Source organism: Hibiscus syriacus, unplaced genomic scaffold (genome assembly GCF_006381635.1).
Source record: "Hibiscus syriacus cultivar Baekdansim isolate YM2019G1 unplaced genomic scaffold, ASM638163v2 tig00110630_pilon, whole genome shotgun sequence".
Taxonomy (NCBI): Eukaryota; Viridiplantae; Streptophyta; class Magnoliopsida; order Malvales; family Malvaceae; genus Hibiscus; species Hibiscus syriacus.
Genome location: NW_024062805.1, coordinates 567,960 through 628,907, shown reverse-complemented (window position 1 = coordinate 628,907; position 60,948 = coordinate 567,960). Strand labels below are relative to the sequence as shown.

At 33.4% G+C, this 60,948-nt stretch overlaps 1 protein-coding gene and 1 pseudogene across 1 annotated transcript; one reads left to right on the top strand and one right to left on the bottom strand.

Annotated features, from left to right (window-relative positions):
• Nucleotides 1–7,977: 7,977 nt before the first annotated feature.
• On the bottom strand, nt 7,978–11,688 carry LOC120136472 (polygalacturonase-like). The gene is made up of 10 exons (XM_039152500.1): nt 11,364–11,688; nt 11,107–11,238; nt 10,857–11,024; nt 10,721–10,741; nt 9,170–9,377; nt 9,014–9,095; nt 8,784–8,892; nt 8,583–8,699; nt 8,202–8,482; nt 7,978–8,122 (listed from the first exon to the last, which is right to left on the bottom strand). Exons 1-9 carry the CDS (start codon nt 11,652–11,654, stop codon nt 8,243–8,245), a joined length of 1,368 nt encoding a protein of 455 aa, XP_039008431.1. The 5' UTR covers nt 11,655–11,688; the 3' UTR covers nt 7,978–8,122; nt 8,202–8,242.
• Nucleotides 11,689–15,432: 3,744 nt separating this feature from the next.
• LOC120136442 lies at nt 15,433–43,472 on the top strand (annotated as a pseudogene).
• Nucleotides 43,473–60,948: the final 17,476 nt, after the last annotated feature.

Genomic DNA, 60,948 nt, shown 5'->3' with positions numbered 1-60,948 from the left:
TCATCCTTTTATGTGTTTTCTTTGGAGCCCCGACCACCGTGTGCGGCGATGGAGAGCTCCAGCGAACGGTGGCCATTGGCTATTAGCCTCCCTCGATGGGTAAGAGCAGAGAGAAGACAGAGGATAAAAAAATATCTCTTTAGAGAAAGAAAAGAAATGAGGAAATGGGGTTTGGGGGCCATCTAGGCCGGGTTTTTTTGGTATTTATACCCTACATTAAACATTGTCATTTAGGAAAGGATCGGGGAGCATTTTCTCGTATGTGGGTTAATCGCATCTTAGGTTCCTTATCTTTGTAATTTTTTCATTTAATAAAAGTTTTATCTTTTTGTTTTGAGCACTTTTTATTTGCTTCATATTTATTTTAATCCCTATAAATTTTTTTATTATGTTTATTTAGATGTTTATATTTTTTCTTATTAATTTTACATGATTTTTTCTTTGATCCTTTATATGTACCAATATATGAATTTGAGATTTATGCTTTGGATTCTATATTAGCTTTTTATTCATTTTAGTCTTTAATATTATTTATGGCTTATTTTATTTCCAGTACTTGCATTGTTTAATATATCTAATTATGGCTCTTGTTGGTTATTGATATTGTTGTTTGGTCCTTCGAATCTTTGTTAATACGATTATGATCCTTCAACATATGTTTTATATTGTAATGATTTTTTTGCTAAATATATTTAATATATGTATTTTATTTAAAAGTTAAAGCAATGTTACTTTGTATGGGGAATCCATGGAAACATGCCTTAACTGACAAGGATCATGTCCCCAATGATTGTCCATATAAAATAACATCTTTTTATATTCGAGTTTATATATATATATATATATATATATATATAATTTATTAAAAATTAGGGCAATATTATTTTGTATGAATAATCCATGAAAATACTCCCTTAATTGACAAGGAAGGTATTTTGGAGAATTGTTCGTGCCAAATAACACCCCGTATATTTTTCTAAAAAAATATCATAATTTAAATGTATATTCGAATTTGCCAATTTCAATATTTAGATGACGTATAATCGCTTAGGTACCGATTCGGGTGCTATGGGGTGCTAATATTTCTCCATGCGTTATCGACTCTCAAACCCTTTTTCAAAATGAATTTCTGGTCAACGCATGTCATTTTTTATCTTTTAAAATTATTTTTCTCAAAATTATTTTAAAATGTATTTTTTAGGTATTCGACCTACCTAACCCAAAGGTCGATGGCGATTCCAAATTTATTTACTTATACATTTATTTTAAAACCTGACCTTTTCCAATATTAAGTTGGATTGCTCCCCGAAATAGCCCTAAAATGATTAAGGATCATTCTGACAATAGTATTTAAGCCTCCAAATCAATATCAGTTTCAGGCAACAACTAGACAGTTCTATATTGTTCCATATCATAAGATAAATTGTCTAGTTTATAATATTTCTTTACTCTGTCAAAATATAATTTTTATTTAAAACAAAAAACATAATTTCGTGTTTATATCCATAATAACATATGTTCGATTTTTCTTATTTGTAAACATGCCATCTAAAAAATTTAAAATAATAGGATGTCATTATTGATACATGTAATTTTTTCTTTATTGATTAATGTCCACTTAGCTCCTTACTTGACTTGCTCTTCTTTACCTACATGTGAAAATCATCACACGCTAAGTATATACTTAGTGAGGCATTATAAACAAACTAAAGTGATATAAATATCAAACAGCTTACATCTAAACAACATATTTACTTACATAAACTTAATAATATCATAACAATTTAAAACATCAACTTAAATTCCAATAAAATCACTAAATATCCAAACCAATTTATTCAAGTCATTTTTCCTCATCAAGAACCTGAAAAATCATCATCTCATGATTTTATCAAAACCATGATAAACAATATCACATATAATAGTCATATCAAAGTCATGATAAACAATATCATACATAATAGTTATATTATATTCTTTTTCATTCATATAGAATAAAAAACTTTCATATCTCATTTTCGTCTTTCTCTTTCATATTCACTTTCACATTTCATTTTCATAATTCATACTTTCACATTTTAGAACTCATTCTCAAATTTAGAACTTGTTTATGGTCTCAAAACTTATTTCAGATTCATAACTTAATTTCATCTTCATAGATTATTTTCAAGTTCATAGCCCAATACATATTTATGAGAATGCAAGATACATGAGTCAGACGAGTGTGTGCAATAAGCACTTCAGTGCTATCATCAAAATCAGACTGTTCACTCCAAGTGCAATCATATCACTTGCACCAACGGTGCTATACATAATGTACACAAATGTATCATATCATAATTATAATCACTTCACCTCATGACATTCCAATTGTACCTACGACTCTTAATACAACAGACAATGGGCTTTTCCATTAATTATTATATGTTATAGAATTATCAAAGATATCAATATCTCAACATATCCAACTTTTCATATCATAACATGATGGGCAGTTCATACCTTAAATCACTCATAAAACTTTATAGAAATTTCATGGAAATAATTCATAATGAAAATATAAAAAAAAAACTTTAAAATAATATGAGGTTGACTTATCACAAGTCTTCTATGATCAAAATAATTAAATAAATAACTGCACTTATTATTACTTTCTCTTTTAAACATATAAATATCATATTTCCTTGTATTATAAATATCATAATTTATCATGTCAATGTAATAAAATTGACTCATTTCAAGCATTCTGAGATAACATATATCATAAGAGTAACATACATACTTTACCACATTATAAATTTTATTTCATATTATGGCAGTTTTGCACTACCTTCAAAGAACTATTATTATGTATTAATATACACACTTAAAAATTATTTCTCTTATACCAATGGAAACTAGACTCAAATATGAATCTAACCATAAAAGGGAGTCCTTCTATTTCATCTTTTACAATTTATAGTGAATTTTCAAAGTTTACTTACAGAAGTTTTTTTGAGCAGAATCTGCTGCTATGTTTTCTGACCTATCCTCGATTAAAAATTCTTATACTTTTTTATACTTTTTGAAATCAGTATCCGTTTATCTTCAACAAAACTAGAATGGTATACGAATCCAACAGCATAAAAATCATATTCTAATAATTTCTATATAATTTATGGTGATTTTCTAAAATTACTGTTCAGAACACAAATCTGGGCAAATTTCACTAATTTATATTTTTAGCTTATTCACTAATTCTATTAGCATACCAAATGAACATATATGCATGAATCACAAAATTTCATAACATTTAGGAGTCACTTCTTAATATAGTGACTCCGTCATTGGCTCATCACAAGCCAATGTTTGCACGATATCATAAATACAAATTAAATATGCACTCACCTGGAGTCCTTAGCTTGCAACTTTCCTTAGAAATTCACATTTCATCCTAAAGCTCTCCTTAGCTTTAACATTGCTTGATCTTGATTTCAAGAACACAATATAAATGAATATCATTTACAAAACATGTATATTTCAAACCACATATTAGAATCTCACTAGCATAGGCATACAAAAAAATCCTAAAGATATTTCGATGCTTATTTGATACTAATTCCATGTCACAACATATATGTCGACTTTAACACTTTCAAGTTGATCATTCAAGTCCCTTTTTATGCAATTCACCCAAACTTCACATAACCTTTTTTCAACTTTTCATTTTAACTACTAATTATGAATTCTTTTAGAATTCATCTCAAATTTTCCATTTTATTATGAATAATCCTTTGCCCTTTTAATTCAATTCAAGTCTCAAACAACTTAATTAAATTTCTAGCATCTAATTTCCATCCCAATACCTCAAAAATTCCATTATTACCACTTAAGTCACTAACTTTCACAATATTTTCCATTTATTACTCAAACTTTGACAACTTCCTAAAATAGTCAAATTTCACATTCTGACACCAAATTCATAACTCTAACATTAATTTCCAGCATAGTACTTCATTTATTGAATAATTACACATCAAACCCATAACTTTTCAAAATTAACGAATATGTCTCCCAACTTTTTCAAAATTACAAATTGGTCCAAATAACTTTCTAAAGCTTGTAGGATCCTTCTTATACATCATTTCTAACCCTTGTATAATTTTCAAAAAAATTTCTCACTTCCAAAACCCTAGGCCGAATGTTAACGGGGTAGGGTTTCATGATTTCACTTGATTTCAATTTGATTCGAGCATGAAATCAATATCTATTCAACATTTTAAAAACTCTACAATCAAACCCCTAACTAAATTTCAGCAAATCACAAATTTCTCCTAATGTAGGGTTTAGGCCAAAAATCAATATAGCATTTCTAGGTGGTTTTGATCATCAAACAAGCTTGAAAATGATTCTACAACCTCAACAGCCTCAAAATCTATCATCAATTCATAAAACCCTAACATGAATCTAAACCCTAAAATTTGAGAAATTAACATTCAATCATGACTAGCATGAAATAATGATACCAAATGATAGAGCTCTTTGAATAGAACAAATTTAGATTTCACGGTTCGATCCAAAATCCAAAAGAAATTGCTCAAAAATGAAAAATAAAATTTCCCTTACCTAGGTCATGATGAGCACAAAATGGAGGTTGAAGAATACCTTATTTTCATGAAATTTCTAGTTAATTTCATGTTAATTTATCATTTATTAAGCTTAAATGAATTTAAAATTTTCATTTAATTAGGAAATGACAATTTTACCTTTAATGAAACTTAATAATTACATCCATACCAAGCCACATGTTGGTTATCATCTTCCAAAGTCAAAGACGAACAAAATATTATACTCTTGACAAGTTTATCCATGCAACTTTCCGAGAATTTCAATCTTGTCGTTTTCATCAAACGACCCAAATTGAACATAGAAATAAATTCTCAAATCCAATGGTCTATATTATTTTCCATCATTTTTAAATGTGGAAATAATATTTCTAAGCTTAATTTAATATCCTTCAAATTTTCTCAAAATTTTTGTTCGATCTAATTTACCGAATTTTACCGGACTTTAACACTTTATAGCTTTTAACATAAATTTGGATAAAAAATCTGATTCCCACCAAAATGTCATTCTTGGGTGAACTATTCATTTATAGGTAAAAACACCTAACTTTTGAAAAATACACTTTTGGTCTATGAACTTTTGGAAAATTACCCTTTTGATCCCTAAATTTCCCCCCAACTTTATACTTTGGCCACTAAACTTTTAAAAATTTTATTTTCATCACTAACCAAAATTTGGGGTATTAACACATGATGTGCAAGAAAGTAACCCATTTAGCTGATTCATTGTATCCACAAACTGATGGGTGGGGCCGGGGGCTAGTCAAACTGTGAGGGTGTGTTTGGTTCACGGAATGTAAGATTACCAGTGGGAATAAAAGATTACCAGGGAATAGGATTACTGGGAATGTTGTATTTTGTGTTTGGTTGGTTTAGCAGGAATGTAAGATTACCGTGTTTGGTTGGTTTAGCAGGAATGTAAGATTACCGTGTTTGGTTGAAGGAATAAAAGATTATTGGAATGTATATTTGACCAAATTATCCTTATTTTATATTTGTATAATATTACAAATTGTAAAATATTTATATATTTTCTTTAAAAAATTAAATTCATAATATTTATATAATATTTTTTACAAAATTAAAAATATTAAAAAGGTTTAATGAAAGGATAAAAAAAATTTTAACCCCTAAACTTCATATAAAATTTTAATTATAGACTTTTTTTGTAAATCTAAAATAATTTAAGGATAAATTTGTAATTTAACCTTCGTAGAATTTTTATTATTCAATGACAGAATAATGATATTTTTTAAAAAAAATAAAAAATTTAAAGGCATTTTAGTCCAAAACGTCGGTAATGTTACAATACCTAAGGGAAGGGAGGTGATGACATTCCCGGTAATATACCCAAAAAATCTACTATTGGTAATAAAACATTACTGGGAATGAGATTCCCGCCCAACCAAACATGGGAATGTGGGATTCCCATCCCATGAGAATCCCACATTCCTTGAACCAAACACCCCTGATTGTATAGGGAAATTCCTACCTCTACAGTAGACAACAAAGTATCAAATAACTAGGAAAGTTTTGGAATCCCATTCTTAAACGTTAACATGTGATATCACTAAGGACAAACTGCCACTATATATTCTATCCCTTGGGGTGACATGGTTTGGACTATAGCACAACTCAAGTTCCCTCGTCTTCCTTTTTTCATAGTTTGCTCACCTTTTCACTCTTGTTTCAACTCGACTCTCTATCCACGTTTTCCCCTTTACTTACATCACATGTCTGCAGGCTTTCACCGAGTCACACCCTTTACAAAGTACACCAAAACTGGAACACTGAGTTTATGAATATCTAATTCGATTTGATTGTCACCGTAGCTATGGAAGCAAAGTTACCTGACCAATATGTGCCCATATTTGAGGCACCACCTAAAGTGAGGGACCCGAGTACGTATTCTCATCGGTCGATTGAGACGCTGATCGTAGTGCTGGCTGTGATAACCATCCTAGGTGTAGTTGCAGGGATCATTGCTCGAGTGTGTGGTGGAAGGCATTTTGGTGGAAATGGGGAGGATGATATTGAAGGATGGATAGAAAGGAAGTGTAGAAGTTGCATCGATGGTGGAGTCCCTCCGGCAGTTGGAGCTTCCAAAGAGGGACCAAATCCCACAACAGAGGAGGAAAAGAAATGAAGATTCGTGCATATATAAACCATTTGATACAAATGTAAGTGTGATAATTGATTAGTTCAAATTGTATGTTGTGGGGATGCTGTAAATGAGAAGATTATTATATTTTTTAATAGTCTGGGATGATTATAAGGTAGTTCAAACTCTGTAGAAGCAATTGCTCGAACCCAAAACCTAGGGAGAATATTATAAGAGTGTATTAGGGGAACTATTTTGACAGCTTCTAGCAACAATTTGTCACTGCATTCTTTACCATGGCAGGGGAAGTAGTTTTAATGGAAAATCTAAATCGTGTATGTTAAGAATTACACTTACCTTGGTTAAATTCAATTAAAAGTCCCTTCATTTTACATGTTATTATTCTTAGCTAAAGGGGTGGGAAGTTTAGGATAATTTTTTTATCCCAGAAATCAGGCATTTCTACCATATCTGCAGTGGTCAAAGGCATCTGAAAAAGCATACCCTAATCACAGGCTTTTGAATTTAGAACTCAATGTGGCTTTTCCAAAAGCTAATATTTCTCAAGATATTATGAGATCCGAACATGAAGAACTTACCGTTGATACTTCTTTTTCATAAAGAATCATGATGATGCTAAAAGCATCATGTAAAACATGCTCATCCACTTGATCAAAGCAATCTATCATGTTTTTTTCTGCTTTACTTTAAATTTGCAATCATAACTTACTCCAAATCTTTATGCTACATAATAGAGGGAAAAAACTCAGCCGAATTACTCACCGTTAAAGAAATAATGACGAATCTGTTCAATCTTTGAATGCTTTTTTTATGCAGTCCTCAATCCTCTTGTTGAAAGTCCTAAAAGCATGGATATCATGTTCTATGTTTATGAATGAATTCAGCGTGCATTATTAGTCATTTCTCTTTTATGTATAGCTTCACACTAGCATTCCTAGAAATACTTGGATTATTTTCAAGCTACCTTCATCATCTTGTTGGCTTTGTAGTTTAGTAGTCATAATATATTACTAATAATTGCTCCTTAATTATTTCCCAAACAAAGAATTCGATTTCAGATTTCCCTTGTAATTATATTTAAAAATAAGAAGAAAGATAAGCAAGATCATATACTTAATGAAAAATATTTGCAGCACGAGACAGGGTAAATGGGGAATCATCCTGTGGAATGTAAACAAATATCACACACTGCAACAGTTTATATTATGACATAAATTATTAGATTTTACAACAATGTTATCACAATATATCAGATAAACAATCTGCCTCGTCTATTTCCAAATAAGAGGTTGTTCTTGATCTTTAGGATACAGTACTAATCTACAGAGTCGGCCTGCATTGTACAAAGAAACAATCTGTGCAACTTTGTGAGTGAGTCCTTCACGGAGTTGTAAACCTGAAATTATCTAAGAAATAATTAGCAAGTCATGAGAAACGAAGGATCTCAAGTTCAACAATGGAAGTGATTGTCTCACCAATATGTGATTTCTTCATTTCTCCATATCTGTAAACAAACCTAAGATTCTGTTATCGACATGCATTTGCACCGTGGGCAAACAATTCCCATTTCACTCAGTTCAACGTTGTTGCAGATAGCTTTGGCAGTCGTATCTCCTTGTTTCTGTAAGCAAACATCTTGCAGAAAAATCCCTTGGCAAGGATGAGTCTTACTGCAATCAAACTTTATTGCCAATTCAGAAGCACTAGTCCCTTTGATGTTCTTATACACCACACTTTTCACCTTCACTGCAGAGCTCTGCACGGATTAAAACGAATCAAATTCTTTCAACATTAGAATCAATGGTAGGTTACTCTTTTTCATAAATAAACAATCAATTAGCATGCTATTTCATCACCTGTTTTTTGCATGGTTTATCTTGGTCACAGTAGTTTTGGTCTATGATGATGGGGTTGGACACATTAAACATTTCAATGTTTTGAAAATTGATGTGGCTTGCACTTCCTGACCCTCCCTGCTGACCATTAATCATAAAAACTCAAGTTATTACAGTATCTTGAACGCATATCATACATATTATTTACAGTGCTGCATTTGCCTGCCATGTCTTGATCCTGACTCCATTTGTGGTTCCAAAAAGCTTAGCTCCATCCACTGTCACACCCGAGACATCAGCCTTTGAATGTTTAGATCCCAAGCTCCCAATACTGATCTCCCCATCATCACAATCAGATAGATGTAACATAAATAGAAACATTGTAAATCATCAGTTCAAGCTTCACTAAAAGGTCGAGAAAAAAAGGGTTCTAAGTTTGCAGGGTTAAAGACCTGATTCCATGACCAGGTCCACAAGTTATATTCAGGGCTTGCACGTTTTGGGAGCCACTTACAATGGAGATACAATCATCACCTTCATTTAAAAGCAAACCATGATAGTTAAAACCAATGTAGATTTGGTTAGTAAATCATAATAAAAATTCATACCAGTTGCTATGATAGAGTCTGTGATCCGTATGTTTTGCGTATGAGAGACATGAATCCCATCAGTGTTGGGACTTTTCTCTGGGGCTGTCACCGTAAGACCAGAAGCTTGAACATTGTTGCATTTTTCAAAAGAAACATGGATCTGTTGTGCATCTTGGATGTTCAAGTTTTGCACCATCAAATTTTTGCTCTTGTAGAAGCTCAGAGCCTGGAACCAAAAATTGCAGTTTACACCATGGAACTTATATGACTAAACTTTTTGACTTGGTATTAAATTTAACTTCACAAATCCTATCACATGTTTTATTTTTTAATAAAGGGTAAACTCCATAAAATTATCACTTTTGTTTAAGTAGGTGCATGTCACTTTACTGGATTGATGTTTCAAAACTAATGATTTTTTGTTACTACCATTATCGATTTATAATAAATCAGTCACTCGATGTTAATTACTGTTACTGTGAGTGATAGTGTGAGTGATAGAATGATGATGTAGCGCGTTAACGAGTTGACCTGACAATTGTGTTGTCACGTGATACAACCCGTTTGACTCCCCTTGTACTGTTGACCAACATTTGATTTGCTTATGGAAAATAATAATGTTTTAATGAAAAGTTTTTAGATTAATTAAGTGGTAATTAATTAAGAGAAAGGGGGGAAATCAAGGGTTCATAACGGATAAATTAACTTTGGAAGAAAAAAAATCCCTTAACTAATGTTATTCATTTGGGAAATTTAAGTTAATCGGTTAACACGCCACATCAATATTTTGTCATCCACAGTAACAATGTTAACATCGAATGACAGATTTGTTATAAACCAATAATATTAGTGATCAAATCATTAATTTTGAACATCAATGGGGAAAAGATAAACTTACTCATATATGAGTGAGCATTAATGTAGTTTACCCTTTAATAATTGAATATAACTATTTAATAAATAGTTAACTGCTAAAAGTTATTAACGGTTCGATTAAAGGTTAATCATAAGTTATCCTATTACAATTTTTCAAACATAACATAACATAAAAATTTCAAATTTTCATAAAATTTATGATGATGAAAACATATATATTTGTATAAATCTTATTTATTTTATAAAAAAATATATATTATGAGGTATATTCATTTTTTACCTTTTAAAATCTTATGTATATATTTATATTTTTCAATTTAAAATCATGTATTTCTTTCGTCTATGTTTGATTTAATGTGAATAAATATGAGAAATAGGAGGAACCATTTGATTTTATTTTTAATTCTATTATCTAAAAAATGTAATTAATTAATTATAATTTATTAATGGTTAACCGATTGTTAACCATTTATTAAAATTCATTAACTGTAACTGTGACCGTTAATCGATATCTTTAATGGTTCGATTAACTAAAGCCATTTAATCTTAATGGTTCGGTTAATTAACCTATGAAATGTAACAGTTACACCGATTAATGCTTACAACGGTAAAGGATTAATTTGAACACCCTCTATTTATTGTATGCTCTACATAAATTAAACAAAGATATTTGTTAAGAAAATATTAACCTACCGTCGGTGCATCTTTGCATGGCTGCAAAACAATAAAACAGAGCGTTTGGTAAGATAAAAGGAGGGTCTTAAATAAAACATGAAGCAAGCAAATATACACAGAAATCAACATTTGAAAGTAGGGTTACTAAGCTTACAAGATCTTTATTTATTTTGCAAGAGTTTTGCCACCATATCATCCCATTACCATTAATGTACCCACCACCTTGAATTAACAAATTATCAGCCTCATCAAAGACAAGCCAATGTCTTCTATCTTCCATGTAATCACACATATCATTAGATGCTTCCATGCATCCATATATCTGCTAGCTCCAAGTTCCCATCAGACAAGTAAATAATCTTCAGATGATAAATTCACAGACAGGGTTTTCATTTCAAGCTCACCTGGAGTGTAAGATTGGATTTGCAGGGACCTGAAAATCTGATCGGCTTAAGCTGATAGCATTTCCCTTGAGGCACCTCAAGAACAACTTCACCCTTGGACGAACAGGCTTCTTCCCAAGCCTTTACAAATGCCTGAAAAACACCATTAATTCATAAATACCCTCATATTCATCCTTATATATGTATGCAGGACAGAGATTTAGATAACAGTCTGCTATCGGAATAACGCCCTTTATATGATTCAGGATGTAATTAACCTGAGTGTCGTCGTTGGCATCATCACCGGTTGCTCCGAAGTCATCAACATTAACTGTTTTAGTTGAAGGTGATGTGATGATACCTAACGTTTGAAGTTGATTGGTCTGAGAGATCAAATCCTCAAAGTTGGCATGTTGGATGGTGGTGAAGTACGAAGGATAAGCTTGCGGATCATATCCTGCAGATACAACGTCTTCAAAGTAAGGGGTTGGGCCATCTTCCAAAGAGTTGTAACGTGAGAATAAAGAGAAAATGATTATTATGAATAGTTGTGAAAATTTTCCACCCATTTGTCTCTTGTTTTGTAAGAGAAAAACAAAAATACTGATTGGATGGGTGAGGGATAATTAGTATGATTTATTCATTAGATTTTACATTTATAGGGAAATTTTGAGAAAGAAGAGAGAGAGAGATTGCTTGGTGTCTTTGGGCAACATTCTTTGAGGTATGGGCTATATTTTTTTATTGATTAATTTAGGGTGAGTATATGGCATTCTTGGTATTCGAACTTGATATCTTAAGAAATAATAATAATTCTTTTATCATTGATGTCACTTGGTTCGAGGTATAGGCTATAAGATATGAGAGATTGAGACAAAATTATCTTGCAGCACTTTTGCTTATTAATAATTATAAAAAATGACAGGTAGGTTATTTTTATTTAAATATTTTAAAATTTATTTATCAATAAATAAATATAGTATGTAATATATATCAAAATTATCATTGATTATACAATATTTATCAAATGAGTTCTTTTTAATAATTCTGAAAAAAAATTAAAATTTTCTATCGGCTCATTTTAATATTTCTGGAAAAGTTTAAAATTTTCTAATCCTGTTATTATGAAAGAATGTATTGAAAATAATGAAGTAAAATAAGAGAATAGAGAGAGGGGATTCAATCTCAAAATTTGTGGTGATTAAAGTGTGGATCATGACCATCAACACATCATTAAACGAGGGATTGAAGGATCAAGTAGATTGTTGGGTTACCTTGCTTGTAGAAACAAGCCGGTGAAGCGTGTCGCCTGAGGATTGGTCAGTTCCTTGGTACAAAATCAATGTGTCACTAGGTGTTGAGGTCATATTTTGTTTGAGTGAAGGATATGGCTTTGGAGTAGATCATATATATATTATGCATATTGTGGATGATGTATTGATGGATGCAAGTGACTTTTGGCGAACTCTAACCCTAGATTGTTCTTCCACTAAAGAATTGTACACCGTGAATAAGCAACCCAAAGGTTCTGATTTCAGTTATGACATTGGGAAAACAAATCGCATGCCAACACATGGTTCTTGCATCCTTCTTTTCCATTAAAAAAATCTCCTAGCCAACCATTAATTGGTATATCGAACGAGACACTAGATCATTTAAATAATGTTATAAATTTAAATTTACACATTAAAAATAGTACAAAAATGAGTTGAGAGGATCGTCTTTGAAAGAAACTTATATAGTATTTGATCTGGATTAGTCGATAAAATACCGATTATATTAAACGAAAAAAGCCTTAACCAACAATCAATTGATATAATAGGATGAGACATTAGATCCCTTAAACAAGATCAAATGTCCAAATTTTGACGTTGTGAACATAATAGATTTAGTGAACAAAATATTGATTCTTAAACAAAAAAGGAGTCTTAACTGACAATCAATAGATTTAGTGAGATGAGGCATTAAATCCTTTAAACCATGCCCTATGCCATTTTTTAAAATGAAACCCCTAAAATATTTTATAATAAGACGAAATATTTTTTTTTGAAAAATGGGTACTTTGTATTAATAGGATACAAGGTACACCACCCCATGGACCTCATTAAAAAACCTCCCTAAACCTATTAGAGGAAAAAGAGTGAACCATGAGGTGGAAAGAACAGGACTAACACACATATAAACACATATGGAAGAGCATCACACACATAGCCACAAGACTCCCCCGCAGAAAAGCACTAAAACAGAACTCAAGAATTGCGACTATATAATAGGCCAACCTCGAACTTTCGGCTAAATCGAGAACAACATGGGAACTACACTGGCCATAAAAGATCAACCAAAACTCCAATATGCAATACCCGCAGCTCCAGAACATATCAACTAAAGAAAAAACAAAAGCCAAAAAATCATCAAACAGCATCATCAACCACCCAACAAGCCTCCACTACATAACCCGAGACTCACTCCAGCTCAGACAAAAGCTACACAAAATAAGACGAAATATTAAAATATCAAAATTTATCACATTATGATTTTGTCTTATAAAATTAAATAAAAATTTCAAACATATGAAATTAAGTTAATGTCAAAAAAAAATAACTCTATAATTGTGACACTTTATTAAAAATTATCATCCTTCGAATGTTCTTAGAAACAAAATCATTTTTTTAAAGTGTGGGTCATAGATTTTGGAGTCATATCACACGCCACACTTACTTATGGATAAGCCAGCTTTAAACAATGTCATTTCGTTTCCCCTATAATTGCTTTTGAACTAATAGCATCATAATTGATAATAAAGTAGAAATAGCTTCAAAAGTTGGCAAAAATGAAACTGATGACTTGAGGGTGGGTTAAAATATTATCCTATAATACAATTCGTTTATAGCAAAGAAAGCGTAAACAGTGATTTTTTTAGTAGTATTGAATGATTATAACGTAATTAATTTTCAACTTTTTCTAACAATTGTTAATGCACATATTGGTAAAAATATTTCTTAACAATTGATAATGCACATATTGGTAAAAATATGTAATATCAAATTATTAGCATCGAAATCAGGTGTGCGACGCGGTTCGATTCGGATTAGTCATAGCAAAACCTTAGAATCGGGAAACCAAATATTTGTATCATATATTCATGTTATGTTAGCTTTATTTTTCTGTACATTAATAATTTATTTCATGTAGATTTTGATATTTTGACGAATGTGTTATGTTAGTGTTTTTTTTTTTGTATTGGATCAAGTTTTATGTAATTTGTTATACAGTTAAGTTTAGATGAGTAATTTATGTTTATAATATGTCTCAATTTATCGTCTATTTTGTATAATTTGTCATATTAATTGTATTCATTAAAACAATTTCTTCATATTGTGTTATTTAAATAATTATAACAAGTAATTTTATTGAATATATAAAGAAGAAAAATCATATGGTACACATATTGTATAAATTAAAGTTTATATAAGCATGTCTATTTTAGGGTTTATGAATCTTATTTATGATTTAGGTGTTTAAAAGCTCAAAATCTAAGGTTTATAAAGTTTTCCAAGTAGTAGGAGTGTTCGGTTCCCTGATTTTTGTTACCATCTCTCTCTGACAATAATTATAAACATTGAAATTCATGGATAGCAAGTAATATTTATTTATGTATTATAATTATATCAAATAGATAGATGAGTGACAGTAGATGGTTGAGGTTAAAAGTAAAAAATATGAAGATTATTATTTGGGAAAAAACAATGAGTTATTTTCAACCTTTTATTTCTCTCATCTAACGGTCCAAAATCTATATAAAACTAAAGAGTTTTATATCGTGTAAGTAGATCGTAACCCTATATATATATATATATATATATGCACATAATTGGCTAATTGCATATCCATAGTTGGCGCGAGACTGCCAATAGTTGGGCCGCAATAAGCTCGAGTGCTAGGAGCTTGCAATGGTAAAAAGACGTACGCTTGCTATTTAATAATCTTTTTTGATTTTGGTTTTCTTCTATAAAATAGAATCATCAACCCTTCGATTCTCTTCTAAAAAAAAGGATATATAGATAAAGTGATGTCACACTATTCGATGATATATTCGGTGAATCTAAAAAAATATTTTTTTTAAAGTTGACACATATATATTAATAATAAAAATATTATGGTGAATACACAAATAAATTTCAGGATGAGTATCTTTAGTAAAATAAATAACTAATATAAAAAAATTTGAATTCCATGATAAGCACAAAAAATTTTTAAGGTGGATAACTTTGATAGAATGAATAATTAATATAAAGAAATACGAATTCTAGGTGGCACAGCCCACCTAAAATGTAAATGCATTCGCCAATGGATATATTTCTTCATTTCTTGTTGCGGGCGAGAGAAATCATCGTACAAATAACACTAGAGCATTATGATTGTATGGTTGATCTTCTCTGCCGAGCCAGCCTTGTTGATGAGGCTTGTAGTTTTGTTCAAACCATGCCTTTCTCACCAAATCCTGTAATATGGAGAACAGTACTCATTGGTTGCCAGAAGAATAAGATGCTTCATAAAGGAGAAATCGCGGGCGAGCAACTTCTTGCATTAGAGCCAACAAATACGGAGATCTATATTCTGCTGTCAAATTTCTATGCATCAGTTTCACAGTGGGAAAAGATGAGCCATGCGAGAAAAAAGACAAAGGAAATGGGCATGAAGGCAGTTCCTGGGTGTACCTCAATTGAAATCGGTGGTCTTGTTCATGAGTTTGTGTCGGGAGACTGGCATCATCCCGAGGCAAAGGAGATAAGACATGTTTTAAGGGTTATTTCCGAGCAAGTTAGTGATTCTGGGCATGACCCACTTATATCTGATGTGCTGCACAATGTTGCTGATGAAGAGAAAGGAAGTTACCTGTGTGAGCACAGTGAGAGGCTTTCCATTGCTTATGGACTTCTAAAGACAAAAGCACCAGCGCCGACTAGAATAGTAAATAATCTAAGAGTTTGTATTGATTGCCATGAAGTTACAAAGATCATCAGTAAAATTTATGAGCGTGAAATAATCGTTAGAGATGGAGTTCGGTTCCATAAGTTTGTCAATGGTACTTGATCTTGCAGGGATTATTGGTGATTCTCCACTTCTTTTCTTGGTGAAGGAACTTGAAACTTGTTTGCCAGTAATTATTTGGTGAAGGAAGCTAGCTGTGAACAATTTTTCATATTCAAGAAATATTTGTTCAGGCATGTGTCTATTTCTTGAAATTTCTCAAATCATCCAGAGTTGGATATCTTTTTTTTTTCTTTCTAATTTAAGCTTTACATACTAGATTTTGACCCCCTCAACCTTTTAGAATATGAACTAGTCTTAGCCAATCTCGTTGGACTATAAAATTCGTTCTGGTTTCAGTGATTCACGGCAAAGAGAGCTGAAAAATAAGGGAAGATTGGTCTTGGGGAAATTGCTTTATAGATTTAAGATCTTTCCATTTACAATTTAGTCACTAACTTCCAATTTTGATAAAATTCAATTTAGTTCTTTAATTAAAATCCAATTACACTTTATAAAATCATATTTATAATTTTAAAATTATTTATTTTTATTCAAAAAAATGTATTTCATATTATTTCAAAAAATTTCATTTTCTGGAAATTAAGAAAATTTATCTGATTACTCGATTATATTAACCCTGATTTTGGGATATTAGAATTTCTATTATCAGGAAGAAGGTGTTCCACTTTTGTGCCTGAGAGTGAGGAGAGTTTATAGGGGAGCGAAGGTATCTCAACGCTTGCGGATGGTTTAGAATTTGTGGTAATGCACAGCAAATATAGCGTAGGCAACTCCACACTTCAAAATTCTATCAGTATAACTAAGGCATCTTTATCTTAATAGAAGCAAAGAGTTGGATTACCTCTCGCTAGGATAAAGGACACCTTGACATTCGTTAAAACACAATTAAATAATTCGTACTGCTAGAGCAGAGGCTCTCCTCCCTTTGGGTTGTTTTCTTAAACCGTAAGTTTAGGGTTGAGGCATCTCGACTATCGACGGAGGTAATTCAATAGTGCCCGAAGGTAGAGGCATCTTCGTTTCCATTGGATAACGAAAGTGAAGATATTAATTTTTTTTATCCATATTATTATTATTATTATTATTATTATTATTATTATTATTATTATTATTATTACTATTATTATTATTATTATTATTATTATTATTAAATATATATTAAACATATATATATAAATAATAATTACATACCAATTACAATTGGACCGGCCCAGTTACAAACCAACCATAACCGGTCCAAATCAAACCAGAAACCCTAAACATTTGGGTTTCCAGTTAGGGTTTCCTAACCCTAATCTAAACCAGCCGCCTCATCACAACCGTTGGATCTGGCACGATCCAACGGTCCAGATGGCTCCAGAGGGAAACCCTAGGGTTTGATACCCTAGGGCCACGCGGCGCCGCCCCAGCTTCCACGCGGCTGCCGACAGTTTTCTCGCCGCCTCCGCCGCTGCCACGTCCCAAATGAAGACTCCAGAAGATCAACGCCAGCCGTCCATGCAAGGCTACGGGGTGAGTCACCACTGGTAGTCCGGTGACTCACCGAGACCCCCTCTTCGGACCGGTCCGACGGCTACAACGGTGGTGGCTATAAAAGCCACCACCCCAACCTGAAAGAGACACAGAGACACAGAGACACAGAGACACAGAGAAAAAAAAAAGAAAGAAAAAGGAACAACAGAAACAGAGAGAGATACAAAAACTACCAACGATCCCAGTCCACAACAACACAGCAAAAACAAAAACGGAAGGAAAAAGAGAGGAGAGAAGCTTACCAAAGAAGCCTTGACCATCGTCGGAAGCACTAAACATCGCCGGACAACCGAAAATACCGAAGGTATTTTCATAGATTTACTCCGATTAGGAGTCTTTTTGGGGAAACAAAGGTCGGATTCGGTCTGAGGGTGTTTAGATCTACGTTTTAGGTGGATTTGGGGAATTTCCGACCACCGGAGGCGGTGGTCGGCGGCAGAATTCACGGCGGCAGACGGCTGCCGGATTCCCTCCGGTGAGGGAATCTAGAGAGAGGCCAGAGAGAATTCTGGCTCTCTCTCTCTGCTAGAAAGAAAAAAAAAGGAAATGAAATGGCTGGCCCTTCGGGCCAGCCGGTTTGGACCATATATAGTCCTTCCCGAACGACGTCGTTTCGGGAAGGACTATGCGCGTAATTATAAAATAGTTAAATCCCGTCCGTAGTCCTCCCAACTTATAAATTTTATATTTTGGTCACTAAACTGAATTTATAATAATTTTAATTCAGTCTTTGAATTTTAATTTTATTCATTTTAGTCCTTTTTATTAAAATAATATATTTAGGATAAATGACAGATTTAATCCCTTAATTTTAATAAATAATTTTTTAATCCCTAGTTTATATTTTTAATTCATTTTATTATAAAATCCGAATTTTAGATGATTTTATTTTGGTCACTAAATTATTAAATTAGAAAATAAAATATTTAATCCCTATAATTTCAATTAATTAAGAATTAGATTTAGTTTTATTTTTATTATAATTTAGTTATTTATTTTATATGTTTTCATTTTACTGCTTAAAATATATTGTTTTAGTGATATTTTTATTTTATTATATTGTTAAATATTTTTATATATTCATAAATATACATATAATAAATAGTAATTTTTAAATATTTATTTTTAATATCAAAGAAGAGGACAGTCTTAATACAACTGGATGTCCTATTCTGATATTTTAAAATTAAAAAGTAAACAATATTATTTAAATTAATATTTATCAATATCAAAGAAAAGAGCTGTCTTAAGGTACCTAGAAGTTCTTTTCGGATATTTTTAAATAAATAAATTTTTTTATATAATTTTGAAATAATAGAATTATAAATTAAATATATATTTGAATTTTAAAAATTTTTAATAATAGAGACAATTTATAATTAAAAAGTACCAATTTTTGGCGTTGTAGGGGTGCTAATCCTTCCCTAAACGTAACCGACCACAAATCCCTTTTTATTATTAAAAAGAATGAATTTTTGGTTATAAACGCAGATCAGTTTATTTTTTAATTGGTGTTTTATTAAAACTCTTTTAAAAAATAATTTTTAGGTATTCGACCTACCTGACCCAAAAGGCCGATGGCGACTCCTAAATTATTTTCAAAATTATTTATTCACGTCAATTGCCCCGCCAAAAATAAATATTTCGTGCCCGGACGAAAATCGGTTACGACAGCTTGGCGACTCCGCTGGGGACTGGTCAAACTTTTAAAAATCAATTATAAATTGTCTCTATTAATTAAAAATTAAAAATTCATATATTTAATTTTTAATTCTTTCTTTTCAAATTTTTTATTTATTTATTATTATAATATTTATATGTTTTATTTTATTTGCAAGTATTTTATTTCATTATTTTTCTGTCAGAGGTATGAACATTTCTCCTCACACACAACACTTGCATTGCATAACATAAAGCTCTATAATTGAGTTGTCCCTTTTAAGTGGGAGTGAAAGCGACGTCTTCGTGAGAATTTATTCTCCGTGTCAGACCTAGCAAGTAACTTTCGGGGTTCATATGCTCTATGTCTTCGTGAGAATTTATTTCTCCGTGTCAGGCATAGAGAAATGTATCCCCTCGAATTGAACTCGATCCATTTTAGTCTGTGATGGACTAGGATTGAGGGTTAGCAACCCAAGGGGGCACTAACATGGACAATTCGAGTACCTTTACTCCTAGATCTGAAACCCTGCATATAAAAAACCTTAGAAACTCTTCCAATCCGAAGTCATGCTGAAATTTTGTCCAAAATAGGTGTACACACAGGAGAAATGAATTCTGTCTCTTCTGTTAATTTATTTATTGTTTAAATTACATGTTTATTTAAATTATTTAAATTCAGAAAAGCATGTTTAAATAAAGAATATTTATGTAAATGTTATTATTAAATTTCTTTATTATGTAAACTAATTTATTTTCTTTTTGTGTGTTCTTTATTTTTCTGTTTGCATTGCATCATACAGGATAAAAGACATTGATCCTTGTGTTAATTGTCTCATTGGAAAGCCTTCATCTATGGATAAAAAGTGTTCAAGTCAAATAATTCTAAACTCAGAAGTAAGACAGTGGGCTGAGGATTTACAAAGACAAGAAGGAGACAGTCTGCAGGATGATTATGTATCTGACTTGGCCAGTTATGCTTCAGTTTCACTAAAAAGAAATGATATGCAAGATTTGCGAAGCATTTGGGAAAGTTGGGATTCAAACAAAAAATTGCAGTTTTATCAGACTTACGGAGACATCCCATATTTGCTCTATGTTGAAGTTGATGATGAATTACTCAGAGCCCTAGTTCAATTCTGGAATCCAGGGTACAATTGCTTCACTTTCAATAAGGAGGACTTGGTCCCTACTATTGAAGAATATACAACTTTGTTACATCTTGAAGGTGCTTTGGAGAATCGAATATATTCAAAGTCAATTAAAACTCAACCCTTTCGAGTTAAATTGGCAAAGATTGCCGGGGTACGAGAAGAATGGGTAGCATCCCGTACAAAAACAAAAAGGCGAAAGCGAAGGCATAGCTTGGACCAACATCAGAAAACTTATTCAAAGCCATCCAGATATTAAAGTACGATTCGATCTATTTGCTCTGGGTATATATGGTATGGTCATCTTCCCAAAAGTATTGGGATATGTTGAAGCTGCAGTGGTAGACTTGTTTGAATAGCTACCGAAGAAAATTAATCCTGCCTCTGCAATTCTAGCAGAAACCTTCAGATCGTTAAATGCTTGTAGAAAGTTAGGAGGTGGACGATTCTCAGGGTGTACTCAGTTGTTATATGTTTGGATCCGTAGTCATTTCTGGAGGACAGAAAAGGTTTCATACCGACGCTTTAATACGGATTACTCACCATTAAAGGAATTTCTGGAGCAGGAATGGCCTAAAGAAATTAAGAAAGATATGTGGATTAATGCCTTTCGAAATCTGCAAAGCAATGACGTTGTTTGGCGAGCCCCGTGGCAAATACAAAGGGAATTCTTTTACAGGTGTGGTGATTACAACTGGATAATGCTGCTCGGATTATGGGGAGGAATTGGATATGCACCACTTCTGGTTATAAGACAGTATGAAGGTCGTCAATTTGTACCTGTCACTGCTGGATTACAGTCATCTGAGTTTGCATTCCACAGCAAAAATTATAAAAGAAATATATCATGGAAGCCGTTACAGCTTGGAAAACAACTTTTTGTATTCGAGCTAAAGCAGCAAAAGAAATGCTAACTCCTAATTATGAAGATTGGAGATCTGTCAGAAAAAACGAAAATATTCCTCTACCAGATCAAAATGAGGATATTTTTATGGAAGATCGCATTAAGGTGGTTCCATCAGAAATTGAAATCTTGAGAGCTGAGTTTGAAGCAGAAAGAGATGGCTGGTCGAAAGAGTTAGAGCAAATGAGACAAGATAAAGCTATGTTGGGGTTGACATTGACTTTCATTCATCACAATGTGCAATGTTGAGAAAAGATAAAGAAAAAGGTGAGGATGAGTACAGAGCCTTACAGAAAAATTACCAGGAGTTATATAAATCCCGAAAAGCATCAGGACCCAGCCAATCGACGGTACAGATGACCAGAGAATTGAATATCGAGAAAAGACGAGTTGAAGATCTGAAAGGAAAGAATAGCCGTCTACTCAAAAGCCTTGAGAAAGGAAAGCAAAAAATGGAAGATTTCGAGGTTGACAGAAGAGAGCGAATTATAAAACACAAGGCTGAACACCGTGAGATCATGAATGAAATGCAAAGAGAAAGGGATCGAGCCAAAGATTTAGAAGAGATGAAGAATGACATCTTTGTTAAATTTGAAGGCGAGAAAAATAGCATGTTCAAGGGATTTGAATCCGAAATGAACCAGTTGATTGCTGAACTTGAAGTCAGAGGCCAAAAGATGGAAGAATCTAATGTTGAAAAAGAAAAATGGGAACTAGAAAGAAAAAATTTCAACACTAGACTTGAGGTAGAGCAGGAGGTCGCTAGCAATTGGATGCAAAGATGCAGAAACAAAGATGTTCAAATCCAGAAGCTTAATCAAAGAACACAAGAAGCACGAACAAAACTTGAAGAAGATCTGAATCAGTCTAGAAACAAAAACTCAGAGTTTAATGCTTACATTTTGCAACTTGAAGAATCATTGTTTCAAGAAAAGGTTCGTCTAGGACCTAATGATCTCAAGGAAAGTAATGAGGAAAATGCTTCACTGCGAAGACGCATTAGAGATCTTGAAAAAATTCTGCACAATTGCCAAGTCAAAATCACTGAATTAGAGCAGACTCTTGAAGAAACAAATGAACAATGGCAAAAGTCAACTGAGTTCTATGTGGAAAGAAGTGAAGAAAGAAGTAATATGGTGTTCGAGGCCATGGTTTAAATGAGCGAGGTTGCCAGATATGTTGGGGAACTAGCTGTTGAAGCCGAAATAATTGAGCATCAAGTTGATCCAGTTTCTAAGTGCGGAAAGAAGGTGTCATGGTTAATGAAAGAAATTATAGAGCTTAATAGGAAAGCTATGCCTTATCTATAGTTATGAACTATTATAAAGAAACTTTTGTATGCCGATGAAAGTTGTTCTATGACAGTTAACTTTTTGGGATCAATGTTTTTTACATACATGCATTTTGCATACATTCATCATTCATTTCATAATTTTCGCTATGAATTATTTTATTTGTTAAGTTAAAATTCATTAATTAAAATTTGAAAAAATAATATTAAAAGATTTTTCAATCGCAGTTACTCTGGCCAAAAGAGAAATACTACATCACTACGGTACTAGACAAGCTACTAAGAGAATTATGGATGATAAAATACAGCGTATTGAGGAACAACATCATAAAGAACAAGAAGAAATGAGAATGAAGTTGGAAAAAATTGAAGCCAGTATTGCAAATTCACAAGACAGTATGATGAAGAAGATAGAGGACATGTTTAAAAGGCAGGCTATCAGTGGAAAAATGCATGAAAATCCTTTATCTTTTGATCAAGATCCTATGTATCCTTTAGGTTTTCCACCAGAACCAATTTATCATTCTGGTACTACACCTATACAAATCAATGCTCGTACATCTGCATTACAAGAAGCCAAACCACATGAGGATCAACAAGTGGATCCTGCATCTTCAAGCAAAAATCCGCTTATATCAGATGTGAAAATAGGGATCTTAATACTGATCATTTGATCCAGATTTGAATGAGCTGAATGAGAAACAAAAAGTAAATGAAGAATTAACCAGACAGATCAAGAACTTAGAAGAACGAATGAAATCTGTGGAAATAACTGAATCATTCTATGGATTTGATGCTAGTGAGTTGAGTTTGGTTCCAGACCTAATCCTCCCTATCAAGTTCAAAGCTCCCGAATTTGATAAATATAACGGTACTACATGCCCTTCATCCCACATTACTATGTTTTGTCGAAGAATGGCAGGATATGTGAAGGACGAGAAATTATTAATTCACTTCTTTCAGGATAGTTTGACAGGACCGGCTTTAAAATGGTATACTCAATTGACCAAAGCCAACATTAGATCCTGGAAAGATTTGGCTAAAGCATTTTTAGAGCAGTACCGCCATGTGACAGACATGGTCCCTGATAGATGGACTCTCCAAAACTTGGAGAAAAAGAATAATGAAACATTCAGACAATATGCCCAGAGATGGCGTGACACTGCGGCCCAAGTTCAACCACCTTTGTCAGAAAAAGAGGCCACAGTAATGTTTGTCCATACATTGAAGGCTCCTTATTTAAACCATTTAATGGGGAATGCAACCAGAAATTTTGCAGATTTGGTCATTTCTGGAGAATTAATTGAAAATGTCTTGAAAAGTGGCAAGATTGAATCAAATGATGGGTCTAGTTCCAAAAGACCTACGTACCGGAAAAAGGAGAATGAAGTCAACAATGCAAATTCTTACAGCAAGGATTCATCGAAAAGTGTTACAATAACCCAGCCACGGGTTAAGAAAGAGGAAACAAACAATAATCGAACAGAATCTAGAGGATCTCGAAAGGAAAATGAAAGGCTGTCTTTTATACCTTTACCAGTACCGTATGCAGAGATCTATGATTCGCTGTTAAAAGCAGATGTTATACGGCCTTATCCCTTGGTTCCCATGCAACCACCATTCCCTCCTTGGTATGATACAAAGGCACACTGTGTTTACCATGAAGGAATTACGGGTCATTCCATTGAAAACTGTTTAGCATTCAAAAGGGTGGTTCAAAATTTGATCAACACTGGGAAGTTGGAATTCAATACACCATCTGCATCCAATCATCCATTGCCAAATCATGGAGATAAAAACATAAATGCAATTCAGGAAGAGAACGGAAAGAAAGCAAAGACTGACATTTCTGAAATTAAATCTCCATTTGTTTGGGTATTCCAACAACTCTCTTTAGCCGGTATAATTCCACAACAATTCAGGCCGAAACAGAATGAAGGCAAGAATTATTGTGAATATCATCAGGAGAAAGGGCATAAAATTCAACTATGTCCTGAGTTTAGTGATTTGGTGCAAAAATTGATGAACAACAGAGAAATAGAATTCTTTGAAGAAGAACCCGGGAAAAAAGAAGATGATGTTTACTCATCAGAGGATTCTAAACCAAATCAAAGAATAAACGATCCTGTGATCATTAATGTGAAATCATCTACGGCAATTCCTGCACCAATAAAGCCAAAAGTAGTTATCACCACTCCTCTACCATTTCCATACAAAGATACCCGCAGGGTACCTTGGAATTATACTACCAATGTTTCAATGGTAGGAGGATCTGTTTCTCTAGAAAAAACAGAAGAGAAAATACAGAGTTTGGGTACAACATCGACGTCCGAAGCAGTGAGCGAAGTCAGTTTCTTTACGAGAAGTGGGAGATGTTACTCTCCCGAAACATCCAATGCTTCAGAACAAGTGAAAGCAAAAGGAAAAGCCGTGGCAATACCTCAGAAGGTATTTGAAGATGAATCCCTTCCAGCATTTAATGAGCCTGTGACAGAAAAACAAGCTCAAGAATTTTTGAAATTTTTGAAACATAGTGAGTATAGTGTGGTTGAACAACTACACAAACAACAAGCGAGAATTTCTATTCTTGATCTCTTGATGAATTCAGAAGCACATAGAAATGCTTTGATGAAAATCCTCAATCAGACATTTATCCCTGAAGATATATCCCTCAATAAACTTGACAGAATTGTGGGACATATAGCCGCTGACAATTACATAACGTTCACAGATGATGAAATACCAGAAGGCGAAATGGGGTCAGTAAAAGCTTTGAACATCACGACACATTATCATGGTCATGTGTTGCCAGGAGTATTGATTGACAATGGATCTGCTCTCAACTTGATGCCTCTAGTTACACTTCAAAGAATGCCTCTGGATCAATCACACATGAAGAGTTATCAGAATGTGGTACGAGCATTTGATGGTACTCAAAAAGAAGTGCTTGGGAAAATGGAAATACCGTTGTTAATCGGCCCAGTCGTGTACAATATTGACTTTGTGGTGATGGACATCCACCCCACATATAATTGTCTATTAGGGAGGCCATGGATTCATTCAGCAGGAGCCGTTCCTTCGTCATTACATCAGAAATTGAAATTTGTTGTTGATGGACAACTAATATGCGTCAGTGCTGAAGAAGAAATCATTGCGTCTGTAACAAGCGATGTTCCATATATCGACACCAATGATAAGGCTCTTGAATGCTCTTTTCGAGCTCTTGAATTTGTAAATGCAACCTTTATTGCGGAAGGAAGCAAAATTCCATATCCCAGATTGTCTGATTGCACCAAGATGACGATACAACAAACTTTAGGCATCGGAGCTAAAGCTGGGAGAGGTCTAGGAAAGAATCTTCAAGGGATTTCAGTTCCTATCAGTATAAAGATGAAAAAAGACCGTTTTGGGCTGGGGTTTAAGCCCAATCTTCAGCAAAAGAACAAAGAGATGAAAAGAAGATGTGAAGACAGAAAGGCAAAATTGAAAGGGAAAGAAATCATCTGGGAACACATGTTTTTTCCACAGTTAAAGACTACATTCAGATCAGGGGGAACTATTAATGTAGAACAGCAGCTTGTTAAAGCCTTTAAAGAAGAAAAGTTGACGAAAGATCAAGACATAGTTGAAGAAGCTATGAATGGATTATTTATCAACATGATCATGAATGACAACAAGACTGGCAAATACTTGGATAGGATTCGACCATGTCTTCCTGGAGAAACACTCACCAATTGGACCACTGAAGATCTTCCTATAGTTTTTAATATTAATGCAGAGTAATATTCAGAACTAATCTTTATGTTTAGCTCAAAATATAAAACTTTTTGTTATCTTGTAAAAGAAATTATGTTAAATATAAGAAATTTTCTTTAAAATTTTCAGATGGCAATCATTCTTTACATTTTCTTACATTTTTACATTTATTTATTTCATAAATTTACTATATTCTTTCGGAAATATGTCCGATTTAAATTTGCAGGTGTCACAGTGTTAATAGCATGTGTATTCCTAAATTTAATCCAGTGATAAATTTAGAGCATCCTATATGTCTGGAAGAAATCAATGGTTGTGAGGATGAACTGGAATGTGATATTCCTACTGAATTATTAAGATTGGTAGAAAAAGAAGACAAACAAATTCTACCCCACAAGGAAGAGGTTGAGACTGTGAATTTGGGAACAGATGAAGAAATAAAAGAGGTGAAAATTGGTACCACTCTGACAGTTCAGATAAAACAAGAATTGATAAATCTCCTTCAAGAGTTCAAAGATATCTTTGCATGGTCTTATCAAGATATGCCCGGTTTAAGCACAGATATAGTGATACACAAGCTTCCAATCAATCCAAAATATAAACCGGTCCAACAAAAGCTCAGAAGAATGAGGCCAGAAATGTTGTTGCAAATCAAAGAAGAAGTGATGAAACAGATCAATGCAGGTTTCCTACAGGCATCTAAATACCCAGAATGGGTAGCCAACATTGTTCCCGTACCAAAGAAAAATGGGAAAGTTCGAATGTGTGTGGATTACAGAGATCTCAACAAAGCTAGTCCAAAGATAGCTTTCCATTACCCCACATAGACACATTGGTGGACACTGCAGGACACGCATGGTTTTCATTTATGGATGGATTTTCAGGATATAATCAGATAAAATGAATCCTGAAGACATGGGAAAACAACATTTATAACCATGTGGGGCACATTCTGTTATAAAGTGATGCCATTTGGATTGAAAAAATGCAGGGCAACATATCAAAGAGCCATGGTAACTTTGTTTCATGACATGATGCACAAAGAGATTAAAGTATATGTAGATGACATGATTGCCAAATCCAGAACGGAAGAAGAACATATTCAAAATCTGAGAAAGCTTTTCCAGAGATTGAGGAGATATCAATAAAGCTTAACCCCGCTAAATGCACTTTTGGGGGGTAACTTCTGGAAAACTTTTGGGATTTGTGGTCAGCAAAAAAGGAATCGAGATTGATCCAGATAAAGTAAAAGCAATTCAAGATCTTCCACCACCCAATACAAAAAAAGAAGTTCGAGGCTTTTTGGGGAGATTAAATTATATATCTCGGTTCTTTCTCAATTAACTGACAAATGTGATCCAGTGTTCAAATTACTTCGAAAGAACAATCCTGAAGTCTGGAATGAAGAATGTCAAGAAACTTTGGATATTATTAAGAAATATTATCCAATGCCCCCATTTTAGTATCACCAATGCCTGATAGACCATTAATTCTCTACTTGACGGTTTTTCGAAAATTCGATGGGATGTGTACTAGGACAGCATGATGAATCAGGAAAGGAAAGAAAAAGCTATTTATTATCTGAGCAAGAAATTACCGATTGTGAAGTTCGATATCCACCAATACAAAAATTATGTTGTGCTTTGGTGTGGACTACTCGAAGACTCAGACAATATATGTTATACCATACTACTTGGTTGATATCAAAACTTGATCCTTTAAATTCTTAATGGAATCACAGCTTTGACAGGCAGAATGGCTAGATGGCAGATGTTATTATCTGAGTTTGATATTGTATATGTCAACCAAAAAGCGATAAAAGGAAGTGTCATAGCTGATTTTTGGCCAGTCGTGTATCAAATGATTATCAGCCTTTGAACTTCAATTTTCCCGATGAAGATTGTTGTGCATATCCATGAATGAAGAAGTCAAAAAAATGATGAATTTGCAACTTGGAAGCTTTATTTTGACGGAGCATCTAATGTTTGGGACGAGGAATTGGGGCAGTGTTAATTTCTCCAGAAATGTTTATTATCCCTTTACAAGTAGACTGGAGTTCTTTTGCACCAATAATGGCGGAATATGAAGCTTGTGTCAATGGGATTGAAAGCAGCTATAGAAAAAAAATCAAATTTCTCAAGATATATGGAGATTCATCGTTAGTGGTTATCAATTACGAGGAGAATGGGAAACAAAAGATCCCAAATTGTTGGAATACCGAAATTTTACCTCGAATTAGTGAAAGAATTTGAGAGTTACCTTCAATTATCTCCCTCGAGAAGAAATCAAATGGCAGATGCTTTGGCTAAATTAGCTGCTATGTTTCAGGCAACTAAGAAAGTTGATATGATGCCAATCAAAATGCAAGTGTATGAAATTCCTGCACATTGTTATAGTGTGGAAGAAGAGGTAGATGGTAAACCATGGTATCATGAATTGCAATATATCAAAATCAAAGTTATCCACCAAATGCATCAGAAATTGATAAAAGAACTTGAGAAGAATGGCTGCTGGATATTTTCTTGATGGAGAGATTATGTATAGAAGAAGCAGTGATCAAATGCTATTGAGATGTTTAAATACTAGCGAAGCTCGAAATGTCTTGAAGAAGTACACAGCGGAATATGTGGAACACATGCAAATGGTCTTTCCATGGCCAGAAAAAATGAGATATGGATACTATTGGGCTACCATGTACACAGATTGCATTGATTATGCAAGGAAATGTCATAAATGCCAGAAATGCAGACAAAATTCATGTACCCCCATCTCCTTTACATGTAATGACAGCACCCTGGCCATTTTCTATGTGGGGAATAGATGTCATTGGAGCAATCACACCAAAAGCATCGAATGGACATTGTTTCATCCTTGTGGCAATTGATTATTTTACCAAATGGGTTGAAGCTGCTTCATACACCAATATTAAGAGGTCCACAGTCTGCAAATTCATAAAGAAAGATAGTTTGTCGTATGGCCTACCAGAGAGGATCATTACAGATAATGCTCTGAACCTGAACAACAAATGATGACCGAACTTTGTACAGTTTAAGATCAAACATGCAAATTCAGTGGCATATCGTCCAAAAATGAATGGGGCAGTTGAAGCAGCAAATAGAACATCAAGAGAATCATTACAAAGACTACTGAAACTTACAAAGATTGGCACGAGAAGTTACCTTTTGCTCTATATGCATACCGAACTACTGTCGAACATCTACTGGGGCAACGCCTTTTCTTTAGTCTATGGGATGGAAGCAGTCTTACAATTGAAGTTGAGATTCCATCGCTCGATATTGAGAGAAACAAAATTGGAATGAATGGATCCAAGCTAGAGTTGATCAATTGAACCTTGTTGAAGAGAAAAGATTGAAAGCTATTTGCCATGACAGATGTATCAAAAACGGATGATGAAGTCTCATGACAAAAAAGTACATCTAAGAGAATTCCAAGAGGGTGATCTAGTACTAAAAAAGATCTTGCCTATACATAAGATTTCCGTGGGAAAAAGGATGCCTAATTGGGAAGGGCCATACGTTGTGAAAAAGGCCTTTCGGATTCTGTCAAGAAATATTATGCTTGAAGAAAAAAAAAAGAAGAAGAAAAAAGAAAAAAGGGGGGTCAAGGTGAAAACCCGCAAAGGGCATCTTGTAACTAAAGGAAGGATTTGAGTTGAAAACCTGAAAAGGCAGCTCAAATGCAGTTTGATATTAGGCATCTGGCAATTGAACTCTCTTAAGATTTTGACAGTTTGGGAGAAACTTCACATCTACAAGCATTTTGACAACGTTTGAGATCTTCCAGACAAAAGCTTACATCATTACTCTAAATTGTGTCAACATGATTAATTTAGAAATACTTATGCTTATAATTTGTTGAGACATTTGAATTTTTATCATTCTTATGTTTGCCATAACTTTGAATACAATTCTATCTATTTCAAGTTCAATTTATTTGTGATTCAATTTATTTTCGGAAATTCAATTTATTCTTTTCTATTGAATTAACATAATGTTGAAATAATTTAAAGATTTCTGAATATCACTTTATGTTAATATTTTTAAATACATGGAATACAAAGTAAGCAAATTATCACCATCTTAAAGCCATGAACATTAAGATTATTACACGGGATCCTACCGATAACAAGGTCAAATCCGCCAAATCTACTCATCAATTGCTCCAACCGATCACCATTCAGTTCTTGCACATCTGTTTTCAAAGATATACTATACAGTAGAAGGCAACCTTTGTAGCATTGATTCCAGCAAAAAAAGGAAACAAGACATTGATATCACTGGGAAATATGTCTCTATACAGATCCTTGTGTATGGTTTTTTAAGGAAACCTAGAAGCATTTCCACCTCATCAGGTTCAAGTGGAGTAACTTTATTCCTTCCAACCCATACTAGATTCCATTTTCAGCACTCATCAAGAACATACTTCTGGACACTCGAAGGTGGCTCATTGTCATAAGCTTCAAGAGCCTTACAGATCCTTTCTGTCAATTTGGCACTTCCTGTACATGTTTATAAACAGTTCAACTTTATTCTTGGATCCCATGAAAGCCATCATTTCTTTGTCAATGGAAAAGCATCAGCACATGGAAGAAGCAGAATAAGAGAAAAATCTATTCTTAATTGGCAGAATTATGAATATAGCCTTTTCAGTGTAGTAGCATGGAAATGCTTCGAATCTACAAATTTTGGCTCTACATCGAATAAGCACTGTGATATCTTAGTCCAAACATTAATTGAAAGAGACTCATAGCATCTTTTGGAAGTATTCTTTGAGTTATCTGATCTGGTTAGACAGAACCAATCATTGAATTTAGAAGATGAATTTGCCAATAGCATCTTCTGGAAGTGTTCTTTGAGTTATCTGATCTGGTTGGACAGAACCAATCATGAATTTAGAAGATGATTTGCCAATAGCATCTTCTGGAAGTGTTCTTTGAGTTATCTGATCTGGTTTGGCAGAACCAATCATTGAATTTAGAAGATGAATTTGCCCAATAGCATCTTCTGGAAGTGTTCTTTGAGTTATCTGATCTGGTTTGGCAGAACCAATCATTGAATTGAAGATGAATTGCCAATAGCATCTTCTGGAAGTGTTCTTTGAGTTATCTGATCTGGTTGGACAGAACCAATCATTGAATTTAGAAGATGAATTTGCCAATAGCATCTTCTGGAAGTGTTCTTTGAGTTATCTGATCTGGTTTGGCAGAACCAATCATTGAATTTAGAAGATGAATTTGTCAATAGCATCTTCTGGAAGTGTTCTTTGAGTTATCTGATCTGTTTTGGCAGAACCAATCATTGAATTTGGAAGATGAATTTGCCAATAGCATCTTCTGGAAGTGTTCTTTGAGTTATCTGATCTGGTTTGGTGAGAACTACAGAACCAATCATTGGAGTTAAAAGATGAACTGCATGAAGTTTCGTCTTTGCTTGTAACTGGATCATCACATAAGGCTTCCCATCTTTTACCGGAAGAAGTGCGTCAGCATCTTTAGTCATTTGAACAGCACATATAAATTTATCAATTTGCAATTGATGAATCTGGACCACGTTTCTCCAGGGATATTTTGAAGTTTCAGCCTCTGAGAATCCCATTTTTGTCAAGTATAAACGTTGTTCTCCTCATCAGAATCAAATTCAAGATTTCTCGGTATTAGAAGAACTATCGATATCTGTGAAATCATATTGAAAAGTCACTTCATTATCAAATGAGTTGTTATCAGAATCAACATGTTGCCTGAATACAAGCTTTTCAAGAGCCTATACTATTGAGTTTTATTCTCAAGAGGTTTAGTGACATTATATCTACATTTGTCAAAGATGATGGATTCTCTGATTTGAAGAAGAAAGATCTATTGTGTTTCTACAACTGAAGAATACTCAGTTCACCAATCTGAAATCAAATAACTTAACATTCATGCATCATATTTTAGGTGTTTACAAAATAGGTGCATTTTCATTCATTTTCATCTATGTTGAATTTTTAACAGGAATTTCAAAGATTTTAGCAAAGATTCAAATCTATCACTTGATGGATTATTTTTTTTGCCAGGTAGAGTTCATAATGAGAAGAACTCATCTGAAGAAGGAAGAAGAAGTTCATAATGAGAAGAATTTGTTCAACCTTTTGCTCAAATCTATCACTTGATGGATTATTTTTTCCAGAGAAAGTTCATAATGAGAGAACTCATCTGAAGAAGAAAGAAGAAGTTCATAATGAGAAGAACTTGTTCAATCTTTTGCTTGAATTCATCATCTGATGGATCAACATTGCCAGGTAGTTCATAATGAGAAGAACTCATCTGAAGAAGGAAGAAGAAGTTCATAATGAGAAGAATTTGTTCAACCTTTTGCTCAAATCTATCACTTGATGGATTATTTTTTCCAGAGAAAGTTCATAATGAGAAGAACTCATCTGAAGAAGGAAGAAGAAGTTCATAATGAGAGAACTTGTTCAATCTTTTGCTTGAATTCATCATTTGATGGATCAACATTGCCAGGTAGAGTTCATAATGAGAAGAACTCATCTGAAGAAGGAAGAAGAAGTTCATAATGAGAAGAATTTGTTCAATCTTTTGCAAGAATTCATCAATTGATGGATCAACATTTCTGGAGAAGTTCATAATGAGAAGAACTCATCTGAAAAAAAGAAGAGTTCATAATAAGAAAACTTGTTCAACTTTTCGCATAATTCTATCACAGAAGGAGATAGATTAGCATCAGCCTTTCTAGAAAAGTTCATAATGAGAAGAACTCATCAAGAGTTTATTCAACCTTTTGAATGACTCTATCACAGAAAGGAGTTCATCATCATCCCCAGCAGAAAGTTCATAATAAGAAGAACTTATCTGGAGAGAGAGAAGAATTTATTCAATATCTCCATTATGATCATAGTAAAGTCAAAATGGATAAAATTTTTTTTTATCTTTTCATCTTTGCCCTATTCTTGTTAACAAGAATGAGCAAAGAGGGCAGCTGAAGATATTAATTTTTTTTATCCATATTATTATTATTATTATTATTATTATTATTCTTATTATTATTATTACTTATATTATTATATTATTATTAATATATATTAAACATATATATAAATAATAATTACATACCATTACAATTGGACCGGCCCGTTACAAACCAACCATAACCGTCCAAATCAAACCAGAAACCCTAAACATTTGGGTTTCCAGTTAGGGTTTCCTAACCCTAATCTAAACCAGCCGCCTCATCACAACCGTTGGATCTGGCACGATCCAACGGTCCAGATGGCTCCAGAGGGAAACCCTAGGGTTTGATACCCTAGGGCCACGCGGCGCCGCCCCAGCTTCCACGGCTGCCGACAGTTTTCTCGCCGCCTCCGCCGCTGCCACGTCCCAAATGAAGACTCCAGAAGATCAACGCCAGCCGTCCATGCAAGGCTACGGGTGAGTCACCACTGGTAGTCCGGTGACTCACCGAGACCCCCTCTTCGGACCGGTCCGACGGCTACAACGTGGTGGCTATAAAGCCACCACCCCAACCTGAAAGAGACACAGAGAACAGAGACACAGAGAAAAAAAAAAGAAAGAAAAAGGAACAACAGAAACAGAGAGAGATACAAAACTACCAACGATCCCAGTCCACACAACACAGCAAAACAAAACGGAAGGAAAAAGAGAGAGAAGCTTACCAAAGAGCCTTGACCATCGTCGGAAGCACTAAACCTCGCCAGAGAACCGAAAATACCGAGGTATTTTCATAGATTTACTCCGATTAGGAGTCTTTTTGGGGAAACAAAGGTCGGATTCGGTCTTAGGGTGTTTAGATCTACGTTTTAGGTGGATTTGGGAATTTCCGACCACCGGGCGGTGGTCGGCGGCAGAATTCACGGCGGCAGACGGCTGCCGGATTCCCTCCGGTGAGGAATCTAGAGAGAGGCCAGAGAGAATTCTGGCTCTCTCTCTCTGCTAGAAAGAAAAAAAAAAGGAAATGAAATGGCTGGCCCTTCGGGCCACCGGTTTGGACCATATTCCTTCCCGAACGACGTCGTTTCGGGAAGGACTATGCGCGTAATTATAAAATAGTTAAATCCCCCGTAGTCCTCCCAACTTATAAATTTTATATTTGGTCACTAAACTGAATTTATAATAATTTTAATTCAGTCTTTGAATTTTAATTTTATTTATTTTAGTCCTTTTTATTAAAATAATATTTAGGATAAATGACAGATTTAATCCCTTAATTTTAATAAATATTTTTTAATCCCTGTTTATATTTTTAATTCATTTTATTATAAATCCGAATTTTAGATGATTTTATTTTGGTCACTAAATTATTAAATTAGAAAATAAAATATTTAATCCCTATAATTTCAATTAATTAAGAATTAGATTTAGTTTTATTTTATTATAATTTAGTTATTTATTTTATATGTTTTCATTTTACTGCTTAAAATATATTGTTTTAGTGATATTTTATTTTATTATATTGTTAAATATTTTTATATATTCATAATATACATATAATAAATAGTAATTTTTAAATATTTATTTTTAATATCAAAGAAGAGCAAAGAGGGGCAGCTGAAGATATTAATTTTTTTTATCCATATTATTATTATTATTATTATTATTATTCTTATTATTATTATTACTATTATTATTATTATTATTATTATAAATATATAAAACATATATATATAAATAATAATACTACCAATTACAATTGGACCGGCCCAGTTACAAACCAACCATAACCGGTCCAAATCAAACCAGAAACCCTAAACATTTGGGTTTCCAGTTAGGGTTTCCTAACCCTAATCTAAACCAGCCGCCTCATCACAACCGTTGGATCTGGCACGATCCAACGGTCCATGGCTCCAGAGGGAAACCCTAGGGTTTGATACCCTAGGGCCACGCGGCGCCGCCCCAGCTTCCACGCGGCTGCCGACAGTTTTCTCGCCGCCTCCGCCGCTGCCACGTCCCAAATGAAGACTCCAAAGATCAACGCCAGCCGTCCATGCAAGGCTACGGGGTGAGTCACCACTGGTAGTCCGGTGACTCACCGAGACCCCTCTTCGGACCGGTCCGACGGCTACGTGGTGGCTATAAAAGCCACCACCCCAACCTGAAAGAGACACAGAGACACAGAGACAGACACGAGAAAAAAAAAGAAAGAAAAGGAACAACAGAAACAGAGAGAGATACAAAAACTACCAACGATCCCAGTCCACAACAACACAGCAAAAACAAAAACGGAAGGAAAAGAGAGGAGAGAAGCTTACCAAAGAAGCCTTGACCATCGTCGGAAGCACTAAACATCGCCGGAGAACCGAAAATACCGAAGGTATTTTCATAGATTTACTCCGATAGTCTTTTTGGGGAAACAAAGGTCGGATTCGGTCTTAGGGTGTTTAGATCTACGTTTTAGGTGGATTTGGGGAATTTCCGACCACCGGAGGCGGTGGTCGGCAGAATTCACGGCGGCAGACGGCTGCCGGATTCCCTCCGGTGAGGGAATCTAGAGAGAGGCCAGAGAATTCTGGCTCTCTCTCTCTGCTAGAAGAAAAAAAAAGGAAATGAAATGGCTGGCCCTTCGGGCCAGCCGGTTTGGACCATATATTGTCCTTCCGAACGACGTCGTTTCGGGAAGGACTATGCGCGTAATTATAAAATAGTTAAATCCCGTCCGTAGTCCTTCCAACTTATAAATTTTATATTTTGGTCACTAAACTGAATTTATAATAATTTAATTCAGTCTTTGAATTTTAATTTTATTCATTTTAGTCCTTTTTATTAAAATATATTTAGGATAATGACAGATTTAATCCCTTAATTTTAATAAATAATTTTTTAATCCCTAGTTTATATTTTAATTCATTTTATTATAAATCCGAATTTAGATGATTTTATTTTGGTCACTAAATTATTAAATTAGAAAATAAAATATTTAATCCCTATAATTTCAATTAATTAAGAATTAGATTTAGTTTTATTTTTATTATAATTTAGTTATTTATTTATATGTTTTCATTTTACTGCTTAAAATATATTGTTTTAGTGATATTTTTTTTTTTATATTGTTAAATATTTTTATATATTCATATATACATAATAAATAGTAATTTTTAAATATTTATTTTAATATCAAAAGAGGACAGTCTTAATACAACTGGATGTCCTATTCTGATATTTTAAAATTAAAAAGTAAACAATATTATTTAAATTAATATTTATCAATATCAAAGAAAAGAGCTGTCTTGTCTTAAGGTACCTAGAAGTTCTTTTCGGATATTTTTAAATAAATAAATTTTTTTATATAATTTTGAAATAATAGAATTATAATTAAATATATATTTGAATTTTAAAAATTTTTAATAATAGACAATTTATAATTAAAAAGTACCAATTTTGGGCGTTGTAGGGGTGCTAATCATTCCCTAAACGTAACCGACCACGAATCCCTTTTTATTATTAAAAAGAATGAATTTTTGGTTATAAACGCAGATCAGTTTATTTTTTAATTGGTGTTTTATTAAAACTCTTTTAAAAAATTTTTTAGGTATTCGACCTACCTGACCCAAAAGGCCGATGGCGACTCCTAAATTATTTTCAAAATTATTTATTCACGTCAATTGCCCCGCCAAAATTAAATATTTCGTGCCCGGACGAAAACCGGTTACGACAGTATTTGAGCTCGTCTAGTTGATTAGTACGAAGGCAACTTAATGCATTCGGCCAGGGAAAAAGTATCCCCATTATGGAAGCACAACGAATACATCTCAACGATATGAAATCATCGCAGAGGATAAGAATCATCCAATTCCTAATAGTAGCACAGTCTATAGAATTTTAAAAACGAAGGAAAAGCTCTGGTCTTTTTTATGTATTAGTGTTCAGGTGCTACAAGTACGTTTACTAGCATTATTTGAGAAGTTTTAGTCTAAATCTTGTCTAAGTCTAGGACAAAGACAAAGATCTAGCTAGTAGATTTTGTCTAAACTAGCTTATAGTCTGTAAGACTATTCGAGAAGCTACTCCCGTTTCTACTGACCACATGACAATTGTTTACCTATATGGCTTATCAAGTTCAAAGGAGTAATCAATAAGCGTTTTATGTCATCATCGATTGGTGTTGGTTTCTAAGATGAGACTCTCTTCCTTTCGATGTTTCCTCTTGTGCCGTTGAGGAGGCATATCCTACAATGGTTAGTGAGAAGATTATTTGGATTTTTTACGAGAGTTACCTGCCGGAGATAGTAGCTAAAAGAGTGGCGTCCTAGAGCCTTTCCTCTTCCATTAGCTATTGTACATTGTCGATCGCTCTGCTAGTCTTCTGTCGAAGATAGCTCAAATGCTTTGTGATCGATGTTGCTACATCGACTTTCTAACACTAATAGGAAGATCGATCTGAGTAAGCAAGACGAGCGTTTGGCCTTTATGAGTGCCAGCCTAAGATGGCAAAATAGGTAGGGAAGATTTCAGGAGGAAGATAAGAGATGATATCGGCTATTTGGCCTTTATGAGTGCATTTTGACTGATAATTTCTCGATCGTAGTTGTTTCACGCTCGCTGCAACATTTGTCGAGGGAATAAATACATTGGGTGGTTGTTGGTGGTTCACTCCTTTTGATTTAGACAGAGAATCGCAATTAATCAGAAATCGACTGTTATCTAATGTCGAAGTGTTATGTCTCCATAAGGAGGTAGAGAAATGAAGAATATAGATAATTTTTATAGAAGTCTCATCGTATCTCTCATCATACTCCAGATGTTATATGAATATAGAGACTTGTTAGTGCATATGTCAGTCGTAGGGTTATAATAGCCACCGCAAGTTGACAAGCTAAACGAATATAGTCAAATAACAGTAGATTTAGTTCTAGTTGGCCGCATGAGCTTGTCAGAAGTCACATCGATTAGGTGCAATTTCCCGAAATTTAAATCTTTGAGATCTTTCCTCGAGAATTTTATCTTTATATCTTTCGAAGGTTATTTAGTATCACAAGATTAAAGATATTTTAGAATCCTCTAGTGGACGTGATATTTTGATGATATGCAAAAGATCTTAACACTCTCCGTTGATATTGGAATGTTAATTTCATTTTCCTCATTGAAGTTTCTAAAGTAAAAATTGATCACTAACGTTATCGATTTATAACAAAATGGTCACTCGTCGTTATTAGTTATTGAGGTAATTGAGTGTTGATGTGGCATGTTATATTAGTAGTTTGGACCTTTTAAAAGGCTCGTTGCCACATCTCACTTTGTACAAATGGTCAAATAACTTCTTTACCATTTTTTTGCTGCGCCTTTTCACTTCCTATTTATAATCAAAACCTGGTTGTTTTCATTTTTGAATTTTATCACCATCATCATCAAAGAAACAAGGCTTCTCACGAAACTGGATGAACGAAACAAGAGAGTAACATGGCAGAAAGAAATGCTTTCCTTGAGATTGTTTGAAGACGCTGTACTTGTTACAGCCAATCGAATTCAAATGCCAACGATTTAACCACCAAAAATAAAACACAAGAACCCTGTAAATGCTTACAATGTCACCATTAATTGCATATAAATTTGTTAGACGAAAGATTAATGTGATAGAAAGCAACCAAGTAGCATATAATTCTTCTGTAAATCATTTTTTATATTATTGTACAAGAAAAATAAAATAATTTTAGAAAAAATAAGATTTTTCTTTCTATATGTAATGCATTCATGGGGGACGTAAATAACTGTAAATGCTTACACTGTCACCGTATTAATCATGCTAGACATATCACATGAATAAAAACGAACAATAATGTTCCATTTAATATTTGATAAAATATTTAATGTGCATATATATTTTAAAATATTTAATATAATTTTATATTATAAAAAAGATTGATAATCATTTTACATGATTTTCTTAAAAACATAATATGATTATAAGATAGTATTTATGTCTGATTTTAAGTCTGAAGAGATTCACATACACTTGTGTACTACAAATAAAGCTATTCAATATCAGATCACTTAAGAAGAAATTACAAAATGTTTTTTTGATCTAAAATATTAAAATATATATATTACAAAATATATAGATATTACAAAAAAATAGATATATTCAAACTCATATCACTTAAGAAGAAATTACAAAATATTAAAAAACAAAATATATAGATATATTAAAATACTAAAAGCATTACTAAAATTTAGAAAAAATTAAATGGTAAATAACACTAGTGACCACCTAACTATTGCCTCCTTTCATTTTAACCACTGATATTTTGATTTAATCAATCAGACCACCTAACTATTTAAATGATTTAAATTTTAACCATATTCAAACTCATATCACTTAGAAGAAATTACAAAAATTAAAAAACAAATATATAGATATATTAAAATACTAAAAGCATTACTAAAATTTAGAAAAATTAAATGGTAAATAACACTAGTGACCACCTACTATTGCCTCCTTTCATTTTAAACCACTGATATTTGATTTAATCAATCAGACCACCTAACTATTTAAATGATTTTAAATTTTTAACCGTCAAGCAATCAGCTCCGTTAAATGTAACGGGTAGTGGCCTTATTGAAACATTTAAATAGTTAGGTGGTCTGATTGATAAATCGAAATATTTGAGGTCAAAGTGAAAGGAGACAATAGTTAAGTGGTTACCAGCGTAGTTTACCCAAAAATAAAACATGACACACACTATAAAGATAAAATATAAATTATTAAAAAAAAAAAATAAAAAACATATTTACATAATATATACATGTAAATATAGACATGCAAATAAATTAATCATATTCATATAGTTGAACTAATAAAGTAATAAATTTTTTATTTCATATACATATCAATCATCATTAAAGATGTTATATACTTTATATTATACATATACACATATTAAATATTATTTTATTATACAATCATGTCTTGAACACTTATACTAAGTATTTTGACTAGATTAGTCGAGACCCATGAATTTTATATCTAAATACAATTAGGAAACATCCTAAGTTATTTGTATCAATACACGCATCTAATCATATTTCAAACTAATCTAATTAGGATACTTGGTATAAATATTGACGATATGGTAATAACTATATGTTATAGGTATATATTATATATAATATTTATTTTTAAATTTTTTATAATTTATTATTTAATAGCTGTGATATATATTTTTTATTAATAGTTTTAGTATATATTTTTAATTATTTCAATTTAATCACTGAACTTTATACATTATATTTTTATCACCACTAAATTTGTAATTTACCCTAAATATATAAAAACTCCTAAAATAGACTTAACAAATAGGATAACTATGTATTTAGTCACATACTATTCGAGTGATTTTATTTTGGTTCTCTCAACTTTTTTTTTTACAATCATACCTAATTTTACGTTTTGGTTTCATTTTGGTAACCTATTGTTAAAAAAAATTGTCTACATTATATTTTTTTATTTTTGATGTTCAATAATAATATGGCGGTAACTTATGATGATACATCAACATCACCGTTAATGTTTTAATGGAAGGTGTCAGAATGAAACCAAACGTAATGTTAGGCATGCTTTTTAGGGAAAAATAGTTAGGCGACCAAAACGGAACAATATGAATAGTTAGGTGACTAAGCATGTGTTTGTTTTTACTGTTCCACCTCTTCAAACCTTTTATGTTCTGCGCCACGCAGACCACACACAGACATTAGGCTTTGCAGACCGTTTGTTTAGAAGACAGAAGCTCTTCTAACGTCTGCACGAGCTTTTTGGTGCAGACATGGTTTTATTCTTCAAACCTCTTCAAGAACATATAAATATGGTTATTTATTAAATAATTTTAAATAATTAATAAGGTTATTTATTTTTAAATATTTAATTTTAAAATAATTTATTAAAATAATTATTTTAAAATAATTTTAAATATTTATTTAAATAATTATTAGTATGGATTGATTTATTTTAAATATTTATTAGTATGGATTGATTTATTTTAATATTTATTAGTATGGATTGATTTATTTTAAAATATGGATTGATTTATTTTAAATAGTTTATTAGTATAGATTGATTTATTTTAAAATATGAATTGATTTATTTTAAAATATGAATTGATTTATTATTGTAGTTGTATGAATTGATTTATTTTAAATAATTTATTAGTATGGACTGATTTATTTTAAAATATGGATTGATTTATTTTAATAATTTATTAGTATGAATTTATTTATTTAAATATGGATTGATTTATTATTGTAGTTGTATGGATGATTTATTTAATAATTATTAGTATGGATTGATTTTTTTAAATAATTTATTATTGTTGTATGAATTATTTAATTTCAGTATTATAAACTAAAATTATTTAAATATCAGTATTGCAAAATTCTTTTAACTTTAAAAAATCAATTTATTTATATTTCAGTTCATTTTAGCAGTATGCAGACGTTAAAAAACAAACAGTCTTCTTCTTGCACACTGCAGACTTTTGATTTACCTCTTTTGCTGCGGATGCATGCAGATGTGGTCCGCAGATGTGATTCGCAGACTGCAAACCTTTTACTTCTATAAAAACAAACACCACCTAAATGTGTTGTTTATTCTAAAATAAGCACTCACGGTGTACGAAAGACCAACGCGTTTATGTAGAAGTGTGGAATTTTTCAACTTAGGTTCTGGGAAATAGAAACAAAGCGGCACCCCTCACGGCTAATTTGGTACTACTTTAACATTGGTCCTTCCTCCCTACCTTCCTTGTCTACTTTAACATGGGTCCTACCGTCGCTTGAGGGTAAATAATCAACCAACTAGCTGCTTTGGTTTTCTTGCATACTGAGCTTTGATTAACTATCAATCATTTTTTTTTGTTCAGGATTTTTTAACAACGGTAACTTCGAACAAGCACCCAAGAAAGAGAACCTCAACAAAACAGTGATTGGGGAGATACTCGCTTCCAGGATGGGAAATCCAAGGCCTAGTGGAGTTCGTCTCGGGGGGTCCTCAGCCTGGTGGGTTTTACTTCCCCATTCCCCGTGGTACTCATGCTGTGAGGCTAGGAAATGATGCTTCTCTCTCTCAGAGCGTCAATGTCAACCCCGGCTTCGTTTACTCCATCACGTTTGGTGCTACCAGGACTTGCGCCCAAGATGAGGTGCTCAAGATCTCGGTGCCCGGTCAGACCTCCGGCATCTCCATTCAGACCCTTTATAGCACAGACGGTGGTGACGCCGTGGCTGTTGCTTTCAAGGCTACCTAAAAAGCAGTGAGGGTCACATTCCATAACACAGGAGTTCAAGAAGACCCTACCTGTGGACCCCTGCTGAATGCCATTGCCATCAAAGAAATGCCGCCTCTAACTTATACACAAGGTAATTCATATTCATTGAGGATTTACCAGGTAATATATGTAGCTGAACACAAAAATAAGTACATATAGTAATGTTTAACCGAAATGGATTTTGAAATCCGAATTTTCTAATTTACACCACCATTGTGAAAGCAGGGAACCTAGTAAGAAACGGTGGGTTCGAGATAGGTCCTCATACCTTCAAGAACTACTCAACAGGGGTCCTCCTGCCTCCGCACAAGCAAGACAGCATTTCACCACTCCCCGGGTGGATCGTCAAGTCCCTAAAGCCAGTAAAATTCATCGACAAGAGGCACTTCTCGGCTCCTTCAGGGCTGTTCGCCATCGAAATGGTTGCTGGAATAGAGAGTGCCATCGCCCAAGTGATCACAACAGTTCCCAACAAACTCTACACCCTCACATTCACTGTCGGAGATGCCAGGAACGATTGCCACGGATCGATGATGCCTTTGCCGGCAAGGATACCATCAAAGTCCCATACGTATCGCAAGGAAAGGGGGGATTGAAGACGGCGAGCTTGAAGTTTGAAGCAATCTCAGATAGAACAAAGATTACATTTTACAGTGCTTACTACCCACACCAAGTTGCATGATTTCGGGCATATGTGCGGGCCTGTCTTGGATGATGTCAAGGTTATCCCCGTCTCTTAGTCTAAAACCATATGGTGATTTGAGCTTCTAATAACTTCATCGTGTGTGATTTTTACATGTTTAATTTGCAAAAGTGTGAGTAAGAAATTAATTATAGCTTAGAATAAATTACCCTTGCCAAGTTTATTTCAGCATTGATGAATGATGATTATTCCTTAATCACTTTTTTCCCTTACCTTATATTAGGATCATTCTAAGCACTTTAATTATTAGATGCCAATAAAATAATATTAATTTTCGATTGGTTCTAAAAGAATATAATTATTTTAAAAAATAAAACTTATATTCAAAAATAAAATAGTGAAAATATATTTGATATCTAATTTTTTAAAATAGAGATAAATAAACAATTATTAAATAAGTAAATTAAAATATAATTATAAAAAAATCAATTACATAAATTTAATATGTGAGGTATATAAATATAAAACAATAAAATTGATAAGAAACTTTGTAACATAAAAATTATTTCATTTTATAATAAGAATATAATGTTAATGCATATTGGACACCAATTAAAATTTAAAAAATACACAAAAATACTGTCAACACACATTTTCGTCCTATTAGGATTCAAACTCCTAAAAATATGATAAAATTTTGCTAGGATTCAAAACTCCTAAAAATAGGATAGAGTTCTATTAAGATTTAAATTCCTAAAGATAGGATCCACAAGCACTATAAATAGCAATTGTAACTCACCATTGTAACACACGATTTACACACAAAACATAGAGGAAAGCACAGGAAGATACAAAGGCAAAACTATTGTAAAGGATTCGAAAAGGAAATAAAAGGTAACATTTTATTTTTTCTTTCTTTTGTATGTGCACGTTATTTTTCTTGAGATTTGGTTCGAATAACCCAAAAACGTGGGTTGCGCCGATGACCAAAATGGGTGGGGTTTCGAACCTAGATCTACCCCAAGGCTTATTTTTAAAAGCCGGTTTGATTTTCGGTTAAAGGAGGGGAAGAGCTTTTTAAAAATCTATATTAGTCCCTTTATTTATTATATGGATATTTTATTCATTTATTTTTATTTATGTTATTATTATTATATGTATATATATATATAATTATTTTCATTTATTTTTTTACTATTATTATTATTATTATATATATTTCTTTAATATTTACTTATAAGTCTAATATTACTATATATATTGTAATTATCTTTATTTGTTTTTTTACCATTATATGTGTATATGTTCTTTTCGTCATTTAATTTATTAATTTATATATATTTACTTTTTTATTTATTTTATATATATATATTATTCGTACTTTGTTATTATTATGTTGTTATTTGTTTTATTTATTTTCTTTTTCTTTTTCTTTTTTATATATATTTTATTATTTGTTTTTTACTTACTATTTTATCTTTGCTTTCTTTATTTTATCATTTTACTTAATTTGTTTTCTTTTCATTTTAATTTAATTAATTAATTTCTTACCATTTTATCTAACATGGATTTTTTACTTTCTTAAGGGTACATTTTCAATCAATCAAATGTAAGTTTTGGATCGTTATTTTACCTTTCAATTAAAACTTTCAACTTTCTTAATTAAAGACAACTGAAAATTACATAGTACCGAAAGGGCGGTTCAAGGGTGCTAATCCTTCCTTGACCGTAACCGACTCCCGGATCCGACATATCACTGGTAAGACGCAGATCATGTAAGAAATAAGGTATCTGATCAACCCACTTTTCGTAAAGTAAATGATCGGTGGCGACTCCCAATCCATTTTTCACGTCGAAGCCCAATTCCGGGGCACAACTGAAAGACGGTTGCGACAGCTTGGCGACTCCGCTGGGGACACAGGTAAGTGAGTCAGGCTAAGGTAATTTCCAGTTATCTTTTTAATGAAAAGGGTAAGTTTAAATTTTAAGGTAACATTTCGATCCTTATTACTTACTTTTGATTATATTTTCGAGTAAATAGTTATACTGACCGTTTTTTTAATGATTTCAGCCCTTAAAGATTTTTGATCCAAAGGCTCTATACCCGAGCTCCGAACCCGTTTAAGTGGGGGTGAAAGCGACGCCTTCGTGTGAATTTATTCATCGTATGGGCCTAGCAAGTAACCTTCGGGATTCAATATACCTTATGCCTTCGTGTGAATTTATTCTTCGTATGGGCATAAGAGAATGTGTCATCTCGAATTTAACTTAGTCCACACAAGCCTGTGATGGGTTTAGGACTAAAGGTCTGGTAGGCCCAAGGGGGCACTAGCAAGGAGAACTCGAGTACCGTTTTTTAGAACCTAACCCAAGAGACTATGGAGAAATTAAGCCTACCCCGAAACCACATTCCGAAACCTATGACATTTTTTTTAACCTTGTTGTTTTTGTGTATTTTACTTATTTATTTTTATATTATTATTTTACTAACCTTTTTGCCTTTGTGTTTGTTTTATAGCATTTTGCATCATAACAAGAGGTTACTGATCCCTGAAAAGGTGTTTATTACATAAAATAATCTGAATTAATGGACAAAGGTGTTGTAATACAAGAGACTAAGAACCCTGAGGTACGACTATGGTCCGAGAAGACTCGGAAAGAAAAGGGAGACAACCTTCAAGAAAGCTATGTGTCAGAGCTGGTTAGATACGCATCTATTAGCCTAAACAGAACAATGTGCAGGAGCTTCGAAATATCTGGGACAGTTGGAAGAATGATCGGAAACAGAAGTTCAGCCAACGGTACGGTGACATTGCACTTTTACTTCACGTTAGGATTGATGAGCCCTTGATTAGAGCCATGGTCCAATTCTGGAACCCGGGATACAGTTGTTTCACTTTTAACTGGGAGGACATGGTGCCTACTATCGAATAAATACACCACACTGCTACACTGTGAAAACATCAAACTAGGGCGAGTCTATGTTAAGCACACCAAAAGTCAGCCTTTCAAGAGTACACTGACCAGAGTCACGGGAGTAGATGAGAAATGGGTAATTGATCGGACTCAGCGCAGAGGCAGCGGGGAAGGAATTGAATGGATCCACATAAGGCAATTAATGAAGAACCACCCTGATGAGTGGAAAACTATAGACCTTTTCGCACTAGGTCTGTACGGTTTGATTATTTTTCCGAAGGCTTTGGGGTACATTGACGCAGCCTTGGTGGAATTATTTGAACAACTACTGAAACAAGTCAACCCAGCACCAACCATCTTAGCAGAAACCTTTCGTTCTCTTAATCATTGCAGAAGAGTTGGTGGAGGAAGATTTATTGGGTGTGTTCAGCTCCTTCAAGTATGGATTCATAACCACTTATGGAAGACCAACGGGGTTGCCTACCGTCGATTTAGCACTACCTATTCACCTTTGGGAGAGTTCATCACCATGAAATGGCATGAATGTGCTTCAAAAGAGAATTGGATGAAAGTCTTCACTCATCTTCAGGACCGAGATATTGCCTGGAGAGCCCCCTGGTTGTTCCTCAGTGATGTTCTTTTCCGGTGTGAGGGCTTTGACACGATGACCTTACTGGGACTTTGGGGTGCAGTTGGGTATGCTCCATTGTTAGCACTGAGACAGTATGGGGCACGTCAGTTTGTCCCAGCAACATGCGGGCTATCTGGATCAGAGTTTGGGTATCACGGTAACAGCTATAAGAAGATGATCAAGGAAGCAGCCGATTCTTGGAAGAAAATATTCCAAATGGACATTGTAGCTGCCAAGAACATGCTTACCCCGGATTATGTGGAATGGCGAAGATTGAGGAAAAATGACAATATTTCGGTGCCAGACTGTGAGGACACCCGAACTATGGAAGAACGTCTCAGGCCTGTCCCTTCTGAACTCGAGATAACCAAGACAGAGTTTGAAGCTGTGAATAATGAGCTGAGGCAGAGGATAAAAGAACTTGAGGCTGAGCGCTATCAGCGGAAGCTGGATGCCGATTATCAGAAAGATAAAGTAGACAAACTGGAAAAGGAACAGAAAATAGTCTGTTTTGAGCTCGAAGACTTAAGAAAGGGGTATCAAGATGCTGTCAAAGATAACTCCAAGTTGAAAATGTCCTCCGAGTACTGGAAGATAAGATGGCTCAAAACAGTCAGAGCACTCTGGAATCCATCAAGAAAAACCAGGAATCATTGGTCGACCAAATAGTGGCCAAGTTATCATGTTTACAACAAGTTAGTACAGAAGGGGGAAGTCCCTTCGAAGGGGTAACCATGTCACCAACCTCACAGGTGATTATGTCACCCGAGATCTTACCCAGACCACAAGAAAATTCTTCTGCTGACAAAGGAAAAGCACCATCTGCTGTAAAGGTGCAAACTTCCAAAACTAATCCTGATAATCATCCGGATGATTACAGTATCCCGGATTTTAATGAAGATGACAAAGCGAAAAGGATGGAAGAGAAGATCAGGATGATAGAAGATCGAATGAAGATAGTCCAAGGGGATCATGATTATTATGGAGTGGACGCAAGGGAGCTAAGCTTGGTTCCAGATTTGGTGCTTCCACCAAAGTTTAAAGCTCCTGAGTTTGAGAAGTTCGATGGGAACAGCTGCCCATCAGCCCATATCACTATGTTCTGTCGGAAGATGACAGGATATGGAGGGAATGATCAACTCCTGATCCACTGCTTTCAGGAGAGCCTATCCGGTTCAGCTATCCACTGGTATAATCAGCTCAGCCAAACTCACATCAAGACATGGAAAGACTTAGCCAAGTCTTTCCTATAACAATATAAGCATATCAACGATATGAGACCAGACCGGGTTATGCTGCAAAGCCTGGAAAAGAAGCATAATGAGAGTTTCCGACAATATGCGCAACGATGGAGGGATTTGTCTGTGCAGGTTCATCCACCCCTGGATGAAAAAGAAACTAGAAAGTTGTTCGTACAAACCCTAAAGGCACCCTACTTCGGACACCTGGTGGTAATTACATTTGGAGGTTTCTCAAATCTAGTTATGGCTGGTGAGATGATCGAGCTAGCTATAAAACAAGGAAAAATTGAGGGAGATATCAACAATGTCAATACCTACAACGCCAACAAAGGTGTTACGGTCTCAAGTCCAAAAACTGTTGCAGTTGTACCGTCTAGTACTTCTAAACAAACTCAGAGAGGACCAAGGAAAGAAAAGATTTGTATCAGTCCAATCCCAATGACATATGAGGAGTTACTCCCAACGCTAGTTGAGAAAAATCTTGCGACTCTAGTTCAATCCAAACCTAGAGATGCCCCATATCCTGAAGGTCATGATATTAACGCCGTATGCAGCTATCATATTGGGAGCTTAGGGCACACCACTGAGAATTGTGGGGCATTGAAACGTAAGGTCCAAGATCTGATCGATTTAGGGGCATTCACTTTCAATATGTAATGGGGCATTCTGATCGAGAGTCATATGGGGCATCCATTAGGAATTTTGTTGCATTGTCAAGTATATCATCTTGTTTGAACTTGTTTTTCTTTCGTACTTCTTATGCGTGAACATTTTTAAGTCACTTGACGTTTAAACATTTTAAATAAAATGCTTCCTTCTTAGGAGATGAGCAAATTTTAATCTTGAATTCCTTGAATATCACCTCAATTAAAAACTGTTTAATAATTGAGGTTGTAAATCTTTGACAAATGACAAGATTGAACCCTGCAAAACAAAGACCCCTTGGTTCTAATTTAAAAGATACATCAGACTACATATTTTTCTCTTACCGAGCTAAGTTTTCTCTTCTCATGAAGAGTCCATCCAAGGTTTGGTATTCAGACACGTATTAAGAGCGAACAGAATAGGGCAACTAGCACATGAGATTGCAAAACTAATTGGTTTATACCCTTGTTTATGATGTTCAGGGATGATAATGATCTTCACAGATGGAATAGTCGAGTAAGCAAATCTAGTTTAGGTCAGTTGTTTGGAAATTGAACTCTAAAGATGAGATCCCTTGACTTTCAAAACCACCTAGACTATAACAGGTTCTTCTTGACAATCTTAAGAAATTAAATCCGTAAAGCTGAGCTATTCCACTAAGGCAATTGGTTATAGAGGAAACTCGAAAGCCCTGGCTTTATGAATAGATTATGTTCAAACTATGACACTGCTCGGACACTTGGCAATTCAGTGTTTGCTCCACTGCTTTTGTCAGGCCAAAGACTTTGTGATGAGATGAACCCTTCAGTGATTTGTCCCTCTAAAGCTGATCTATTCCACTAAGGCAATTGGTTATAGAGGAAACTCGAAAGCCCTGGCTTTATGAATAGATTATGTTCAAACTATGACACTGCTCGGACACTTTGCAATTCGGTGTTTGCTCCACTGCTTTTGTCAGGCCAAAGACTTTGTGATGAGACGAACCCTTCAGTGATTTGTCCCTCTAAAGCTGAGCTATTCCACTAAGGCAATTGGTTATAGAGGAAACTCGAAAGCCCTGGCTTTATGAGTAGATTACATTCAAATCATGACATTGCTCGGACACTTGGCAATTCGGTGTTTGCTCCACTGCTTTTGTCAGGTCAAAGACTTTGTGATGAGATGAACCTTTCAGTTAAACCTGATAAAAGTAATTATAAGCTGTCCCTCTAAAGCAATTGGTTGAACACCCCGACTTTATGAATTCGGCTAACCAGACAATGGCAAAATAAAAAAAATTCATCTAAAAAGAAATTTTCGGTAATAATAGACTAAGGGAGTTGAGAAACACCTGTTATAGTCAAATTCACACGAGCACTCAAGAATTTCATTTTTTAGACCGATATTTCTGCACTACCTTTGTTAGAAGAGCTTACGAAACTTGAACAAATGGAAGATTTCAGAGAACTGAAACAGAAGTGTTCTGAAAGGTCTACTCATTGATTATGCTAGTTGTGTCATTTTGTTTGCCTCTGATCAAAATACCAAATCAAGAAAGAGGGGTATGCCATGATCTTCACGATAACCAAATCGATGAAACAAACCCACCTCTAGACCAACTTTTTGATCTTGATATTTGTCAAAGATTTACAGCTATCAAAGATTAAAAGAGTGTTTGATTATTTTGATATCCAATGAACTCATGTTTTATGATTTGCTTCAATTGTGAAACCTAGAAAGAGGTAACTTTTTCAAAAGTTCTTTTTGATATTTTTAAAAATTTTGAAAATTTGGAAGAAGAAAAGCATTTTCAAACAAGATAAGTTCTCTGGAAGCATATCTTGGAATTCAACAAATATCGCTCCGAAGCTCAAGATCGAAACAGAGGCAAATGAAACCATCTTTGGGGCAAAATTTGATAAGGGAAGGAAAAATTGTCTTGAGGTCTGCAAGAGTACACCCTGGTGGAAATGAAGACAAATTAAGTCAGAATGAAGACTGCACACGCAACCATTCCCCTCACATCTCAACATATACATCAACACGTACATACATGACGCATGAAATTTGCATCTTTGAATTCATCATCATGAGCAATAAAAACCTTGATTTTTCCTCCCTTGAGGGAAAATTCAACAGCAAATAAATTTCATTTGGGCATACATCAAGCATACATCATCAGGATAGTTACATCCATATACATTTTACAGATCTTTAAGGAGAAGATGAGATTAAAAGCCAACTCGACAGATTGAAAGATCGACATTCATCTCCAGATTCAACATTTCCAATATAAACTTTGTCTCACTTAAGACAGTCCCATTTAATGCAGATGATTATCTCACTCAAATTTGTTTTCTTAAAACATACTTTGTCTCACTTGAGACTGTTTTTCTCGAAAGAAGATTTATTTCACTCAAGATTGTTTTTCTTAAAACAAGATTTGTCTCGCTTTAGACCGTTTTCACTCGAAAGAAGGCATTTCATTTCACTCAAGGCTGTTTTTTTAAGAAGATTTTATCTTGCTTGAGATAGTTTCCCTCGAAACAGAAAATTTCGTCTCCCTTGAGACAGTTTCTCTTGAAACATAAACATTGAAAACATTTCCCTTGAAATGATTTTTTTCTCTCTTGAGATAGTTTCCCTCGAAACAGAAAATTTTGTCTCCCTTGAGACAGTTTCTCTTGAAACATAAACATTGAAAACATTGCCCTTGAAATGAATTTTATCTTTCTTGAGATAGTTTCCCTTGAAACGAATTTTGTCTCCCTTGAGACAGTTTCTCTCCAAACATAAACTTTGAAAATAATTTAATGAAATCTTTGAATATGTTTTCCTTCAAACAAATTTTGTCTCCCTTGAGACAGTTTCTCTTGAAATGACACAATTTGCTCGAGAATAGATTTCAACTTCACGATGAAGGATGTCTAGCTCGAAGCCAAACATCCGAGATTTCAACTCCACGACGGAGGATATCGTGACACTCGAGATCGTGACACTCGAGACAACACAAGTTCAACTTCACAACGAAGGGACGACTGGTTGTCAACAAACAACTTCTCAATTACAGAGCCAATTTCAACTTCACAACGAAGGATATTGGACTCCAGACAACGCAAGTTCAACTTCACGATGAAGGGACCGCTCCTTGTCAACAACAACTTCTCAATTTCAGAGCCAATTTCAACTTCACAACGAAGGATATTGGACTTCAGACAACGCAAGTTCAACTTCACGACGAAAGGACCGCTGCTTGTCAACAACAACTTCCCAATCTCAGAGCCAATTTCAACTTCACAACGAAGGATATTGGACTCCAGACAACGCAAGTTCAACTTCACGACGAAGGGACCACTGCTTGTCAACAACAACTTCCCAATCTCAGAGCCAATTTCAACTTCACAATGAAGGATATTGGACTCCAGACAACGCAAGTTCAAATCCACGACAAAGGGACCACTGCTTGTCAATAAAATTTCATTCAGAGTCAATTTCAACTTCATAGCGAAGGATATTGAACTCGAGACAACACAAGTTCAACTTCACAACGAAGGGACGGCTGGTTGTCAACAAACAATTTCCCGGTTCCAGAGCCAATTTCAACTTCACGACGGAGGATATTGGACTCGGAACAATTCTACTTACTTGGATTTCGACTTCACGACGAAGGATATCCAACTCAAAGAATGATTATCTGCCATCAAAATTGTCGAGTTCGACTCCATTCAGCTCGATGACACATCAATCACACTACTTTTCGGTTGCAGTCGAGGTTTTCAAGTCGAGAAGATGACCTGGGTTAGCTGTGCCTTAGTGACAAGCAACCATTTTCAAACAACATAGCTTAAGTCAAGAAAAAGCTATTTGTCAATGAAGATTTCTGAGTTTGATTCCGATCCAAGGTCTTTAAACCGAGAAGAAGACCGAAGGGTAACGGGAAGCCACGTGCTGATTCAAATTCCGAACTATGGCTTCAATTTCATATCATTTCAAGATGAACTCGACTTCACGATGGAGGAGTCATCCGTAACTCAATTCGACAGGGAGTTATTGAAACATCAGAGTTAATTTTCAACTCCACTGAACGAAAAGTGTGTCTTTTAATCTTTGCCCTATCCCCGTTACACGACTATGTGCAAAGAGGGGCAGCTATCAACACACATTTTCGTCCTATTAGGATTCAAACTCCTAAAAATAGGATAAAATTTTGCTAGGATTCAAACTCCTAAAAATAGGATAGAGTTCTACTAAGATTTAAATTCCTAAAGATAGGATCCACAAGCACTATAAATAGCCATTGTAACTCACCATTGTAACACACGATTTACACACAAAACATAGAGGAAAGCACGGGAAGATACAAAGGCAAAACTATTGTAAAGGATTCGAAAAGGAAATAAAAGGTAGCATTTTCTTTTTTTCTTTCTTTTGCATGTGCACGTTATTTTTCTTGAGATTTGGTTCGAATAACCCAAAACGTGGGTTGCGCCGATGACCAAAATGGGTGGGGTTTCGAAGTTTCGAACCTAGATCTACCCCGAGGCTTATTTTTAAAAACCGGTTTGATTTTCGATTAAAGGAGGGGAAGAGCTTTTTAAAAATCTATATTAGTCCCTTTATTTATTATATGGATATTTTATTCATTTATTTTTATTATTCATGTTATTATTATATGTATTATATATATATTAAATTATTTTCATTTATTTTTTTACTATATTTTATTATTATTATATATATATATATTTCTTTAATATTTTACTTATAAGTCTAATATTACTATATATATATTGTAATTATCTTTATTTGTTTTTTTTACCATTATATGTGTATATGTTCTTTTCGTCATTTAATTTATTAATTTATATATATTTACTTTTTTATTTATTTTATATATATATATTATTCGTACTTTGTTATTATTATGTTGTTTATTTGTTTTATTTATTTTCTTTTTCTTTTTCTTTTTTATATATATTTTATTATTTATTTTTTACTTACTATTTTATCTTTGCTTTCTTTATTTTATCATTTTACTTAATTTGTTTTCTTTTCATTTCAATTTAATTAATTAATTTCTTACCATTTTATCTAAAATGGATTTTTTACTTTCTTAAGGGTACATTTTCAATCAATCAAATGTAAGTTTTGGATCGTTATTTTACCTTTCAATTTAAACTTTCAACTTTCTTAATTAAAGACAACTGGAAATTACATAGTACCAAAAGGGCGGTTCAAGGGTGCTAATCCTTCCTTGACCGTAACCGACTCCCGGATCCGACATATCACTGGTAAGACGCAGATCATGTAAGAAATAAGGTATCTGATCAACCCACTTTTCGTAAAGTAAATGATCGGTGGCGACTCCCAATCCATTTTTCACGTCGAAACCCAATTCCGGGGCACAACTGAAAGACGGTTGCGACAAATACTGTTATAAGTTATGACACATAAAAGTTTCATTAAAATAAAAAAACATGTTTAGTAGTATTTGAGACCCTCAAACTTTTGTAAACGAAAAAACTAATGTAGCCATTGAAATTTTTTGTACTCAATGTAACCTTTAAATTGAGAAAAAAAAACCAATCTAACTCTTTGACCAACAAAATCAAACATTAATCATCATGACTTTTACATGATAGTTCATGATGTTATTATGGAAGTCCACGATAGACGATGATGTGTTGGATGAGCTTAATTGATTTTTTGGTTAAGTTTGAGGACCTAATTATTTAGGAAGTTTGAGGACTATTTAATTTTTTTAAAAAAATTAAAAATGTTTAAATTTAAAATATAAACAATTATTAAGATATTTAAAACATTAAATATAAAAATACTACAAAATTAAACTATTAAAAATATTCAGTTTTAGGAACACATTATTTTTTCCCCAAAGTTTTAGAGTTTCGGATATCATTAAGCCAAAAAAAAGTATAGTTATAAGGATGTCAACCCGTGTAACTTAATTTAAAAATTCAGTTACCGTGTTCTCCAAAATGTGATGTTGAGGAGCTTCTAAAAGATTCTGTGTTCACCACACACAACATAACATAGTTTTTTGCTTTCATGAATCAAATATCTGCAGACAAAAGTGAAAGCAAGGCTTAAGATTTTGTTACACTCATTCATGTTGAAGGTGATTAAAGTTTGACGTTTTTAAGAAAAGCTTCAAATCTGAATTTCATACAAGAAAAAGAATTAAGTTAGAGACGCTTAGTGCTCAAAATGAGATTTAGTTTGTATCAAAATTCTCAGATAAAATAAAGGTTTAATTTAGATAGTCTTATAAAATAATTCGAGAAAATTTTAAAATGTACATAATATATAATTAAATTGTTCTTGTTAAATAAATATTATAAAAATTTTAATGGCTTATCAAATTTGTTTAAGGTTCAAACATTAATTTTATATAGACTTATAGGTTCATCAACGACAATAACATGAAGAATCAACGCCGGCGACCATGTTTCATCGACAGCTGAAATGTGGTTCCATCCAATTCGAAAACTTCAATGCATTCGCTAGGGAGATTAATACTTCCGACAGAATCGATTCCCAGTGCAAGGCCGGATGCCACATGTTCCATTATAGCTGATGCTTGTACCTCCTCACCGGCCCTTATTGCTCACTACTTGAGAGGTTTCCCGACTATCAACAGTGATTGTCAGCTGCTGATTTTTTATATCATTGTTGATGAAGAATCTATAAATTTATACAAATTAAGTGTTAGAATCTTAAACAAATAAAATTTTAAAATAATTATAAGTTTTAATTAAAAAATCATGAGTTTGATTATATTATTATTAGAATTAAAAATTTTAATAAAAGATTATTTATCGATAGATCATTAAGATTTTTAATATTTAATAAGGATAAATTAATTAGCGGTATACATCAATGTGTTGCATTAGTGATGTGTTTTGGTATACAACGTTAACTGTATATTCATCCTACCCGAAATGATGTAATTTAATAAATTAAATGTTTATAATTTTGATGAAGTGAAATGTTATAAAACAAAGAAAATCCTTTGAGAGTTTAAACAAAAAGGTACATAATTAAGGATGACAAACAGGTAGGGCGCGTGCAAATACCCCTTCTCCATCCCCGTAGTCACCTAATATTTTTGTATTCACCACCTACCCACTACCCGTAACGGGTAAAATTTTTAGATCCACACCCGTCCACGTGAGTACATTCTCAACTCCACCCACAACCATTATCCAACTAGATACCCACCACTCATCTCGTACTCGCCTGTACTTGGTCATTTCTGCCTGACAGCAACCCTACAGATTACATAAACAACAAAATATAAAACAAACACATCCATTAAAAAGCATAATAAAAAAAATTAAGGATTAATTGAGTTTATACCCTAACATTTGGTTAAATTACAAGTCATGCCCTATAAAATCTTAAGATTTATAGAATAGTCTTTGAAATTTTACCTAAATTCATAATGTTTCAAATTTTATATGGTGGATAATTAGTGGGCGAGCGGAGCGAGTAAGGTCTTAAACCCATCACCTATCCACTACCCACGACAAATATGACTTTTTATATTCGCACTCGCCTACTACTCATTAAACTCATCCTCACCCCCAAATATTTATTTAACTTCAAACGAAAGTTTATGTTTATGTACTATGCACTAACATATTTTACTTTTGATATAATATCAAAATTAGACCCCCAATATTTACAAAAATAATCATTTTGACCCTTAACATTTTATTTTAAGATAAAAAAACCCTTATTTTAGAGCTTTAAGCATTTGTTAACCAACGATATTAATCTATAAAGGGATCATTGTCCTAACATAAAATGTTAGGGCAAAAATACTCCCAAAAAAAGATCAAAATGACTATTTAATCAACCATTAAAGTATTTTTTGACATTATACCTTTACTTTTTAGTAACTCGAAATACTAGATTTTTACTCAAATATACTCACAAAATTATTACTAAAATAACACACATTTACAATTAATTCTCAATATGGAACCTTTTTAGTCAAAGAACTTTTCGTAGAAGGCGCTTACTACATACGTGGCAAAGATGACTTTTATGAAAAGTATCTTTTGATGAGGTGGAGTAATCCCTGAAAGGCGTTTCTTCTTATAAACTTTAAAATCACTCAAATTCCAAAATTACAGTAGTGGTTTAGGGTTTAATTTTTTTTATTAATTGTATCACGAATGTTTATAGTTTATTAATATATTAGGATTTATAGTTTATGGTTTATGATTTAGGGTCATCTTCTATTTGTGATAAAAATATAAGAATATGTAAGTTTATATTATAGATTATATAAGAACATATAAGAATATACATGCTTAGAGATTGTGATTGATTGATGATAAAAGAGTAAAAATATCATAAAAATAAATAAAATTTATAATAATTTCGTACATTACATAAAATTATTTCAATGAAGAAGAAAACAAAAATTGTTGTGAACAAATTAAAATTAAATTATAGAACATTTCCTCGAAATATAAAATATGAATCACAAGTAAATAACTACGTAGAATAACTTATTACGTGAAATATAAACTAAAAAAAACTTACATTTAATTAGTCCGACCAATAGAGAAATCTATTATAGTATAACCTTCATGTTCTTAAAAAAATGAAATTACTCATTACAAATTATATTATATGAACAATATGTTCGTAAACTCTTTATGATGTATGAAATCAATAGAATATTATAAATAATATACACAATCATAGTTCTATAATGTATAAGCTCTTTGCTTATCCATTGGATCCATTGGACTAATAGTATATAACACTTCATATCCCTCTCGCGAAACCTACTCTTAATGTAAAGTAATTGTATATTTGAGGCATAAATTTCTTCAATTAGACTTATCATATAGGCTTCCTTCAAAATATTACACTCATTATCAACATTAACATAACAGTTGAAAAAACTATAGTATATCTTTCCTATACAATGCTTGAGGCATAAGTTTCGTCAATTGGACTCATCTTAGAGGCTTCCTTCAAAATATTCACAATGATCTAAAGGTTTCAAGGCATACACATACAATCAAACATTTGTAAATATACACATTGTATTTGAAGTCAAGAAAAAGACCCAACAAGTTAAGTGAAGGTGTACGAAATTCTCCTAACATCGCATAGTAAATCATAGAAAATATATCATTTAAAAGATCGAATAATGATATTTTAGATGCCATTGAAGAAATGATTGCTTGAGGAGTGAGTGAGTGAATGAGTGAATACATGAATATAATTAAAAGGATGGATAATAAATGAGACAATGATAACAACTACTCAATATTATATAAATCATGTTTCAAACATGGAGACAAAAATGTGGATAATTTTCTACAAAGGTCTAACAGTCTCTCGGCCTAAAGAGTATGTGAAAAAGAGGTTCCTTATATAAAGGGAATGCTCATTTCAGCATAAGCTTTTTCTTTTTGTAACAAGATTCTTTGTATAATCATCTTGTCTAGTCATTTCTGGCAAATGCATCATATCCTATCAAACATAAAAAATGATGTGAACAGTTCTTTATAGAAATTCAACAGTTGCACTGAAATGTACTCAACCCGATCTAGATAGAAACTAGGTCGGTTATTGAAAAATTTAAACCAAAATAAAACAATCAGAAAACATTGATAATATCAAATTTCAATCATCGAAACAAATCAAACATCAAAAATAGAAATAATCACGAAGTGATATAAAACAAAATAAAAATCAAATTTGGTGAAAAACCCATATCAGAGATGTTAATAGTACTCAACCAAAAAGAAACAACATGGAGCGAATATAATATTAATTTGTAATCATTAAAATCGATTCAAATATTCACCAATCCAATCGCATGATTGACAATATCATCTTATAGACAATTATTAACCATTTATAACCATCAAAATAACAATTTCATGCCAATATGATTATGCCAACTACCTTATACCTTATATTTTACATACCAACCATCATAAAACACAATCATTTCATGATCACCAACAACATTATCTTATCTATCATAAAAACCTATCTAAACCAATTAACACATCAAACATATTATCATGATCATTATTATTCATAGTATTTCCTAACTTAACATACCTGACCGCAACATGCTTGTAATATTTCATGAAACTTATCAAAGGTATATTTATGCTATGTGAAATAATTGCACACACCTTAAGACTTCATAGCATGCTTGTAAGAACTTATCCTTAAATAATAAGCACTTGTAGGACTTTATCATAACCAATACACACATAAATGCACCAACATAAGACTTTTAAAATTGAACTAATTAACATACCACCTTGACTACTTATTAATTACACAACAAGACATATGTCACCATCTAGGAGTTTAAACGCAAAGAAATTACAATGTTTACTCTGGAAGTGACTTGCAACGTCCTAAACATAATTGGCGAATTATCGAACTTATTTCTTAAACTGGTGAAACAAAAAGAATGTAAGCTGATATAGCTTAGTGGGGTAGTTAACACAATATAAATAAAACGAACATAACATATTAGGCTATCCTTAGTATGTTTGAATGGAAAATGACACACTGAATACATCATAACAAGTGAATTTCATGGCAAACACAAATAGCATAGTTCATCATACATGACTTTCATGACAATAACTTGTATCATAGCATGAATTTCCTTGATAGGAACTTATATAATATACCAACGATAGCTTAAGTTACAAAAAAAATCATAATCACATCATATATTAACTTTCTTTTAATGGTATTATAATAATATTAATTCATTAAGTTAGCTTTCATAGTAAGATTTATATCATATAGAGTCATTATTTTTTCCATTGGATTATAACCATGGATAACCAAACTGTCGCCAAATAACAAAGAATGGTCTATTTCTCCAAACTGTCGCCAATGACCAATAACCACAACATCCCTTCTACTGTCGTCATATAAGGATCGTAATCCAACCCTATCATGAGCTCAAATGGACTCTATGACATGCCAATTGTATCCAAACTAACTTAACATCCAATGGCATATTCTTTTTAAACTTATTACATACTGTTGACGAAAACGGTAAAGAAACAAAGAACACGAGAATTTTACGAGGTTCGGCAATGTGCTTACGTCCTCGGTGCCTAGGCGGCGCTAGAAGTTTTTATTCAAAAATAATATTTTAGGTCTAGGTTACATCTCTATTTATAATAGAAAACCCTGGTACATAATTACAAAATTAACCCTGTACCGTACCGCGAGGGCTGCGCCCCCGCACCCCCAACCCACATAATTCGTAACCCCACAACGAGACTTTCTTTGTAAGGACAGTTGATGTTCGCTTCGCTCACTCCGCTCCATCTCCTGTCCTCTTTACTGGTATATTTATGAGCCATACCTAACAAATCTCCACCTTGGCGAATATCCTGCCTCTTGGAAAATTCAATGTGGGTTGGGTTACCTTGATTCTTTAACAACTCGAAACATTCAACAAGTCCAAGCAATGCTTGAACTTGTCTGTCGTAACTGGCTTAGTGAACATATCAGCGGCATTTTCATCAGTATGTACCTTCTGAAACAAAACCTCTCCAGATGCAACCAACTCTCTGATCTTGTGGAACCTTACATCAATATGTTTAGTTCTAGCACGATACACCTGATTCTTAGCCAAGTGAATAGCACTTTGATTATCACAAAGCAACTGAACTCCACCTTGTTGAACACCCAACTCCTTCACTAAACCAGTAAGCCATAAAGCTTCTTTTGCAGCTTCAACCGCTGCCATGTACTCAGCTTCAGTTGTAGATAGAGCCACAATAGATTGAACAGTAGACTTCCAACAAATAGGCCCTCCACCAAGAGTAAAGACATACCCTGTCGTAGATCTTCTATTATCCAAGTCACCTGCATAGTCTGAATCCACATATCCTACAACCAAAGGATTATCCCGCTGACTCCCAAAAACAATTCCATGTCCCACAGTACCCTTTAAGTACCGAAAGATCCACTTGACTGCTTCCCAATGTTGCTTACCAGGTTTAGACATGTACTTACAAACTTGACTAACAGCATGAGCTAAATCAGGACGAGTACATACCATCGCATACATCAAGTAGCCAACAGCATTAGAATATGGAACCTTTGCCATATCTTCAGCTTCCTTATCTGTCTT

Bases quoted from the DNA above. Each gene is read 5' to 3' on its own strand.
- LOC120136472 (XM_039152500.1), bottom strand. From the start codon at position 11,654: ATGGGTGGAAAATTTTCACAACTATTCATAATAATCATTTTCTCTTTA. The intron at 11,239-11,363 runs GTTAATTACATC...GGTGTTTTTCAG, and splicing joins ATGCCAACGACGACACTCAG to GCATTTGTAAAGGCTTGGGA. The intron at 8,893-9,013 runs GTCTTTAACCCT...TGGGGAGATCAG, and splicing joins GGACCTGGTCATGGAATCAG to TATTGGGAGCTTGGGATCTA.